The sequence below is a fragment of the Heptranchias perlo genome, chromosome 44 (genome assembly GCF_035084215.1).
Source record: "Heptranchias perlo isolate sHepPer1 chromosome 44, sHepPer1.hap1, whole genome shotgun sequence".
Classification (NCBI taxonomy): Eukaryota; Metazoa; Chordata; class Chondrichthyes; order Hexanchiformes; family Hexanchidae; genus Heptranchias; species Heptranchias perlo.
In genome coordinates this window covers 2748421-2814853 of record NC_090368.1, presented here as the reverse complement: position 1 = coordinate 2814853, position 66433 = coordinate 2748421, and the positions used below count along the sequence as shown (strand labels likewise).

General features: G+C 52.0%; 3 protein-coding genes across 5 annotated transcripts in view; 2 read left to right on the top strand and 1 right to left on the bottom strand.

Annotated features, from left to right (window-relative positions):
* Positions 1–3554, top strand: part of tdrkh (tudor and KH domain containing) — a 21309-nt gene extending 17755 nt beyond the window's left edge. For 2 of the 3 annotated variants that reach the window (XM_067975891.1, XM_067975889.1), the window contains exons 12-14: positions 551–647; positions 1332–1413; positions 2396–3554. In XM_067975891.1, coding sequence (XP_067831992.1) covers positions 551–647; positions 1332–1387 — 153 coding nt within the window. In that variant the 3' untranslated portion in view covers positions 1388–1413; positions 2396–3554. Of the gene's footprint in view, positions 1–550; positions 648–1331; positions 1414–2392 lie in introns of all 3 variants that reach the window. The other variant, XM_067975890.1, reaches the window with a different exon arrangement.
* A 5473-nt stretch (positions 3555–9027) lies between these two features.
* mrpl9 (mitochondrial ribosomal protein L9) lies at positions 9028–16429 on the top strand. Its single transcript, XM_067975888.1, has 7 exons — positions 9028–9239; positions 11974–12133; positions 12263–12387; positions 12567–12620; positions 14115–14216; positions 14895–14978; positions 16053–16429. The coding sequence occupies exons 1-7, from the start codon at positions 9126–9128 to the stop codon at positions 16185–16187; spliced, it is 774 nt and encodes a 257-aa protein (XP_067831989.1). The 5' UTR covers positions 9028–9125; the 3' UTR covers positions 16188–16429.
* A 2569-nt stretch (positions 16430–18998) lies between these two features.
* Positions 18999–64106, bottom strand: LOC137306738 (otoancorin-like). The gene is made up of 26 exons (XM_067976105.1): positions 64070–64106; positions 61204–61294; positions 60270–60353; positions 55739–55825; positions 54654–54865; positions 54064–54242; positions 52148–52251; positions 48849–48988; positions 46717–46825; positions 44658–44879; positions 43318–43485; positions 42301–42441; positions 40778–40836; positions 39669–39789; positions 37695–37813; positions 35334–35466; positions 31362–31555; positions 28819–28912; positions 27647–27815; positions 26154–26341; positions 25204–25359; positions 23589–23731; positions 22275–22411; positions 21554–21651; positions 20833–20998; positions 18999–19459 (listed from the first exon to the last, which is right to left on the bottom strand). The coding sequence occupies exons 2-26, from the start codon at positions 61267–61269 to the stop codon at positions 19374–19376; spliced, it is 3375 nt and encodes a 1124-aa protein (XP_067832206.1). The 5' UTR covers positions 61270–61294; positions 64070–64106; the 3' UTR covers positions 18999–19373.
* Positions 64107–66433: the final 2327 nt, after the last annotated feature.

Genomic DNA, 66433 nt, shown 5'->3' with positions numbered 1-66433 from the left:
ACCAGAACTAAAGGTCATAAATATAAGAGAATCACCAATAAATCCAATCGGGAATTCAGGAGAAACTTCTTTACCCAGAGAGTGGTGAGAATGTGGAACTCACTCCCACAAGGAGTGGTTGAGGTGAATAGTGTAGATACATTTAAGGGGAAGCTGGATAAACACAGGATGGAGAAAAGAATAGAAGGATATGCTGATAGGGTGAGATGAAGAAGGGAGGGAGGAGGCTCGTGTGGAGCATAAACACCAGCACGGACCTGTTGGGCCGAATGGCCTGTTTCTGTGCTGTACACTCGATGTAATTCTATGCAACTGTAAGCTTTTACTGGGTGGATGAGCTAGGATTGGCTAAATGGCCTTCCCTTCACCCCTATCCATCATGTGGCCCTGATCTTAAGCTGCCCGGTTGGAGGTTTAATATCTGCCATGTTATTCCTGGGGTGGGGAAGGTGGGGAGGAGGAGAAGGGGGAGGTGTACTCAATAATCATTGGTCTTTTATCCAGCGAGGAAGTCTGCAGGCTACTAACGGGGTGCGTTTGTTTGGGATAGAACGAGGTGACTGGAGGATTGGATGGAAGCCTGGTGTCTGAACTGTGTACGAGAAGCCCAGAGGAACCGCTAACCACATCCTGGCAGACTCACTCAGGTAACAGTGCGTGCGGGTGGAATCCTCCTCAACTAACCGTGGCCGTGCGGTTTCTCCTCTCACCGGCCTCTCAGCAGGGCGGCTCTTCCTCTTCCCCCTTTTTTTCCCTTCCTTTCTCTCCCCCCCCCCCCCCCCCCGCCTTTTTTTCCCTTCCTTTCTCTGTCTCCCCCCCCCCCCCCGCTAGGAACTATTTATTCAGCACCATGGACAGCACACGGAGCAGTAAAGCCTGTTCTCCCCCCCACCCCCCCCAAGTGGCTAATGGTGGAGGGCAGCTAAGGGACAACAGGGAAACGGAGACAAATATTTTATTGAGGGTGGAGGGGGGGAAAAGCCATGTGCTATTTTCATCCTGACACAAAAAATTGTGTTCCAGGAAGGGTATTAACATGGCAGGGGGCCCAGATGCTGAGCGATGTTCCCTGATGTATACTCGACGCGGATTCCCTGACGCTCGAGGTGCAAGGAGCTGATGATCTACATGGAAATCTATTTGTAAACCAATCATCGGATTTTACAGAGCAACAGGGACTCTTGGCAGGGGCAGAAAATGCCAATATCTGGTGTGTGTGTGTGTACACCTTCCGCTGTCTCCTTGTCTTTGGCGTTGCCCAGCTGCCTGGCTGGTAACCCACTGTTGCCAGCTACAATCCTCATGGCCCCTGTGTTTGTGATCTGTTACAGAACCTTCTCTATGCAGCAGTGAAGGGCTGGTCGTGGTGGAGGATGACTTTTTATAGGACTGCGGCCGACCATTCGTTCCAAGGTATGACTCGTCTGTGTGGTGTGTGTGTTCCCACTTTTCCGGGGAGGGGGGGGGGGGGGTTAAATGCTCTGTGATATGTTGAATTAATGTCTGTGCTACATTAGCTGATCCAGCCCTCCACCCCTTATAGTGGGCGTGTTCGTGGGAACACAATGGCCTGTATAATGTGGTAGCGCTGTTACAGTACTGGACTATATAACAACAACGTCCCTTCTGTGTAGCCACCTTTTTGCCCTGCTCCAGTCTGCCCCGCGGACTTATTTAAATTGCAGTCGGTGCTTAGTACAAGCTGTAACCCCACGCACCGCTTCGAGGGGATTAGAAGGGATTCAGTCCACAAAAGGCCATCGAAGATTAACCAGGTGTTATTTTACTTACTTCCGTCTGTCTGTTTGTGAATTCGGTGAACCTTTCACGAGGTGTGAACTCGTGAGTAAGCTGTTTCTCCCCGAAACAAACGGAGCACTTAACACTGCCAACGGATAATGGTTATTGCTTTTTTGGCTGCTGTAAGTGACTGTGGGTTTTAAACGTACACGTTTTAAGTGGTGGAGACTGCAGCATTGTGGGTGCGGTACAAATGACCTGCCTAGGGGAGGGGGGAGAATCAGCCAGGGCTCCTGCTCCTTATTGCTATTTGGTGACCCCTTTTGGAAACACTGTGGGGCCTGGACATCGAGCGATGATTCGACTTGTGAAGAATGAACGGGGTTTCGGGTGATTTTTCTTTTTTTTTTGCCTCCCCTAAAAGTGCTCGGTGTTGACGCTGGAATTTCAGAAACGCTTCGGGCTCTGGCTTGTGTGCGATGTCGACCGTCTCGCTGGCACTCGCACTCGCAGAATGGGCACTGGCAGCACCGATGGAACTGTACCCCATCTCTAGTCGTGCCCTTTTTAGGAGAAGGGAGGAGTTTTTTTTAAAAAAAAAAGTTAACTTCTGGTTGTGGTGAAGGTTTTTAACGGTTCTTTCTGTTCCCAGCAGGAGCGTGACTGGCCGGTGATTGATGGACAGATGTTAACAATTCGCCTCCATCACCCGAAAATTACTTGAATGTACAGTTCAGACCAGAACAGTGTTGGGAGTTTTTTTGGGGTTTTTTTTTTTTTGGTTAAAAGCCTTAAATCTGTCCGGTCTGTGCAAGGCTGGAGGAAGGCAGAGCTTGTTCACTGGGGAGGGAGGGGAAGGAGGGGGGGGCCCCCCCAAGAGATACGCACACCACCCCCCCCCCCCTCCACTACCTGAACACTGCGGAACTGCAAGGCGATGTGTTCTAGCCCTGGTCACTGCTGCAAGGACGGGGGGACGCCCTGTATCACAGCCAGGATTCTCCGAAACCCTCTTGGGGATGAAGTTTGGATTAGAAATTAAGATATGCTCTTTTTTTTGCCAAATAAACGTTCTAACCTCTGTTGGCTGACACGGACTAAATCCCCCCCCTCCCTCCCCAACTGGTTTTGCTCTCAGGTTTTTTGTTGTAAAAACCACTGGCATTGTTTTCCATTAATAACTTTGTGCAAAAATGATTTTATATTTTAAATAAACCCCCTCACCTCCGACGGCTCTGCAGTTAAATGCACCACTGAAGCAACAAGGGCCAGAACATCCCCGGCTCGATGTTTCACCAGCCCTGCTGAGCTAACTGATTTCAGCAGGGCTGCAGATAACTTCAGTGCTGCTGGCTGTGGAGGGGAATCAGACATTGTTCTTTATTGTTTTCTCGCTCTTGCGCTCTCTCTCTTCCGCGCGCTCGCGCTCTCTCGTTCTCATCACTAACCCCTGCTGGAAAGTTTGTGTAGGTAGATGTCCGGTGTGGAAGGAGCCAGGTTAGGCTGTGAGTCCCTTCACAGTCGACTCGCCCACACATTAAGATTGGCCGCTCAGGCGAGGTTTGAGAGAAAGCTTTGGTGCTTGGGGAGGAAGTTAATTTACAATCCACTAAAAAAGAAATTGTCGTCTCAGTGGAAAAGCCGGTAATCCCAAGGGGAATCGCCAGGAGTTGCTGGTCGATCAGGAATACTGGCGACCCATTTTCTTTTAGCCCACCCACTGCTTTTTCTTTTCCCCAGTTCCGTGTTTGCTGAAGTAAGTGACTGTGCAATAAAAAGAAAAACTGAAATTAAAGCTTGTTGAAAATTCAAAATCCCGCCTCCTGAGTTGCTTTATTTATTTATTCATCCATCCTACCGGGCTCGTTTCCTGCCTTGAGGTATAAAGAAAGAAAGAACTCGTATTTCTATAGCGCCTTTCACCACCTCAGGATGTCCCAAAGCACTTTACAGCCAATTACGCCTTTTTTTTTAAGTATAGTCGCTGTTGTAATGTAGGAAACGCAGCAGCCAAATTTGCGCACAGTAAGATCCCACAAACAGCAATGTGACGATGACCAGATCATGTATTCTTTCAGTGACGATGGTTGAGGCCCAGGACACCGGGGAGAACGCAAAATAGTGTCCGTGGGACCTTTTACGTCCACCTGAGGGGGGCAGACGGGGCCTCGGTTTAACGTCTCATCCAAAAGACGGCACCTCCGACAGTGCAGCACTCCCCCGGTACTGGCCCTGGGAGTGTCAGCCTGGATTATGTGCTCCGTGCTGGAAAGCCCACAATAGTGTAGCACTGTGGTATAGCAAATTGGGAATGTAATTCTTTTTTTAAACCATGCCAGCTGATCCCTTGCTGTACCGTTTACAGGTAGTCTGATATATTGGACATGGTTTGGGACTAGCACGTTCCAGTTCTGAGCCCAAGGAGCAACAGACGATAAGGCGTAGCATTTTAAATTTAAAACCACGGCACCTTTTGAGAAGTGTGGGGCCCATACCCGTTTAATACCAACGGGGATATTTTAAATCATGATGGCAGCTGTTTCGAGAGAAATTTTTTTTCCTCCTGAATCCAAATGTAGGTCAGAAAGTGCCTTTTAAAATAAATAATTTGGCACTTTTTAAAAACTAGTGACCCCCGGTCTTCTGCCAATCTGTAGAACGGGAACAATCTATCAATTGGGAGGCTACAGCCCTTTTCATTATTTTATAGACCTCTATCTCTACGTCTACGCTGCTCTACAGTAAATCTGATGTGGAGATGCCGGTACTGGACAAATGTAAGGAATCTTACAACACCAGGTTATAGTCCAACTGTTTTATTTGAAAATCACAAGCTTTCGGAGATTATCTCCTTCGTCAGGTGACTTGTGATTTTCAAATAAAACTGTTGGGCTATAACCTGGTGTTGTAAGATTCCTTACTAAAGTAAATCGATCAAGGTCCTTAGTAAGCGACTCTGGTGCGCAATTGCCGTAGTGCAGGTGCATGTGCCTTTAAGGCTACGATGGTGCATTTGGTCTGTGTTCCTGAGCTGAATTGTCTAATCAGCTACTGGACAGGGTACAGGTCAGAATTCTGCCTTATTTAGACTGACTGAAGCTGTAGATAATGTGGCTCCATTACTGTGATCCCAGTATTTGCAATAAACAGTGTTATACTCGGAGTGTTACGGCAGCACTTCTAAATGGCAGAACATTCCACAGATGTTTCTTTCAAATAGTAACCTGGGAATCTCCCCATACCCCGACCAGATACTGGGGTAGCTTTTAGTGAGAACAGCACTTTGTTGATTGCGGATGGGATGGAACTGATCCAAAGTGTGAGAATCCTACCTCGATTTATCATCCACTGTAAAGGTTAAAAATCCTGGTCACACAAAGGGCTTTAAATACCTTCGATCTGCTGTTTTGAGAACTGTCTGAGGAGTTTGAAATACTACAAGTGAACAGCTGGTGGCACCAGAGGACAGCTGTGGGATCAAACCTTGCAAAGCAGTTGAAAGAACTTGCATTTATATAGCGCCTTTCACAACCTCAGGACGTCCCAAAGCTCTTTACAGCCCATGAAGTACTTTGTGAAGTGTAGTCGCTGTTGTAATGTAGGAAACGCAATTTGTGCACAGCAAGATCCCATAAACAGCAATGTGATAATGATCGGATAATTTTTTTTAGTGATGTTGGTCGAGGTATAAATATTGGCCCCAGGACACCTCCCCCCCCCACTCATCTTCGAAATAGTGGCCCGTGGGATCTTTTACATCCACCTGAGAGGGACAGACGAGGCCTCGGTTTAACGTCTCCTCCGACAGACGGCACCTCCGATAGCGCGGCGCTCCCTCAGTACTGGCACTGGGAGTGTCGGCCTAGATTATGGGCTCAAGTCTCTGGAGTGAGGCTCGAACCCACGACCTTCCGACTCAGAGGCGAGAGGGAGACCCACTGAGCCACGTTTGACACCACAATAATGTAGATGAGGCTTTGTCTATTCCAGAAAGAGACTAGATCGCCACCTCCTGTAACAGACTGACTTTGGAGAGAGGTTCAACGTCTAAGTATCAGGGCAGCTCACTGCCGCTAAATGTCCATCACAATCTCGAGCGTGGGCATTAGACCTATGGCCTTTGGTCTTCACCTGACAAGATAGTCCTGGCAAATGGAGCTGTTTTAAAGCAGAATCCCAGGGGCTCAGCCTTGCACAGTACTCAGTTAAACAGGCCAGGGAAGGAGTCAGGTTCTGCCTACTGTCCGTGTAGAATCAGCTGAGCAAAGCCTGGGTGACGTTGGGCGCACTGCAGCAGGCCTCTGTGCTCGGGATTAGAAGGCACTGGTCAGTGGAATTGAAAATCAGCAGAGACATGTAATGGGCAGCTGATCTGATATGGCCTGTTTTATACACTATCCCCGTGGGGGTAATTTTAACTTTGAGCGATGGCGTCTATACTCCACGCCCGATTTACCCTCCCATTCTGCAGTTATACACCATTGCTCCTATTAGTTCTATTATAGACTAGGGATTGTGTTTTATCTATTATAGAGGAATGGACAGGCATTGTGTGTGTATGTGGGGGGGTTTAGGGAAATCTCACTGTTAGTGCCAGTCTCCTTAATGTTCGGATCCAGCAACGGTAAAACGTATTTGTTACCAATTTAAATGAAAGATGGACTTTAAAACAGAACAGACTTTTGAAACCGACAGCTTTTCAGGAATTACTCGAAGTCCTGTCGATTTCCCAATTCATATCAAGGTTCACTGTTAACCATGTGAAGTCTGGACTGAATTTTATATTGTGTATGGGAACCAGGCTCATTATCCAAGGCCTTAATTCCTCCAGCATTAGATTGTGCCGCACATTGTGATTTAGGCGATTTTGGTAAATAGAAGGCCATTCAGCCCCTCGAACCGGGTAGATGGCGTTCTGTATCTTAACGCCATCTACCCGGTTTGGGTTCTGCAACCCTTAATCCCCTTACCCAACAAAAATCTAAAAATCTCAGTTTTGGGGGAAGAGAGTTCCAGATTTCCACTCCCCTTTACGATGCATTAGGCCCCAAGCAGTGTCACTCATTTGTGAAAGTTTGAACTTCTAACACTAGAACATTTCTGTGGAGACACCAATATCGACTCTGGAATACGCAAAACTGTGTTTTGCCTGTGAAAGAATGAGTGCAATTCCTGATTATAACAGAATCGAAACACCCGGACCTTCAGGGGACTTTTTTTTAGGTTTTATTCCAGTTATGTGGAGAGACTGGAGAAGCTGGGATTGTCCTCCTTAGAGCAGAGAAGGTTAAGGGGAGATTTAATAGAGGTGTTCAAAATCATGAGAGATTTTGGCAGGATCGATAGGGAGAAATTGTTTCCAGTGGCAGGAGGGTCGGTAACCAGAGGACACAGATTGAAGATAATTGGTAAAAGAACCAGAGGGGAGATGAGAATTATTTTTACGCAGTTACGAGCTGGAATGCACTGGGGAAAGAGCAGGGGGGAGCGGGATTAATTGGACAGCTCTTTCAGAGAGCCGGCACAGGCATGAAGGGCTGAATGGCCTCCTTCTGTGCTGTATGATTCCATGATTTATTTCATCATTATAAATACAGTACTTTCCGCTATAACACATATTTCAACCCATTTTTTGCGAGTACGAGGGAGTAGGTTGATTAAATAGGGATGTAGTGGTTACTGGTTGCTAGTAATTCAGAGGACGTGTGTTTAAATCCCACCCTGGCAGTTTGAGAATTGAGTTCCTCCCCCAGACTGTGTTTGATGCGCAGTCTGTGACCCCAGAAAATGAGGATAAATTCATGTAACTGGTTTTAAAATGCTGAATTTTAGTAGAATTCCGACTTACGCGAACCAAACCATAATTTCCCACTCGCGGGCAGCTGTGAGCACAGACTGTAGTAGCGGCTGGTGGACGAGGACCCCATAAATGGAGTCATCCTCGTTGAAGACAGATTAAGTTGGATTAGAATCTTCATTGCATTGAATTGAAACCTGAGTAACTATCGTAGAATTAAATACAGATGCAAGAATTCATTTGACACACCCGGATCATATCTACAGAAACTCTCCCCCAGTCACAACGTGATCCTGGTTATTAAGTGATTGCAGAGTTTATGTTTCCCTGACTCCAGCCCAGGGCAGTGATCGATCTTTGTGAAGTGCTTCCTGACGTTTGTTCTAAACCCTTCATCTTAGTCTCGTCTTCCTTCTTACTTTGTCCCAGTGTCCTGCAGATGTACCGTAACTTTATAGTGCTCAGGATTAATCTTCCCTAGTTCCCTTTCTATCCTGTATCCCATCTTTGGGAAGCTTTGGCAAGGATTGGCGGGAAGCTTCACTGTGTCTCCAATTGCATTTATATAGCGCCTTTAACATAGTGAAACGTCCCAAGGCGCTTCACAGGACTAAATTTGACACTAAGCCACATAAGGAGATATTAGAACAGGTGACCAAAAGCTTGGTCAAAGAGGGAGGTTTTTAAGGAGCGTCTTAAAGGAGGAGAGAGAGAGGCGGAGAGGTTTAGGGAGGGAATTCCAGAGCTTAGGGCCGGGGCAGCTGAAGGCACGGCCGCCAATGGTGGAGCGATGAAAACCGGGGACCCGCAAGAGGCCAGAATTGGAGGAGCGCAGAGATCTCGGAGGGGTTGTAGGGCTGGAGGAGGTTGCTGAGATGGGGATAATCCACGTTTCAGTGTAACTGCAGCCTGGAAACAGTATGTGGGCCTGAACAGACACCAGAAGGAAGCGGAGGCTGACTCGTTAGACTGCGGTCTAACTGCAAATTCCTCCGTTGCCCGTTCGGAAGCGACTCCTCCATCCATCAGAGGGTGGTGAACCTGTGGAATTCTCTACCACAGAAGGCTGTGGAGGCCAAGTCATTAGATAGGAGATAGATATATTTCTTAATGCTAAAGGGATCAAGGGATATGGGGAAAAAGCGGGGAACAGGGTACTGAGTTAGACGATCAGTACTGAAGGGCTGAATGACCTACTCTTGCTCCTATTTTCTATGTTTCTATCTGGAGACCATCTCTATTTATCAGCTCCAATTATTGTAAATAGAATAGGGGGAAAAAACCCTGAATTCTTCCTGAAAACTCTGAACTTAACGACTTTAAATTTCAAACCCATTCATTTATTAAAAAAAACTGAAAGCCTCTTGGCTCCACTCAGGGCCTGAGTTGTTAAATTTTAGAAAAGGGGGGAAAAGAGGCTAAGATGCGTTTCCAAACAGGCGCTGCGGCGGACACCTCGGCTCCGGGGGTCCTTCGCAGCTGTGGGTCGCGCCGTTGCCCGGGAGACGAGGCCTAGTTGGCGCGGGGCGGGCGAACCGACCTTTCGCCGCCGGGTTTTGTTGGGTGTTTTTCGGCCCCACGGTTCGGGATGTGGCGGCTCGGCCGCTTCCAGCTGCTGCGGGGCGGAGGGAGCGGGGCGTCAAAGAGCGGCCTCGGCCGAGGGGAGGCTGCGGACCGCGGGCTGGCGCTCAGCGCCGTCCTGGTGAGCGAGGGGACCGGGGGGGGAGAGGGGATTATCGGGGGAGAGAGAGGGGATTGGGATTATCGGGGGGAGAGAGGGGATTATCGGGGGGGGGGAGAGAGGGGATTATCGGGGGAGAGAGAGGGGATTATCGGGGGGAGAGAGAGGGGATTATCGGGGGGGGGGGGAGAGAGGATTATCGGGGGGGGGGGGAGAGAGAGGATTATCGGGGGGGGGAGAGGGGATTATCGGGGGGGAGAGGGGATTATCGGGGGGGGAGAGAGAGGGGATTATCGGGGGGGAGAGAGAGGGGATTATCGGGGGGAGAGAGAGGGGATTATCGGGGGGGAGAGAGAGGGATTATCGGGGGGAGAGAGAGGGGATTATCGGGGGGGAGAGAGAGGGGATTATCGGGGGGAGAGAGAGGGGATTATCGGGGGAGAGAGAGGGGATTATCGGGGGGAGAGAGAGGGGATTATCGGGGGGAGAGGGGATTATCGGGGGAGAGAGAGGGGATTATCGGGGGGGGGGGGGAGAGAGAGGATTATCGGGGGGGGAGAGGGGATTATCGGGGGGGGGGGAGAGAGGAGGATTATCGGGGGGGGAGAGGGGATTATCGGGGGGGGGGAGAGAGGGGATTATCGGGGGGGGGGAGAGAGGATTATCGGGGGGGGGGAGAGAGAGGATTATCGGGGGGGGGAGAGAGGGGATTATCGGGGGGGAGAGAGAGGGGATTATCGGGGGGGAGAGAGAGGGGATTATCGGGGGGGAGAGAGAGGGGATTATCGGGGGAGAGAGAGAGGGGATTATCGGGGGGGAGAGAGAGGGGATTATCGGGGGGGAGAGAGGAGAGGGGATTATCGGGGGGGAGAGGGGATTATCGGGGGGGAGAGAGAGAGGGGATTATCGGGGGGGGAGAGGGGATTATCGGGGGGGAGAGAGAGGGGATTATCGGGGGGGAGAGAGAGGGGATTATCGGGGGGAGAGAGAGAGGGGATTATCGGGGGAGAGAGAGAGGGGATTATCGGGGGGGGAGAGAGAGGGGGATTATCGGGGGGGAGAGAGAGAGGGGATTATCGGGGGGGAGAGGGGATTATCGGGGGGGAGAGAGAGAGGGGATTATCGGGGGGGGAGAGGGGATTATCGGGGGGGAGAGAGAGGGATTATCGGGGGGGAGAGGAGAGGGGATTATCGGGGGGGGAGAGAGAGGGGATTATCGGGGGGGAGAGAGAGGGGATTATCGGGGGGGAGAGAGGGGATTATCGGGGGGGAGAGAGAGAGGGGATTATCGGGGGGGAGAGAGAGAGGGGATTATCGGGGGGGGAGAGGGGATTATCGGGGGGGGGGGGGAGAGGGGATTATCGGGGGGGGGGGGGGGGAGAGGGGATTATCGGGGGGGGGGGAGAGGGGATTATCGGGGGGAGAGAGAGAGGGGATTATCGGGGGGGGAGAGAGAGAGGGGATTATCGGGGGGAGAGAGAGAGGGGATTATCGGGGGGGAGAGAGGGGATTATCGGGGGGGAGAGAGGGGATTATCGGGGGGGAGAGAGGGATTATCGGGGGGGAGAGAGGGGATTATCGGGGGGGGGGGGAGAGAGGGGATTATCGGGGGGGGGGGGAGAGAGGGGATTATCGGGGGGGGGAGAGGGGATTATCGGGGGGAGAGAGAGGGGATTATCGGGGGGGGGGGGGAGAGAGAGGGGATTATCGGGGGGGGGGGAGAGGGGATTATCGGGGGGGAGAGAGGGGATTATCGGGGGGGAGAGAGGGGATTATCGGGGGGGGGGGGAGAGAGAGGGGATTATCGGGGGGGAGAGAGGGGATTATCGGGGGGAGAGAGAGGGGATTATCGGGGGGGGGGGGAGAGAGAGGGGATTATCGGGGGGGGGGGGAGAGAGAGGGGATTATCGGGGGGGAGAGGGGGGATTATCGGGGAGAGAGGGGGATTATCGGGGGGGGGGAGAGAGAGGGGGATTATTGGGGGGAGAGGGGGGGGGATTATCGGGGGGGAGAGGGAAACAGTGGTGTAGTGGTCATGTTACTGGACTAGTGACCCAGAGGCCTGGACTAATAATCCAGAGAACGTGAGTTCAGATCTCACCAGGCCAGTTTGAGAATTTGAATTCTGTTTTAAAATCTGCAAATAAAAAACTGACATCAGTAAAAGTGACCATGAAACTTTCTGTACACAGCGGGTTGGTCTGATCTGGAATTCACTGCCTGAAAGGGCGGTGGAAGCAGATTCAATAGTAACTTTCCAAAGGGAATTGGATAAATATTTGAAAGGCTATGAAGGTAGGGCGGGAGAGTTGGACTAATTGGATAGCTTTTTCAAAGAGCTGGCACAGGCATGATGGGCCGAGTGGCCTCCTCCTGTGCTGTAACTACTATGATATAATAGGTTGTCGTACAAACCCAACTGGTTCGCTATTGTCCCTTTGGGGTATGAAACCTGCCGTCCTTACCCGGCCTGGGCCTATATGTGACTCCAGTCCAACGTGGTTGACTCTTAGCTGCCCTCTGAAGCGGTCTAGCAAGCAATTAAATGGGCAATAAATGCCGGCCTTGCCTGCGACGCCCACATCCCGAGAATGAATTTTAAACATAAGTATAGCACTCTTCCTCTGTACTCAGTGGTGCCCCCCAGTGTCTTTCCCGATAGTCGCCTCTCACCGCGTCTGTGCGCCTTTGAGACGAGGTCCCAGCAACAGCCTCCTGGCTCTGTATATAAAGCCCGATACCTTTGTTCTCACAGCGCACGGTCATCGTGGAGCGATGGTGGCAGGTTCCGCCCCCCAAGGAAGGCAAGCCAGCCCGGCTGCACCCCAGGAGACACCTGGTGTTCAAACTGGTGGAAGACACGAAACGGACCCCTCAGGAGAAGCTGGAGCTGATCTTGACGCAGACCGTACCCAGTACGTATCTACAGTACTTCCTCTAACCCTCGTACAAAGTCACCTAACCAGTCCCTCATTCCCCGGTACCGATCCGGTAAACCTTTGATGTGTTTCTCTTCCCCCCCCCCCCCCCCACCCTTTCGGCAGAACTCGGAGGCCGAGGGGACACGGTGTTTGTGAAGAAGTCGATCGGTCGCAACCGCCTCCTCCGGCAGGCTCTCGCCGTCTACGCCTCACCGGAGAACAAGGCCGCGTATGAGCAGGAGAGACGGGTCAGTGCCACCTTGCTTTTATTTATTCTTGAACGCGCCTTTTTTCCCCAAGTCCCCTCTCCCGTTCCCAGTCCCCCGAGAGACGGGGGTCGCAGCACGAGTCGCTGCCGCCCGGGACCGCGAGGGGGAGGAATTGAGTCGAATGATCCTTCTAAACGGGGTTCCTTGTTTTGCGACAGCTGCTTCGAGAGGGGAAACCAGAGGAGCGAATACAGACACGGACCGGAGAAATGGTGAGTGTCGACATACTGCTTTTGTAATCTCTCTCTCTCCCTGTAACCTCCTCCAACCCTCCGAGATCTCTGCGCTCCTCCAATTCTGGCCCCTTGCGCATCCCCGATTTCTATCGCCCCACCATTGGCGGCCGTGCCTTCAGCCGCCTGGGCCCTAAGCTCTGGAATTCCCTCCCTAAACCCCTCCGCCTCTCTCTCCTTTAAGACACTCCTTAAAACCTACCATTGACCAACCTGTCCTAATATCTCCTTACGTGGCTCGGTGTCAAATTTTATCTGATTAACGCTCCTGTGAAGCGCCTCGGGACGTTTTACGATGTTACAGGCGCTGTATAACTGCAAGTAGTCGTCGTAGTACAGCACAGTTTATTTGCTGTCACTCAGGAGCCCAGGCGATGGGTCAGGGCCCACAGTGCGGGGCACCACCATAGTTTAAAACAGTACTTGAGAAGGTGAGGTTCTCGGTAAGCAGAGGACACAGATTTAAGATAATTGGTAAAAGAACCAGAGGGGGAGATGAGGAGAATGTTTTTTACGCAGCGAGTTGTTCTGATCTGGAATTCACTGCCTGAAAGGGCGGTGGAAGCAGATTCAATAATAACTTTCAAAAGGGGAATTGGATAAATACTTGAGAAGGAGAAATTTGCAGGGCTACGGGGGGGAAAGAGCAGGGGGGGAGTGGGAATAATTGGATAGTTCTTTCAAAGAGCCAGCACAGGCAGGATGCTCATCAAATACTGGAAGAATATCAGTGCTGGGGATCTAGTGTCAGCATCAAGAGGGTTAGATACAGAGTAAAGCTCCCTCTACACTGTCCCATCAAACACTCCCAGGGCAGGTACAGGGTTAGATACAGAGTAAAGCTCCCTCTACACTGTCCCATCAAACACTCCCGGGGCAGGTACAGGGTTAGATACAGAGTAAAGCTCCCTCTACACTGTCCCATCAAACACTCCCAGGGCAGGTACAGCACGGGTTAGATACAGAGTAAAGCTCCCTCTACACTGTCCCATCAAACACTCCCAGGGCAGGTACAGCACGGGTTAGATACAGAGTAAAGCTCCCTCTACACTGTCCCATCAAACACTCCCAGGGCAGGTACAGGGTTAGATACAGAGTAAAGCTCCCTCTACACTGTCCCATCAAACACTCCCAGGGCAGGTACAGGGTTAGATACAGAGTAAAGCTCCCTCTACACTGTCCCATCAAACACTCCCAGGGCAGGTACAGGGTTAGATACAGAGTAAAGCTCCCTCTACACTGTCCCATCAAACACTCCCAGGGCAGGTACAGGGTTAGATACAGAGTAAAGCTCCCTCTACACTGTCCCATCAAACACTCCCAGGGCAGGTACAGGGTTAGATACAGAGTAAAGCTCCCTCTACACTGTCCCATCAAACACTCCCAGGGCAGGTACAGGGTTAGATACAGAGTAAAGCTCCCTCTACACTGTCCCACTGTGATTCTATAATACGTTCTGCTTCCACCAATCAGACCGTTGAGTTCCTGAAGAATTCCAAGCTGTCGGTGAGGATGAAGAATAACGTGAAGTGGGAGCTGAGCAAGGAGATTGTCTGTCGGCAGATCCTGAGGGAGGTGAGTGTGGACCTCGGGTTCCCCGCCTGGCTGGCAGCGCCCGGTGCTGTTCTGAGCCGGGAGGGCCCAGATCCCCCTCCCCGGTCAGTGCTGAGTTAGTTGGTCTTGACCGCTGCAGCAGTTGAGGTGGTGCATGGGCGGATCCATTGAAGTTGGAGGGGGGTGGTGTGAGGGGTACGCTCAATCTATTTTGACCCAGATAATGTCCTCCCTCTCTTGCCACCATCACTCCAAATCCCCCAAGGCTGCCCAGCATCACTATATATTGCCCTGGGGCCAATATGCATCCCTTAACCAACATCGCTAAAACAGATGATCTGGTCATTATCTCATTGCTGTTTGTGGGATCTTGCTGTGCGCAAATTGGCTGCCGCGTTTCCTACATTACAACAGTGACCACACTTCAAAAAAAGTACTTCATTGGCTGTAAACGCGCTTTGGGACGTCCTGAGGATGTGAAAGGCACAACAGAAATGCCAGTCCGGGAGAGGTGAGGGGGTGAGGGAGAAACGTCAAAAGGGGAACGGCTGCACCCTCCCTGGAGAATGTTAGGTTGATTCAACACCCGCAGTGATTTAGGAGCTCGGGCTTCACTGTGAGCGGCCTGTGGGAACCAGGGGAGGCGCCTGTCCCTCATCAAAAGATCAATTAAATAAACCCTCCACGTTTCTTCCTCAGCTGCGAGTGTTTGTACCGCCCGAGGCGCTGAAGATTCCCGATGAGTCGATCACTACCTGGGGTGAGCACTGGTGTGAAATAACGGTGAGTAATTGTGAGCACCTTCCACTAGGATGAGTTACACAATTTCCTCCTCCTAAACTACTTTTATGCCCATCATATACTGGAGGGATATCAGTGCTGGGGATATAGTGTTAGCATCAGGGAGTTAGATAGAGTAAAGCTCCCTCTACACTGTCCCGTCAAACTCTCCCAGGGCAGGTACAGGGTTAGATACAGAGTAAAGCTCCCTCTACACTGTCCCATCAAACACTCCGAGGGCAGATACAGGGTTAGATACAGAGTAAAGCTCCCTCTACACTGTCCCATCAAACACTCCCAGGGCAGGTACAGGGTTAGATACAGAGTAAAGCTCCCTCTACACTGTCCCATCAAACACTCCCAGGGCAGGTACAGGGTTAGATACAGAGTAAAGCTCCCTCTACACTGTCCCATCAAACACTCCCAGGGCAGGTACAGCACGGGTTAGATACAGAGTAAAGCTCCCTCTACACTGTCCCGTCAAACTCTCCCAGGGCAGGTACAGGGTTAGATACAGAGTAAAGCTCCCTCTACACTGTCCCATCAAACACTCCGAGGGCAGATACAGGGTTAGATACAGAGTAAAGCTCCCTCTACACTGTCCCATCAAACACTCCCAGGGCAGGTACAGGGTTAGATACAGAGTAAAGCTCCCTCTACACTGTCCCATCAAACACTCCCAGGGCAGGTACAGGGTTAGATACAGAGTAAAGCTCCCTCTACACTGTCCCATCAAACACTCCCAGGGCGGGTACAAGAGAGGAAGTAATGATCAAACTGTACAGACTCGCCTTGAATCCTGTGTCCTGTTCTGGTCACCGAGAAACGGGAGAGATTCAAGCCCTGGGGGCCGATCCCCAATATAAGGCGGGGGGGTGGTGAGTTAAGAGGAAAGGCTGGAGAAATTTGGGCTTGTCAGCCTGGAATGGGAGGCGTCCTGCGGTGATCTTCTAGAGGGATATCAGAGTAGTTACAGATCGAGATAATGTTAATCCTATTTGAAGTGTGGGTGTGGGCAGGCGCTGGTGTTTAAACGCTGGAAGCTGCGATCTGATTCCTACTCCCCGTGCTCCACAGGTGAACGGAATCGACACGGTCCGCATGGCCATGTCAGTGGTGAACTTCGAACTCCCAAAGACAAGGTACTACAAAGAGCGGCTGCTCGGTCAGCAGACACAGACGGCGGGAGAGGCGACAGAGACGGACCCCTGACCGCGGAGTGGGACCTCGGGAGTCGATGCGCTCGACGCTACCCTTCTGTACATCCCTGGGACTCGGATCGGCAGCTGGCCTACCGTGTGTGCCAGTCGGGACGTTCTGTGTGTGAGTGGGTGCGGGTTCAGCCCCCCCCCTCGGCTCAGACCGACACTGCAGTTAAGCGTGCTCGTCGGCCCTGTTATGAACTCTGCTGGACCAGTGTTACCTGTAACCGATCAATAAAGGAGTCGTGTCGAGCACTGAGTGACGTGTGAACATGGAGCCTGCGCACAACAAATCGTTCCCCCTTTACCCAGTGTGTGCTGTACAGACACCAGACGGGAGGGAATCATTCCCCCTTTACCCAGTGTGTGCTGTACAGACACCAGACGGGAGGGAATCGTTCCCCCTTTACCCAGTGTGTGCTGTACAGACACCAGACGGGAGGGAATCATTCCCCCTTTACCTGGTCTGTGCTGTACAGACACCAGACAGGAGTGAATCGTTCCCCCTTTACCCGGTCTGTGCTGTACAGACACCAGACAGGAGTGAATCGTTCCCCCTTTACCCAGTGTGTGCTGTACAGACACCAGACGGGAGGGAATCGTTCCCCCTTTACCCGGTCTGTGCTGTACAGACACCAGACGGGAGGGAATCGTTCCCCCTTTACCCGGTCTGTGCTGTACAGACACCAGACAGGAGTGTATCGTTCCCCTTTACCCGGTCTGTGCTGTACAGACACCAGACAGGAGTGTATCGTTCCCCTTTACCCGGTCTGTGCTGTACAGACACCAGACGGGAGGGAATCGTTCCCCCTTTACCCGGTCTGTGCTGTACAGACACCAGACGGGAGGGAATCGTTCCCCCTTTACCCGGTCTGTGCTGTACAGACACCAGACGGGAGTGTATCATTCCCCCTTTACCCGGTCTGTGCTGTACAGACACCAGACGGGAGTGAATGGTCCCCTTTTATCCAGCCCTACTCATTCAGATCTCACCTCTTCGATCCTCCCATCCCTGCTATCATGCTAATGATGTGCACTTTCCATCGCTCCAATACCATTAGGAACAGCAGAAGGCCATCCAGCCCCTCGAGCCTGTTCCAATTTTCGATTAGATCACGGCTTATCCGTATCCTAACTCCATTTACCCGTCTTTGCTCCATATCCCTTGATATCCTTACATAACGGATGACACAAAACTTGGAAATGTAGTAAACAGTGAGGAGGATTGTGATAGACTTCAAGAGGATATAGACAGGCTGGTGGAATGGGCGGACATGTGGCAGGTGAAATTTAACACAGAAAAATTCGAAGTGATTCATTTCGGTAGGAAGAATGAGGAGAGGCAATATAAACTAAAGGGCACAATTCTAAAAGGGGTACAGGTTCAGAGCGATCTGGGGGTATATGTGCACAAATCATTGAAGGTGGCAGGGCAGGTTGAGAAAGCAGTTAAAAAAGCATACAGGATCCTGGTCTTTATAAATAGAGGCATAGAGTACAAAGGCAAGGAAGTCATGGTGAACCTTTATAAAACACTGGTTCGGCCACAAATGGAGTATTGTGTCCAGTTCTGTGCACCGCACTTTAGGAAAGATGTGAAGGCCTTAGAGAGGGTGCAGAAGAGATTTGCTAGAATGATTCCAGGGATGAGTGACTTTAGTTACATGAATAGACTGGAGAAGCTGGGGTTGTTCTCCTTGGAACAGAGATGGTTGAGAGGAGATTTGATAGAGGTGTTCAAAATCATGAAGGGTCCAGACAGAGTAGATAGAGAGAAACTGTTCCCATTGGCGGAAGGGTCAAGAACCAGAGGACATAGATTTAAGGTGATTGGCAAAAGAACCAAAGGTGACATGAGGAAAAACTTTTTTACACAGCGAGTGGTTAGGATCTGGAATGCACTGTTAGGGTGGGTGGAGGCAGATTCAATCATGGCCTTCAAAAGGGAACTGGATAAATACTTAAAAGGAAAAAATTTGCAGGACTACGGGGAAAGGGTGGGGGAGTGGGACTAGCTGGATTACTCTTGCATAGAGTCGGCATGGACTCGACGGGCCGAATGGCTTCCTTCCACGCTGTAACCTTTCAATGATTCTATGATAAGCAAAATCTATCGATCTCCGACTTGAAAGCTCAAATTGACTCCCAGCAACCACAGCGTTTTGGGGAGAGAATTCCAGATTTCTGTATGAAAGAAATGTTTCCTGATTTCACTCCTAAACAGCCTAGCTCAGATTTTAAGATTGTGCCCCCTTGTTCTTGATTTCCCCCACCAGAGGGAATCGTTTCTCTGTATCTACCCTAACGAATCCTTTAAAAATTTTAGACACCTTGATCAGATCACACCTCAACCATCTAAACTCAAGGGAACACAAGTTAATGCAACCTGTCCTCATAATTTAACCCTCCAAGCCCCGGTATCGTTCTGAATACAGGTTGTCCAAAAATATCATAGGAACATGAGGCCATTCGGCCCCTCGAGCCTGTTCCGCCATTCAATTAGACTGTCGGACTCCCAACTGCGACCGAACCAAGGCCTCGAGCAGAATCGCCCATGTTCCATGCGTGGTGTTCGGTGCTCCGGTGTGTAGAAGCCCCAGGAGGAATGGGTGAGGTAACGGTGGTGATCGGGGGGGGGTGGGGGAGGACCAGACTGGACCCCAGCGAGCGTCAGCCCGTTCAGCGGGGGAGACGGTCCTTTTTAAAACCGGGGGGAGGGTCCAAATCTGGAAGAAACGGGGCAGCAGTTCAGCGTGTAGCGACACAAAAGGGGGCATCCCTTCTCGAACGCAAGGGAAATAATCACAAACACCCTCGCATGGACGATGAAAGGTAGACGGTTTAATTAAAAGGTAGCGACCGGGGCGAAGAAGGGATCGGATAATTCTTGTATGGTACAGGAGCAGAGACAACAGATTCGCATTGGGGTCGGTTAACAGTGATTCCAGGATTTGAATGAATAGTTTCATTAATAAGCAGCATAATAATTATATACTTATATTTAAAATTCCTCTACTTTCACTAAGTATTTCTTTACACACAACCACTAGGTCACGGAGTCCGGCAGCAATGCCGCAGGAGCAGCCAGCGCTGAGTCGGCCCCTCACGATGCGGCAGCTTTAAGGGCTGCAGCAGCAGCGGCACGGGGAGCGGGTTACGGCAGGACCTGTGCTTTCATCTTCAGGCAGGCGACGGCTCATTGAACGGCCAGCAGGACCGCGGGGAGACACTGAGTCAGGAGAGAGAGTCCGAGGAAGCTCAGGCTTTGGACGGGGGACGCAGCTGGAAAATGAAAGGGAGAGAGGCAGGTTATCCAACTTTTCGCTCCATCCCTGTTCGGAATTCAGCACCGATTACATAGAATTTACAGCACAGAAACAGGCCATTCGGCCCAACTGGTCCATACTGGTGTTTCTGCTCCACACGAGCCTCCTCCCTCCCTTCTTCATCTCACCCTATCACCATATCCTTCTATTCCTTTCTCCCTCATGTGTTTATCTAGCTTCCCCTTAAATGCATCTATGCTATTCGCCTCAACCACTCCATGTGGTACTGTGTACAGTTTTGGTCTCCTTATCTAAGGAAGGATATACTTGCCTTAGAGGGGGTGCAACAAAGGTTCACTAGATTAATTCCTGGGATGAGAGGGTTGTCCTATGAGGAGAGGTTGAGTAGAATGGGCCGATACTCTCTGGAGTTTAGAAGAACGAGAGGTGATCTCATTGAAACATATAAGATTCTGAGGGGGCTTGACAGGGTAGATACTGAGAGGATGTTTCCCCTGGCTGGAGAGTCTAGAACCAGGGGGCATAGTCTCAGGATAAGAGGTCGGCCATTTAGGACTGAGATGAGGAGGAATTTCTTCACTCAGAGGGTTGTGAATCTTTGGAATTCTCTACCCCAGAGGGCTGTGGATGCTCAGTCATTGAGTATATTCAAGGCTGAGATCGATGGATATTACTGGGGGAATCGAGGGATATGGGGATAGGGCGGGAAAGTGGAGTTGAGGTCGAAGATCAGCCATGATCTGATTGAATGGTGCAGCAGGCTCGAGGGGCCGAATGGCCTACTCCTATTTCTCATGTTCTTATGTGGGAGCGAGTTCCACATTCTCACCACTCTCTGGGTAAAGAAGTTTCTCCTGAATTCCCGATTGGATTTATTAGTGACTCTCTTATATTTATGACCCCTAGTTTTGGTCTCCCCCCACAAGTGGAATCATCTTCTCTATGTCTACCCTATCGAACCTCTTCATAATTTTAAAGACCTCGATCAGGTCACCCTCTCAGTCATCTCTTTTCTAGAGAAAAGAGCCCCAGCCTGTTCGGCCTTTCCTGATGGTTATAACCTCTCCGTTCTGGTATCCTCCTTGTAAATCTTTCTTTGCACCTTCTCCAGGGCCTCGATACCCCTTTTTTTGTAATACGGAGACCTCGCACGTACCCCCAAGCGTGGTCTAAACGTTCAGGCGTTTGGAGAGACGGTTCCATTCCAGCCAAATTCAGAAAATAAAACAGACGGTGGAACGTTTTTGATGAGGGACCCGTCAGCAGATGGTCTCGGTGAATCCAGTTTGAGGGAGGAAAGCTCCTTCAGGAACCTCCTCCTGCCCACGTCCCTTTGTTAAACTTCGTGTACTTGGTTCAGTTCCCTACCTCCGCCAGTCGGGGTCTTGATGCTCGAGGCCACTCGATGGTAGGGGATGCCCAGCGCCTCCGACACGGCCGCCCTCTGCTCCTCGCTGGCCCCCTTCATCTGTTCCTCGGTCACAGCCGCAGCATTCGCCGGTCCGAGGCTGTTCAGCTGGGAGACGGAGAGCGCCTGGGCGGAACGCAACCGCTCGTCAGTGCCCGTCTTTGCATCCGAGGTTCTCCCCCCCCCGCCCCCCGCGGGCGCCGACGCTCACCGGTCCGCCCTCGCCCGGCGGCCACCTCCGCCGGGCAGCGAGGGTGTTCGACCGTGGGGTGGGTGGGTGTGGCAGCCGAGTCCGATCCTGCCCTTAACCAAAGTCGACACGCACGCACACACTCGCGTATTTTACAGCATTGAATGGTGATCAGGAATAGTCGGGGGGGGGGGGGGGCCACATCCTGGCCGATTATTTAGCCCCCCCCCCAGCCCAGGGGCGCTAAGGCTCATTGTATCTCCTCCGGGCCGAGATCAGCTCGCCCGGCGACAAGCGGGGACAGAACCAGGGATGTTCCTGATCTGCCCCACCCGCCCGGGGAGCGGAGGTTCCCATGGGCCCGCCCGCTGATGCACCGTTCGGCTACGGTCATGAACCGAAAGAAGGTCTGACCCCACCCTCCGACCCCCCCAGATCCGCCACAAACAGCACTCTGTCTCCCTGAGGAAATAGGTTCTGGGAATACTCACCCGGAATCTGTGGGGCGGGATGAGGCCGACAGCCGTGGTGCTGAGAAAGGGCATCATTTGGGGATCCAGGCTCTTCAGATCGTCAGTGCTGGATCCGGCTACACGGGGTGGGGAAGGGTGGAGAACGACAGCAGGTTATTTTTATACAGTGGGACACGTCGAGGTGCATTGGCTTGGACACTGCCTTTCACTTCAGGCTCGGTTTAACGTCCCGTCCGAAAGACAGGACGTCCCAAGGCGCTTTACAGCCAATGAAGTACTTTTTTTTTTGAAGTGTAGTCTCTGTTGTAATGTAGGAAACGCCGTAGCCGATTTGCGCACAGCAAGATCCCACACACAGCAATGAGGTAATGACCAGATCATGTTTTTTTTTAAAAGATGTTGGCTAAGGGATAATTTTTTTTCCGGACACCGGGGAGAACTCCCCCTGTTTTTCTTCCGATAGTGGCCGTGGGATCTTTCACATCCACCTGAGAGGGGCAGACGGCACCTCCGACAGTGCAGCTCCCCCTCAGTACTGGCACTGGGAGTGTCGGCCTGGATTATGGGGCTCAAGTCCCTGGAGTGGGGCTCGAACCCTCGACCCTCTGACTCAGAGCAAAGCTCGACGGTGATGGAAAATTTCCCCGCTCTTAAGCCCTCCAGAGGGACTTGACGGAGGGAGTCTGTGACTGGGGGGATTTTTTTTAATCACAGCCTCCATGGCGACTCCCGATCTTACCAGCCACGGTCCCGAGCTCCGACAGCTGAGCTGCTGACCACTCCTTTACAGGCCCAAAGACCACGGCAACTTTTTCCTTCAGTTTGTCCAAGATCGCAGCAGGACAGGTCAGCCTCCCCAGGCTCGCAGCTGCCAATCTGTCATACAAGGACGAAAGAGTTCCCATGTTAATCCGGGTTAAGGTTAGACAGTAAAGCTCCCTCTACACTGTCCCATCAAACACTCCCAGGGCAGGTACAGGGTTAGATACAGAGTAAAGCTCCCTCTACACTGTCCCATCAAACACTCCCAGGGCAGGTACAGGGTTAGATACAGAGTAAAGCTCCCTCTACACTGTCCCATCAAACACTCCCAGGGCAGGTACAGGGTTAGATACAGAGTAAAGCTCCCTCGACACTGTCCCATCAAACACTCCCAGGGCAGGTACAGGGTTAGATACAGAGTAAAGCTCCCTCGACACTGTCCCATCAAACACTCCCAGGGCAGGTACAGCACGGGTTAGATACAGAGTAAAGCTCCCTCTACACTGTCCCATCAAACACTCCCAGGGCAGGTACAGGGTTAGATACAGAGTAAAGCTCCCTCTACACTGTCCCATCAAACACTCCCAGGGCAGGTACAGGGTGAGATACAGAGTAAAGCTCCCTCTACACTGTCCCATCAAACACTCCCAGGGCAGGTACAGGGTTAGATACAGAGTAAAGCTCCCTCTACACTGTCCCGTCAATGCCCTGGTTACCTGTCTCCCACCCAGTTGGTTTTAGTGCCACTCCCAACCCTCGAAATAGTTTATTTAATTGAGAAACACAGGTGCTGAGGCCCAGAGAGCAGGGCGGCAGGAAGGGTGAAAAGAGTAGGAGTGGAAAACAAGGTAAATCAGGAGATGGAAAGAAGCCTGGATTTTAAAAGCCTGTAGACTGGAGGAGGATGGGAGATCTCGGGGGGCGGGTGAGGAGGTCAAAGTTTTGATGCCTCGGGAAATGATGAGACGGAAAGGAGTTGGTGTAATGATCGTGGATTTCAACACTGACGATGGAGGGAGGGGGGGACAGAGTGTGTGGGACGAGGGAATTGGAGATTATTCTTTTTAGATCTTCACTGTCTTCATATCGAGACTCACCGCACCAATCTCCTGCTCTTAACACCTCCTTTCCCAGGACCTCGAATCTAACCTCCCTTGCTCCCTCCCAGGAATAACGACACGGTTAAAACAGGATCAGCATCTCTCGGAGAACAGCGGAACCGGCTTGCACTCTGTCCCCCGCCCCAAAGGCACAGGCCGCCCCGACCGGAGTGAGACGAGGCCCCCCTCACCTGATCGCTTCCCCCCTCAGCTGGGAGACGAGGGAGGCGTTCATTCCGCAGACGAAATTCCCAAGCCCGCTGAGGTCCACGGGTCCCAGGGCAGCGGCTGTCGTCCCGCTGAGCTTCAGGAATCGTCCCAACACGGCACTCTGCTGCGGGTCCGAGAGGTAAGGGAATCAGTACCGAGGGAGGGCTCGCACTGCTACTAGTACGCCTCTCCGCGTGCCCCCCCCCTCCACAAACTCCAACACTCTCCCCTCCTCTCCCGAACGCTCTTGGCTTCACCTCAGGTGGCCACTCGTACCCCACCCGAGTGGCCATTCGGTGAGTGCCTCCGGCTATTTGACTGTACTGTGCATCGTGGCAGAGTCCTTACCCAACTTCCAAACGCACATGCGATTTCCAGCGGGGGTCTCTGGACAGTGATCAGGAGTAGGAACCCTGGCTGATTTCCTCTCTCTCTAAGCCAGGGGTCTCTGGAAAGTGATCAGGAGCAGGAACCCTGGCTGATTTCCCCCTCTCTCTAACCCAGGGGTCACTGGACAGCGATCAGGAGCAGGAACCCTGGCTGATTTCCCCCTCTCTCTCTAACCCAGGGGTCACTGGACAGTGATCAGGAGCAGGAACCCTGGCTGATTTCCCCCTCTCTCTAACCCAGGGGTCACTGGACAGTGATCAGGAGCAGGAACCCTGGCTGATTTCCTCCTCTCTCTAACCCAGGGGTCACTGGACAGTGATCAGGAGCAGGAACCCTGGCTGATTTCCCCTCTCTCTAACCCAGGGGTCACTGGACAGTGATCAGGAGCAGGAACTCCGGCTGATTTCCCCCTCTCTCTAACCCAGGGGTCACTGGACAGTGATCGGGAGCAGGAACCCTGGCTGATTTCCCCTCTCTCTAACCCAGGGGTCACTGGACAGTGATCAGGAGCAGGAACTCCGGCTGATTTCCCCCTCTCTCTAACCCAGGGGTCACTGGACAGTGATCGGGAGCAGGAACTCCGGCTGATTTCCCCTCTCTCTAACCCAGGGGTCACTGGACAGTGATCAGGAGCAGGAACCCTGGCTGATTTCCCCATCCCACCTTCCACGCTCTGTAAACTTCAGCTCATCCAAAACTCGACTATCCTAACTCGCACCAAGTCCCATTCACCTCCGCACCCCGTGCTCGCTGACCTACGATGGCTCCCGGTCCGGCAACCCCTCGATTTAAAAATTCTCATCCTCGTGTTCAAATCCCTCCATGGCCCTCGCCCCCTCCCTATCTCTGTAACCTCTTCCAGCCCTACGACCCTCCGAGATCTCTGCGCTCCTCCAATTCTGGCCTCTTGCCCATCCCCGATTTCCTTCACCCCACCATTGGCGGCCGTGCCTTCAGCTGCCTGGGCCCTAAGCTCTGGAATTCCCTCCCTAAACCTCTCCGCCTCTCTCTCCTCCTTTAAGACGCTCCTTAAAACCTCCCTCTTTGACCAAGCTTTTGGTCACCTGTCCTAATATCTCCTGGTTTGGCTCGGTGTTAAATTGTGTCCGTGAAGCGCCTTGGGACGTTTTACTATGTTGAAGCTGCTGTATAAATGCACCTTGCTGTTCGACTAAATCCTTGAGGGACCGAGTTGCCAGTCGTTACCTGCTCCTGGGTCCAGGCTGGACAGGCCGAGATGCCTGCTAGGGTATCGATGGAGCTCAGCTCGAGCTGCTGCAGCTCACTCACGGACAGCGTGGTGACGATGCACTTCAGGATCGCAATGTCCTCCCCGGTGAAGTTGGAAACGGGTCCCCAGGCCTACGACACACAAAGGAGGCCCTTATAATAAACCTGGCACTGGGCATCGCTTACCTGTGCCTCTGAATCCTTACACTGCCTTGGCTCAGTGGGTCCCACTCTCGCCTCGGAGTCAGAAGATCGTGGGTTCGAGCCCCACTCCGGAGACTTGAGCACAAAATCCAGGCTGACGCTCCCAGTGCAGTACTGAGGGAACGCTGCACTGTCGGAGGGTCAGTACTGAGGGAGCGCTGCACTGTCGGAGGGTCAGTACTGAGGGAACGCTGCACTGTCGGAGGGTCAGTACTGAGGGAACGCTGCACTGTCGGAGGGTCAGTACTGAGGGAGCGCTGCACTGTCGGAGGGTCAGTACTGAGGGAGCGCTGCACTGTCGGAGGGTCAGTACTGAGGGAACGCTGCACTGTCGGAGGGTCAGTACTGAGGGAGCGCTGCACTGTCGGAGGGTCAGTACTGAGGGAACGCTGCACTGTCGGAGGGTCAGTACTGAGGGAGCGCTGCACTGTCGGAGGGTCAGTACTGAGGGAGCGCTGCACTGTCGGAGGGTCAGTACTGAGGGAGCGCTGCACTGTTGGAGGTGCCGTCTTTCAGATGAGACGTTAAACCAAGTCTGCCCCTCTCAGGTGGATGTAAAATTTATCCCTCAACCAACATATGAGGTTGACATATGAGAGACAGAGAGCGAGGAAACAGATGATAAAAACAGATGATCTAGTCATTTTCACTCCCGCCCAGCCCTGGAGTTAATCTCACCACCCCCCCCAGCGCCTGTTTAAACCTCGCACGTTGTGTTTTACCTCCACTGCCTTGTCCTTTAGAGCCGTGTGCTGCTCCTTCGAGAAGCCGCTGACCGATGCCAGCTCTTCGACCGTGTCCTCGAAGGTCTGCGCCGACATACAGGCGAGCTGCTCCCCCGCCCACTCTGAGTTGGCCTCTCCCAGCTCCCGGATCTGCTCACTCGTGGGAGCCACACTGCACGAAGATACTTAAATTGGCAAATAGAGGCGATGGTTAATTGTCGCCCGCGACAACGATTCACAGACAGCACAGTTCTTAATATTAGGTGAACAATAGCTGAGCCTCTGCATCGACTGACCCATTCCCTCAAGTTCAGGCCCACTGACCGCACTGTCACCATGTCTATAAGACAACTACTCCTCTCTCTCTCTCTGTCTCTCTCTCTGTCTGTCTGTCTGTCTGTCTCTCTCTCTCTCTCTCTCTCTCTCTCCCTCGCTCGCTCTCTCTCTCTCTCTCTCTACCTCCTCTCTGTCACTCTCTCAACCCAAGTATGGCACAGGTTAGATTAAAGCTCCCTCTACTATATCTCCCATTCTCTATGGCTATCTCTTCCTCTCTCCCAGTCTGACCATCTATCCCTCACTCCTCTCTCTCTCACTCCTCTCTCTCTCTCTGTGTCATTCTCTCTCCCGTTCTCTCTGTCTCTCTCACTCCTCTCTCTGTCTCTCTTTGTGTCATTCTCTCACCTGTTCTCTCTCTCTTTGTGTCATTCTCTCTCCCGTTCTCTCTGTCTCCGTCCCTCACTCCTCTCTCTCTCTCTCTCTTTGTATCATTCTCTCTCCCGTTCTCTCTGTCTCTCTCACTCCTCTCTCTGTCTCTCTTTGTGTCATTCTCTCACCTGTTCTCTCTCTCTTTGTGTCATTCTCTCTCCCGTTCTCTGTCTCCGTCCCTCACTCCTCTCTCTCTCTCTCTCTCTGTATCTTTCTCTCTCCCGTTCTCTCTGTCTCCATCCCTCACTCCTCTCTCTCTCTCTCTCTCTTTGTATCATTCTCCCATTCTCTCTGTCTCTGTCCCTCACTCCTCTCTCTCTCTTTGTGTCATTCTCTCTCCCGTTCTCTCTGTCTCCGTCCCTCACTCCTCTCTCTCTCTCTCTCTTTGTGTCATTCTCTCTCCCGTTCTCTCTGTCTCCGTCCCTCACTCCTCTCTCTCTCTCTTTGTATCATTCTCTCTCCCGTTCTCTCTCTCTCTTTGTGTCATTCTCTCTCCCGTTCTCTCTGTCTCCGTCCCTCACTCCTCTCTCTCTCTCTTTGTATCATTCTTTCTCCCGTTCTCTCTCTCTCTTTGTATCATTCTCTCCCCCATTCTCTCTGTCTCCGTCCCTCACTCCTCTCTCTCTCTCTCTGTGTCTTTCTCTCTCCCGTTCTCTTTGTCTCCGTCCCTCACTCCTCTCTCTCTCTCTCTCTTTGTATCATTCTCTCTCCCGTTCTCTCTCTTGCGTCTCTCCCTTTTCCTCCCTCGCTTTCTCCGTCTAGTTGAGGAGAGCGGACATTACCTGCCTGGGCTTTGCTTGAGTCAGGCTTCGCTGCGGCTCGCACAAGTATGTTGAAGATTTTGGCGTGGACGGCAGTGAGATCGAGAGTCGTGTCGAATTCCGGTGAGAGGGCGGAGCTTGGCGACGATTGTGAGGCAGTGAGTTGCAGTAGGGCGTCTTTTACACTAGTCTGGAAACACACACACCACAGTGTCAAACCAACGGGAGAAAGAACTTGCATTTCTGTCGCGCCTTTCACCACCGCAGGACGTCCCAAAGCGCTTTACAGCCAATGAAATATTTTTTTTGAAGTGTAGTCACTGTTGTAATGTGGGAAACGTGGCAGCCAATTCACGCACAGCAAGATCCCACAAACAGCAATGAGATAAATGACCAGATCATCTGATTTTTAGTGATGTTGGTTGAGGGATAAATATTGGCCAAATTAAACACAAACTGTGACCCCCCCCCCCCGATCCTTCGCCCTAACCGTGTAAGAGAGAGAGAGAGACCCTCGCATTTATCCACCACCTCATCACATCCTCGGGAAATACCCCCAACCCAACAGATTACTTTAGTAGCGCGGTCGCTTATTATTCAGGCAAACGCAGCAGCCAACTTGCGCAGAGCAAGATCCCGCAAAGGGAAAAGCAGGCGGACGGCCAGCCAGCCGATCTGTTTTTGGGCGGTGATTGGCGGAGGGAGCAGTGCTGGCCTCAGGACCCCGGGAGAAGGTTCTCCGCTGCTCTTCAAACAGCCCCGCGGGGGTCTTGAGAGCGGATGTCTGGATAGGCCAGACGGGGCCGAGACCAGGCCGCCAAACATCGCATTTACGTCCCTTCATGCACAATGAATGACTTGGAAGTGCAGTGACTGTTGTTTATGTAGGGAGGTGTGGCAGATATTTTGCACACAGCAAGATCCCGCAAACAGCCATGAGAGGCGGGCACTCACTTGTGGCCACACTTACCCAAATGACCAATCCGTTGTGCATGAGCCCAAGGCCGCGACTGGTGGGTAGGCTATTTGACTGTGGGGGTCATCGTAATCAAGGATGATCCACCTGATTCGCAAACATTCCCTCTGGATAACGGTGATGAGTGGGGTCCTCGACTGATTTTCTTTCCCCTCTTCCCCAGCCCAGGGTGTTGAGAGCACTAATTTTAATCTCCATAGACCTGGTTTTGACTCACCGTGTCGGGGAGCTGAAGCAAGATTTCCCCTCCCAGTAATGTTATCATTGATCCAAGAGAGGTCACTGTATCCGCCGTCCATTCAGAGATATTTCTGCAGAGGAAACAGAAAAGAAACATCAGCCCAACACCAGGTGATCGGGGTAGGACCAGGAGAGAGAGAGAGAGGGACATCCATTACCCCAACACCAGGTAATCGATGTAGGACCAGGAGAGAGAGAGAGAGAGGGACATCCATTACCCCAACACCAGGCGATCTGTGTAGGACCAGGAGAGAGAGAGAGAGGGAGAGAAACATCCATTACCCCAACACCTGGTGATCTGTGTAGGACCAGGAGAGAGAGAGAGAGAGAGAGAAACATCCATTACCCCAACACCTGGTGATCTGTGTAGGACCAGGAGAGAGAGAGAGAGAAACATCCATTACCCCAACACCTGGTGATCTGTGTAGGACCAGGAGAGAGAGAGAGAGAGAGAGGGACATCCATTACCCCAACACCTGGTGATCGGTGTAGGACCAGGAGAGAGAGAGAGAGAGAGAGAAACATCCATTACCCCAACACCTGGTGATCTGTGTAGGACCAGGAGAGAGAGAGAGAGGGACATCCATTACCCCAACACCAGGTGATCGGGGTAGGACCAGGAGAGAGAGAGAGAGGGACATCCATTACCCCAACACCAGGTAATCGATGTAGGACCAGGAGAGAGAGAGAGAGAGGGACATCCATTACCCCAACACCAGGCGATCTGTGTAGGACCAGGAGAGAGAGAGAGAGGGAGAGAAACATCCATTACCCCAACACCTGGTGATCTGTGTAGGACCAGGAGAGAGAGAGAGAGAGAGAGAAACATCCATTACCCCAACACCTGGTGATCTGTGTAGGACCAGGAGAGAGAGAGAGAGAAACATCCATTACCCCAACACCTGGTGATCTGTGTAGGACCAGGAGAGAGAGAGAGAGAGAGAGGGACATCCATTACCCCAACACCAGGCGATCTGTGTAGGACCAGGAGAGAGAGAGAGAGAGAGAGGGACATCCATTACCCCAACACCAGGTGATCTGTGTAGGACCAGGAGAGAGAGGGAGAGAGGGACATCCATTACCCCAACACCAGGTGATCTGTGTAGGACCAGGAGAGAGAGAGAGAGAGAGAGGGACATCCATTACCCCAACACCAGGTAATCGATGTAGGACCAGGAGAGAGAGAGAGAGAGGGACATCCATTACCCCAACACCAGGCGATCTGTGTAGGACCAGGAGAGAGAGAGAGAGAGAGAGAAACATCCATTACCCCAACACCTGGTGATCTGTGTAGGACCAGGAGAGAGAGAGAGAGAGAGAGAAACATCCATTACCCCAACACCTGGTGATCGGTGTAGGACCAGGAGAGAGAGAGAGAGAGAGAGAAACATCCATTACCCCAACACCTGGTGATCTGTGTAGGACCAGGAGAGAGAGAGAGAGAGAGAGAAACATCCATTACCCCAACACCTGGTGATCTGTGTAGGACCAGGAGAGAGAGAGAAACATCTATTACCCCAACACCAGGTGATCTGTGTAGGACCAGGAGAGAGAGAGGGACATCCATTACCCCAACACCAGGCGATCTGTGTAGGACCAGGAGAGAGAGAGAGAGAGGGACATCCATTACCCCAACACCAGGCGATCGGGGTAGGACCAGGAGAGAGAGAGAGAGAGAGGGACATCCATTACCCCAACACCTGGTAATCGATGTAGGACCAGGAGAGAGAGAGAGGGACATCCATTACCCCAACACCTGGTGATCGGTGTAGGACCAGGAGAGAGAGAGAGAGAGAGAGAGGGACATCCATTACCCCAACACCTGGTGATCTGTGTAGGACCAGGAGAGAGAGAGAGAGGGACATCCATTACCCCAACACCTGGTGATCTGTGTAGGACCAGGAGAGAGAGAGAGAGAGGGACATCCATTACCCCAACACCAGGCGATCGGTGTAGGATTGGGACAGAGAGAGGGAGAGAGAGAGGGACATCCATTGCCGTTACCCTGTCCAAGTGGCGGTTCTTCATGTATGAGCCGAGACCGTATCAGCAGGCTATTTGACTGTAGGAAGCGTCGCACCCCAATCCTGCTGAAATGCACAAGAGCTTGTTCACGAGAGGGTGGTGATGGGGTCGGGGGGGGGGGGGTCACTGGATAGCAATAGGAGCAGGAACTGTGTCTGATTTTTACCCTTACAAGGCGCTAAAGCCGATTGTGGCCCCCAACCTCTGTCCTGGACGGGATCAGCTGGCTAAACACAGACCGGGGACGGTAAACGGGCCCTTCCTGGACTGCCCGACTCAGTCCCACAGCAGACGATGGCACAGATCGGACCGACCGCCCGTTACAGGCCTGGCCCGATATCCAATTCCGTTGACTGCGATGAAAGGGAATATCAGGCAGGGCCAATAACGGGCGCCCGGAGAGACAGCGCCCGAGACAGGTTTCCGCCCCACCGCGATTACCAACCGCCCGGCGATGGCGGCGTTCGACACAGACACCCGTTAAACCGCTCTCACCCCAAGGAGCGCAGGAGCTCGGCCCTCAGGCTGTTCCCTGCCGCGGCGTGGAATTGTCTACACTTGCGGAACTGTTGAATCGAGGCGTTGAATACGGTGGCCGCCAGGTCCGAGACGTCGCGGCCGGTGAACTCGCACACCAGCACACCCAGCCGTTCAACCTCAGATACATTTAGAGCAGAGACAGGTTTATTCTGTAACAAAGAGGCAATCTGATCAACACTCGGAACACATCCTTCGAACAGTCAACTTACTGCAGTCAATTTTCTGCTCATTTGGGTGAGGGATGGAGTATTTTCCATTTCAGGGTCAGACACAGAGTAAAGCTCCCTCTACACTGTCCCATCAAACACTCCCAGGGCAGGTACAGGGTTAGATACAGAGTAAAGCTCCCTCTACACTGTCCCATCAAACACTCCCAGGGCAGGTACAGGGTTAGATACAGAGTAAAGCTCCCTCTACACTGTCCCATCAAACACTCCCAGGGCAGGTACAGCACGGGTTAGATACAGAGTAAAGCTCCCTCTACACTGTCCCATCAAACACTCCCAGGGCAGGTACAGGGTTAGATACAGAGTAAAGCTCCCTCTACACTGTCCCATCAAACACTCCCAGGGCAGGTACAGGGTTAGATACAGAGTAAAGCTCCCTCTACACTGTCCCATCAAACACTCCCAGGGCAGGTACAGGGTTAGATACAGAGTAAAGCTCCCTCTACACTGTCCCATCAAACACTCCCAGGGCAGGTACAGGGTTAGATACAGAGTAAAGCTCCCTCTGCACTGTCCCATCAATCACTCCCAGGGCAGGTACAGGGTTAGATACAGAGTAAAGCTCCCTCTACACTGTCCCGTCAAACACTCCCAGGGCAGGTATAGGGTTAGATACAGAGTAAAGCTCCCTCTACACTGTCCCATCAAACACTCCCAGGGCAGGTACAGGGTTAGATACAGAGTAAAGCTCCCTCTACACTGTCCCATCAAACACTCCCAGGGCAGGTACAGGGTTAGATACAGAGTAAAGCTCCCTCTACACTGTCCCGTCAAACACTCCCAGGGCAGGTACAGGGTTAGATACAGAGTAAAGCTCCCTCTACACTGTCCCATCAAACACTCCCAGGGCAGGTACAGCACGGGTTAGATACAGAGTAAAGCTCCCTCTACACTGTCCCGTCAAACACTCCCAGGGCAGGTACAGGGTTAGATACAGAGTAAAGCTCCCTCTACACTGTCCCATCAAACACTCCCAGGGCAGGTACAGGGTTAGATACAGAGTAAAGCTCCCTCTACACTGTCCCATCAAACACTCCCAGGGCAGGTACAGCACGGGTTAGATACAGAGTAAAGCTCCCTCTACACTGTCCCGTCAAACACTCCCAGGGCAGGTACAGCACGGGTTAGATACAGAGTAAAGCTCCCTCTACACTGTCCCGTCAAACACTCCCAGGGCAGGTACAGCATGGGTTAGATACAGAGTAAAGCTCCCTCTACACTGTCCCATCAAACACTCCCAGGGCAGGTACAGGGTTAGATACAGAGTAAAGCTCCCTCTACACTGTCCCATCAAACACTCCCAGGGCAGGTACAGCACAGGTTAGATACAGAGTAAAGCTCCCTCTACACTGTCCCATCAAACACTCCCAGGGCAGGTACAGCACGGGTGAGATACAGAGTAAAGCTCGCTCTACACTGTCCCATCAAACACTCCCAGGGCAGGTACAGGGTTAGATACAGAGTAAAGCTCCCTCTACACTGTCCCATCAAACACTCCCAGGGCAGGTACAGGGTTAGATACAGAGTAAAGCTCCCTCTACACTGTCCCATCAAACACTCCCAGGGCAGGTACAGCACGGGTGAGATACAGAGTAAAGCTCGCTCTACACTGTCCCATCAAACACTCCCAGGGCAGGTACAGCACGGGTGAGATACAGAGTAAAGCTCCCTCTACACTGTCCCATCAAACACTCCCAGGGCAGGTACAGGGTTAGATACAGAGTAAAGCTCCCTCTACACTGTCCCATCAAACACTCCCAGGGCAGGTACAGGGTTAGATACAGAGTAAAGCTCCCTCTACACTGTCCCATCAAACACTCCCAGGGCAGGTACAGCACGGGTGAGATACAGAGTAAAGCTCCCTCTACACTGTCCCATCAAACACTCCCAGGGCAGGTACAGGGTTAGATACAGAGTAAAGCTCCCTCTACACTGTCCCATCAAACACTCCCAGGGCAGGTACAGCACGGGTTAGATACAGAGTAAAGCTCCCAGCTGGAACCATTTGTTTTAAAGGACACCTGAACCCAGGCTGGTCAGGATCGAACCAGTGCCGGACTTTTCACTAACCGGGGAATGCAGAACACCCAGGGCAGCCGAGAAGGCCCTTCAGAAACGATTGGATCTTTTTAAAATGACGGCCAAAGCTGATTGTGTTTCTGGAGGTGTGTGAACGGGTCACAGGGGGGGTTGTGTCTGGAGATGTCCCTTCTGTTTGTGCTGCAGTGCAGCAGCAATTTGCAACGCGACCCAGGGGAAGGAGAGGTTCCGAGGGAATGGCATGGGGTGAAACACAGTAACACAGAGCGAAAATAAAGAGATAGAGAGAGAAAACAAACAAAGGAGACAGGTGGGTGGGGTGAAACCACCTGTTCCATCAGCTCTGGCCCATCCAGACATGATGCGACCTCAATTCTTCCCCCCACCAATCTTCCGGGAGAGGCAGAAAAATCCCTGTGGTCCAATCTGGGAAAAGCTCGGGAAATTTCTCTCCCCCGCCCCCTCGAGGCTCCAGCAGCCCACAGTGGTTCATGAATCGCACTGAACCGAGCTGCTTCGCAATCTAATCTCTGTAAGTGGTGTCCTCCTCCCTCAGAAACCTGTTCAGCTCCCTTTTGAGGACAACACCTTGCATTTTATACAGTGTCTTTAACGTAGTGAAACGTCCCGATGTGCGTCACAGGAGCGATTACCAAACAAAATTCGACACCGAGCCACGTAAGGAGATATTAGGACCAGGTAACCAAAAGCTCGGTCAAAGAGGTAGGTTTTAAGGAGCGTCTTAAAGGAGGAGAGAGAGAGGCGGAGAGGTTTAGGGAGGGAATTCCAGAGCTCAGGGCCCAGACGGCTGAAGGCACGGCCGCCAATGGTGGAGCGATGGAAATCGGGGATGGGCAAGAGGCCAGAATTGGAGGAGCGCAGAGATCTCGGAGGGTCGTAGGGGCTGGAGGAGGTTACAGAGATAGGGAGGGGGGCGAGGGCCATGGAGGGATTTGAAAACAAGGATGAGAATTTTGAAATTGAGGTGTTGCTGGACTGGGAGTCAATGTAGGTCAGGGGGTGATGGGTGAATGGGACTCGGTGCGAGTTAGGATTCGGTCAGGATACTCAAACCCCCTAGTCCTCCCGTCCCTATCTATCTTAACTAAGCTGCCCAACTCCACCTATTTTAAAAATCTCAATCATATCTCCTGCCATTCTGCATCTCTCCAACAAAAATTGCCCCGAGACCGTGAACCTATCCTGATCACCGAGAGCCCCTAACACTGGGCATCATTTTGGTCACTCTCCTACTGGACCGAGGGAGCGCCGCACTGTCGGAGGTGCCGTCTTTCGGATGAGACGTCAAACGGAGGCCCCGTCTGCCCCTCCCAGGTGGACGTGAAAGATCCCACGGCCGCTATTGGAGGAAGAGCAGGGGGGGGAGTTCTCCCCGGTGTCCTGGGGCCGATATTTATCCCTCAGCCAACATCACTAAAAATACAGATGATCTGGGTCATTAGCACATGGCAGTTTGTGGGATCTTGCTGTGCGCAAATTGGCTGCCGCGTTTCCTACATCACAACAGTGACTACACTTCACAAAAAGTACTTCATTGGCTGTAAATGGGACGTCCTGAGGTTGCACACCAGGTTTTTTGGACCAGAGAGGAGACTCCCTCAGCGGCCCGCTGTCCCCTTTTCCCCGATCCGCCACTTACCAGGCATCTGAGCGCCTCCTCGCGGAGGCAGGCACGCACGGCCGAGCTCCTCGGCAACAGCTCCAGCTCAGCCCCGGCCATCTTCTCCAGGAAGGAATCGCAGATCCTGGCGGGAAGCTGACAGATCTCCTCCCTGTGCAGAGGAAACGAGAAAAAAACAAACACACACAGCGGTGAGGCTGTCTCTCTCCCCCCGCCCCGCTCCGCCTCTCCTCGAGGGCGCGCGACGCTCCCCGCAGTCCGGTCTCAGCGGGCACGGCCGCCGTCTGCTAACTCACCGCAGGGCCCACTTACTTTCGATGGAGGGGCAAGAACAGACAGGCGTTCCTTCACGGGACGGGACGGGACGGTGGGGGGAGTCGTGGGCAGGAATAATCCCGATCTCGCCCGATCATCCGTGGCTCCAGTGGGTCTCTCTCGCCTCTGAGTCAGAAGGTCGTGGGTTCGAGCCCCCACTCCAGAGACTTGAGCCCACAATCCAGGCTGACGCTCCCAGTGCCGGTACTGAGGGAGCGCCGCACTGTCGGAGGGTCAGTACTGAGGGAGCGCCGCACTGTCGGAGGGTCAGTACTGAGGGAGCGTTGCACTGTCGGAGGGTCGGTACTGAGGGAGCGCCGCACTGTCGGAGGGTCAGTACTGAGGGAGCGCCGCACTGTCGGAGGGTCAGTACTGAGGGAGCGTTGCACTGTCGGAGGGTCAGTGCTGAGGGAGCGCCGCACTGTCGGAGGGTCGGTACTGAGGGAGCGCCGCACTGTCGGAGGGTCGGTACTGAGGGAGCGCCGCACTGTCGGAGGGTCAGTGCTGAGGGAGCGCCGCACTGTCGGAGGGTCAGTACTGAGGGAGCGCTGCAGTGTCGGAGGGTCAGTACTGAGGGAGCGCCGCACTGTCGGAGGGTCAGTACTGAGGGAGCGTTGCACTGTCGGAGGGTCAGTGCTGAGGGAGCGTTGCACTGTCGGAGGGTCAGTGCTGAGGGAGCGCCGCACTGTCGGGGGGTCAGTACTGAGGGAGAGCTGCAGTGTCGGAGGGTCAGTACTGAGGGAGCGTTGCACTGTCGGAGGGTCAGTGCTGAGGGAGCGCCGCACTGTCGGGGGGTCAGTACTGAGGGAGCGCCGCACTGTCGGAGGGTCAGTACTGAGGGAGCGCCGCACTGTCGGAGGGTCAGTGCTGAGGGAGCGTTGCACTGTCGGAGGGTCAGTGCTGAGGGAGCGTTGCACTGTCGGAGGGTCAGTGCTGAGGGAGCGCTGCAGTGTCGGAGGGTCAGTACTGAGGAAGCGCCGCACTGTCGGAGGGTCAGTACTGAGGGAGCGTTGCACTGTCGGAGGGTCAGTACTGAGGGAGCGCTGCAGTGTCGGAGGGTCAGTACTGAGGGAGCGCTGCAGTGTCGGAGGGTCAGTACTGAGGGAGCGCCGCACTGTCGGAGGGTCAGTACTGAGGGAGCGCCGCACTGTCGGAGGGTCAGTACTGAGGGAGTGCTACAGTGTCGGGGGGTCAGTACTGAGGGAGCGCCGCACTGTCGGGGGGTCAGTACTGAGGGAGCGCTGCAGTGTCGGAGGGTCAGTACTGAGGGAGCGCCGCACTGTCGGAGGGTCAGTACTGAGGGAGTGCTGCAGTGTCGGAGGGTCAGTACTGAGGGAGCGCCGCACTGTCGGAGGGTCAGTACCGAGGGAGCGTTGCACTGTCGGAGGGTCAGTACTGAGGGAGTGCTGCAGTGTGGGAGGGTCAGTACTGAGGGAGCGCTGCACCGTCGGAGGGTCAGTACTGAGGGAGTGCTGCAGTGTCGGAGGGTCAGTACTGAGGGAGCGCCGCACTGTCGGAGGGTCAGTACTGAGGGAGCGCCGCACTGTCGGAGGGTCAGTACTGAGGGAGCGCCGCACTGTCGGAGATGCCATCTTTCGGATGAGACCTTAAACCGAGGCCCTGTCTGCCCCTCGCAGGTGGATGTAAAAGATCCCACGGACACTATTGGAAGAAGAGCAGGGGGAGTTCTCCCCGGTGTCCTGGGCCAATATTTATCCTTAAACCAACATCACTGAAACAGATGATCTGGGTCATTATCTCATTGCTGTTTGTGGGATCTTGCTGTGCGCAAATTGGCTGCTGCGATTCCTACATTACAACAGTGACTACACTTCAAAAAAGTACTTCATTGGCTGTAAAGTGCTTTGGGACGTGCTGAGGTGGTGAAAGGGGTGACAGAAATACAATACAAGGAAATACAGGTCAGGGATGGGAAGGATTCCGCGATAGGGGACGGTCTACGTTAACGGGCTAATCCCTCCATTAAAGTAGCAGAATGCCAGGTGGACACTCGATCGCCTGATCTAAACAGCGGTTCCCAGCTCTTATCAGAATGACACGTACCCAAGGTGGAGCAGGAATGCGTTGGGAATGCCTCGGAATTCTGCATCCTTGATGTCGCTGAAATATTCCGGCTGGATCTTGTTAAGGCTGCTCTTGAGTTTCTGAGCTGCGCAGGATAGCTGGAGGAGCCAAACAATAGGACTATCAGGGCCAACGTAAACCAGCCAGTGTCTAACCGGGCCCTGTCGAGGGGCAATCACCGCTGGCTCACACTGGCACCTTCACCCGCTCTAAATCGGCACTCGCCAACCAATAATAACCTGCATTTATATAGAGACTTTAACGTAGTAAAACGTCCCAAGGAACTTCACAGGAGCGTAAATCAGACAAAATTTAACACCGAGCCCAATAATGAGATATTAGGACAGGTGACCAAAAGCTCGGTCAAAGAGGGAGGTTTTAAGGAGCGTCTTAAAGGAGAGAGAGAGAGGCGGAGAGGTTTAGGGAGGGAATTCCAGAGCTCAGGGCCCAGGCAGCTGAAGGCACGGCCGCCAATGATAGCACCAGTCATACATTGACCCATTTAACCCTCCTGCTGATTATTTTATTATTGATGAATTTTTTTTTGGGCTCCTCCAGGAGAGGGATGGAAAATGGAACTCGTCCCATTTCAGGTACCCAGGACAGGTACAGCACGGGGTTAGATACAGAGTAAAGCTCCCTCTACACTGTCCCATCAAACACTCCCAGGACAGGTACAGCACGGGTTAGATACAGAGTAAAGCTCCCTCTACACTGTCCCATCAAACACTCCCAGGGCAGGTACAGCACGGGTTAGATACAGAGTAAAGCTCCCTCTACACTGTCCCATCAAACACTCCCAGGGCAGGTACAGCACGGGGTTAGATACAGAGTAAAGCTCCCTCTACACTGTCCCATCAAACACTCCCAGGGCAGGTACAGCACGGGGTTAGATACAGAGTAAAGCTCCCTCTACATTGTCCCATCAAACACTCCCAGGGCAGGTACAGCACAGGTTAGATACAGAGTAAAGCTCCCTCTACACTGTCCCATCAAACACTCCCAGGGCAGGTACAGCATGGGTTAGATACAGAGTAAAGCTCCCTCTACACTGTCCCATCAAACACTCCCAGGGCAGGTACAGCACGGGTTAGATACAGAGTAAAGCTCCCTCTACACTGTCCCATCAAACACTCCCAGGGCAGGTACAGCACGGGTTAGATACAGAGTAAAGCTCCCTCTACACTGTCCCATCAAACACTCCCAGGGCAGGTACAGGGTTAGATACAGAGTAAAGCTCCCTCTACACTGTCCCATCAAACACTCCCAGGGCAGGTACAGCACGGGTTGAAAGGGTCCCTGGTAGTGAGACTTTCTCTCTCACTGCTGTGCGATACTCACCTTGTGCAATGGCACCTGGCCCCGCGCTCTGAGGGACAGTGCGGAGAACAATAACAGTAAAGAGTTAGCACTGCTTCATCGAGTGATAGACGGAATGGGACTGGTCGTCTCCTGTGGGCAATCATTTCAGCAGTGTATACAGAGCTCGTACTGTACACCCAGTGTACCATGGCAACATGTCTCCTGGGTTTGGAATTCACCAGCAACCACTGAACAGCCAGATACATTGTTCGTTCATTCTGGGGATGTGGGCGTCGCTGGCGAGGCCGGCATTTATTGCCCATCCCTAATTGCCCCGAGAATGGTGGTGGTGAGCCGCCTTCTTGAACCGCTGGTAGTTCTGATAGAACCAAATGGCCACTTCAGAGGGCAGTTAAGAGTCAACCACGTCGGTGTGCGGGGACTGGAGTCACATATAGGCCCAGACTGGGTAAGGACGGCAGGTTTCCTCCCCTCAAGGGACATTAACGCACGAGTTGGGTTCTTTTTACGGTGCTCGGGTTTTTATTTGTCCCCTGCCCGGGGCGGGGGGGCGGTGAGAGGGACGGTGTCAGAGAGAGAGAGAGAGAGCGAGAGAGAGAGAGCAGAGTTGTCGAGGCAGTGAGCTGGTACCTGCTTTCTTGACAGCCACACGGTGTTAACCCCCAGGGCCTGGGCCATCTCCAGCCCGAACTGGTCTCCGTACCCGTCGATCATCCCACAGGTCACCCCCTGAACGATGGGCCCCAGCTGTCTGCGGAGTTAAAAGGGGCGACTTAGCCTGCGTCATTCTCAAATCAAACACGGCACCACTCTCCCCGCCCCCCATTAAAACAATTCCCACCTTAATCCGGGCCCCACAATAAATGAGCCATATCGTAACTGAGAGATTATAACTGTCAGGAAAGACTGAATGGGCTTCTCTAGAAAGGAGAAGCTCGAGGGGGGACCTGATCGAGGTCTTTAAAATTATGAAGGGGTTCGATCGGATAGACATAGAGAAGATGTTTCCACTTGTGGGGGGAGACCAGAACTAGGGGGTCATAAATATAAGATAATCACTAATAAATCCAATCGGGAATTCAGGAGAAACTTCTTTACCCAGAGAGTGGTGAGAATGTGGAACTCACTCCCACATGGAGTGGTTGAGGGGAATAACAGAGATGGATTTAAGGGGAAGCTGGATAAACACATGAGGGAGAAAGGAATAGAAGGATATGCTGATAGGGTGAGATGAAGAGGGGAGGGAGGAGGCTCGTGTGGAGCATAAACACCAGCACGGACCAGTCGGGCCGAATGGCCTGTTTCTGAGCTGTAAATACTGTGTAATTCTATATATACACATATATATTTCCAAACAAATACACATATGTATATATACACACATAAAAAACATACACATATCCAAATATAAACACAAACACACACCTATAAACATGTACACATATACGTACATATATGTAAACATATACACATATGTACACACACATACAATCACACACTCATACATAGATACACATACACAGATGTACGCACACTTTTGCACACACATACATAGACAGTCACACACATACAATCATGCACACACATACATGCATATTTACACACATACCTAGATACACGTACACACACACATGTACACACACTTATTCCGACACACACACCCGTACATAGACAGACACACACATCAAGACAAATCCAGGGACCGAGACTGACAGACACCCACACGGAGATATCTTTACCTGACTTCGCTGGCTGGCACGGACCCGTTTCCGATGAGAGACTCACACAGATAGAGTGCCTAAAGCCAGCGGGAGAAATGGAAAGACATAGACGGAAAGCAGAGATTAGTTTTAACAGGAAGCCCCCGTAGGCAGTCGTGTGGTCTCTCGCTCCCACTAAGTGCAATATCGCTTCAGTTTAAGTCGGGAGGGGGGGGTGAGGGTCACAATCGTCACAGCAAATTATTTTGGAGGTTGTTATGTCGACAGCAGCCATTTTTCACACAGCAAGATCCCAGAAAACGTCACGAAATGGATGTCGGTCTTTTTGTTTTGGTGGGGTTGGTTGAGGGAGGAGTATTTGGCCCCGGGACACCGGGGAGAACTCGTCCCCCCCCTCCCTCCACCACCCCACTCTTCCCCGAATAGTGGCAGCGGAATCTTTTACAGCCGCCTGGACAGGCCGCCGGGAGCACGGATTAACCCCTCGCCTCATGGACGGCACCTCCGACAGTGCGGCGCTCCCTCCGGGAAGTCCGCACACCGGGAGCAACGGTCGGACAGAGATTCACCCCACGGTCCACCAGCGAGCACCTTCCAATCCAGGGCTGTTGAGGGGCCTTGGCAGGCTGAATTCCGCTGCCCAGTCCGCTAGATGGGCCCGAGGCGGGGGTTGGGGTGGGGGGGTGGGAAATGGAGCTCAGAGGTCCAGAAGTTGCAGACTCCTGGTGTCCGTTCTTCACCAGCCTAGATAGGGAACTCGGGTGTGATGCACACTGCAGTCGAATAGCCTACAGTTAAGGCATGCACAAAAAGAACGGCCACTTGGAGAAAGGTATCAGAGGGCGCCGGGTGCCCATGAAGCTGGAGCCCAAGCAAAAGTCAACACCTACAGGGAAGGAGGGTGGAGAGTCCTTCTGACAGCAACAACTACTTGCATTTATATAGCGCCTTTAATGGAGTAAAACGTCCCCGAGGTGCTTCACAGGAGCGATTATCAGACAAAATTTGACACCGAGCCACATGAGGAGATATTAGGACAGGTGACCAAAAGCCTGGTCAAAGAGGGAGGTTTTAAGGAGCGTCTTAAAGGAGGAGAGAGGGGCGGAGAGGTTTAGGGAGGGAATTCCAGAGCTTAGGGCCCGGGCCAATGGCGGAGCGATGGAAATCGGGGATGGGCGAGAGGCCAGAATTGGAGGAGCGCAGAGATCTCGGAGGGTCGTAGGGCTGGAGGACGTTACAGAGATAGGGAGGGGGGCGATTTAAAAACAAGGGTGAGAATTTTAAAATCGAGGCGTTCCCGGACTGGGAGCCGATGTAGGTCAGCGAGCGCAGGGGGGTGATGGGTGAACGGGACTCGGTGCGAGTTAGGATACGGGGGCAGCAGAGTTTTGGATGAGCTGAAGTTTAGATGGGAGTCCGGCCAGGAAAACACTGCAATAGTCGGATCCAGAGGTAACAAAGGCACGGATGAGGGTTTCAGCAGCAGGTGACAGATGGGGCAGGGGTGGAGACGGGCGATGTTACCGACCCCCCCCACTCACCTGTCCTCTATTCCACCGCTTCCCCTTCACTTCCTCCAGGCTCCTGATGTCGGCTGTCTGGATTGCGTAGAGAGGCAGCTCTCCGATTAATGAGCCAGAGAGACACTCAACGGCTGCAGTGGAATTCACACCTTGGAGAATCTGCGTTTAAAAAACAAAGGTATGAGGCAGAGCTCCTTGCAACGAACATCCAACGCGAGACGTAAGGAGGGGAGACGGACCCTCGCGGGTGAGCGTGCCTTTCTCACCACCAGACTCCGACTATTCCAATGCTCTCCTGGCCGGCCTCCACCGCCCATCCGCCATTAACCTCAGCTCATCCATAACTCTGCTGTCCCGTCTCCTAACTCAGACCGAGTCCCGTTCACCCATCACCCCCTGTGCTCGCTGATCTACATTGGATCCCGGTCCGGCAAAGCCTAACATTTAAAATTCTCATCCTTGTTTGCAAATCTCTCCATGGCCCTCGCCCCCCACCCTCCCTAACTCTGTAACCTCCTCCAGTCCGACAATCCTCCGAGATCTCTGCATTCTATATCTAACCCGGGCTGTACCTGCCCTGGGAGTGTTTGATGGGACAGTGTAGAGGGAGCTTTACTCTGTATCTAACCCTGTACCTGCCCTGGGAGTGTTTGATGGGACAGTGTAGAGGGAGCTTCACTCTGTATCTAACCCTGTACCTGCCCTGGGAGTGTTTGATGGGACAGTGTAGAGGGAGCTTTACTCTGTATCTAACCCTGTACCTGCCCTGGGAGTGTTTGATGGGACAGTGTAGAGGGAGCTTTACTCTGTATCTAACCCTGTACCTGCCCTGGGAGTGTTTGATGGGACAGTGTGGAGGGAGCTTTACTCTGTATCTAACCCGTGCTGTACCTGCCCTGGGAGTGTTTGATGGGACAGTGTAGAGGGAGCTTTACTCTGTATCTAACCCTGTACCTGCCCCGGGAGTGTTTGATGGGACTGTGCTCCATTGAACAGCACTAACATGAGGAGAAAGATGATATAAGGGGATTTTACCGTGTCCACAATAATCTTTCTCTGGAAGGTTGAAAGGTCGTTCGCTCGATCCTCCAGCCCTTCCTTGACGGCCAATAGGAACTGCTCCCCACTCAGGTTGCGCAGGACGTTGCTGGGAAGCCCCTTGATCAGGGTCCCCATCCTCATCAAATCCGTACCGGAGGAGATCTGTGGGAGAGAGAGGGAGCAAGAGGGAAAAGAGAGGGCTGAGGAGAGAAATTACATCGAATTTACAGCACGGAAACAGGCCATTCGGCCCAACAGGTCTATGCTGGTGTTTATGCTCCACACGAGCCTCCTCCCTCCCCTCTCCATCTCACCCTATCAGCATATCCTTCTATTCCTTTCTCCCTCATGTGTTTATCGAGCTTCCCCTTAAATGCATCCATGTTATTCACCTCAACCACTCCATGTGGGAGTGAGTTCCACATTCCCACCACTCTCTGTGGTTTCTCCTGAATTCCCTATTGGATTTATTAGTGACTCTCTTATATTTATGGCCCCTAGTTCCGGTCTCCCCCACAAGTGAAAACATTTTCTCCACGTCTACCCTATCGAAACCTTCCATAATCTTAAAGACCTCGATCAGGTCAGCCCTCAGCCTTCTCTTTTCTAGAGAAAGGAGCCCCAGCCTGTTCAGCCTTTAGTCACCAAGGTGCCTGACATACAGGGAAACCGTCTGCAGGATTCAGACTGAGAATTGCACCCAGGGAGAGTCTCTGTCTGTCTTAGATGGAGGGCACAGCCCAGGTGTATCTCTCTCGCCTACGAGTCAGAAGGTCGTGGGTTCGAGCCCCACTCCAGACACTCGAGCACATAATCCAGGCCGACGCTCCCAGTGCCAGTACTGAGGGAGCGCTGCACTGTCTTTCGGATGAGATGTTAAACCGAGGGTCCCGTCTGCCCCCTCAGCTGGATGTAAATGATCCCACGGCCACTATTTCGAAGAAGAGCAGGGGGAGTTCTCCCCGGTGTCCTGGGGCCAATATTTATCCCTCAACCAACATCACTAAAAAACAGATGATCTGGGTCATTATCACACTGCTGTTTGTGGGATCTTGCTGTGCACAAATTGGCTGCTGCGTTTCCTACATTACATCAGTGACTACACTTCAGAAGTACTACACTGGCTGTAAAGTGCTTTGGGACGTCCTGAGGTGGTGAAAGGCGCGATAGAAATGCAAGTTCGGAAAGACCTCTGCTTACCTCCCCGTCTCCCTCCCCCCGGATCCGCCTCCCCCTCTCCCTTCCCAAGGCTTGCATCGCGATCAGTAAATAGAGATTTCCGTTCTGACCGGTCTGCGGCCCATCGTCCGCAGGGGACACCTCTGACCTCTCACCTGACCTCCGGCCTTCAGGAACTTTCCAATCAGCAGCCTGGACTGGCCGTCCGTCCAGCCCCGCCTTCGGCCCAGGTCGGAGACGCTGTCGCGGACGTCCTGGTCGCTGATGTTGGCGAGCTGGGTGCTGTAGAGGGCCGAAGCCTCAGTCTCCAAGGCCGTGAGGAGCTCTTCGTCCAGGGGATTCTCTTTGGCCAACGCCAGGGTCAACATCTCAACGTTCTGAAACCCAACGACCTTACGTCAAGTACAACAATAACAACAACTTGCATTGATACAGCACCTTTAACATCCCGAGGCACTTCTCCCTTAACCAACACCACCAAAAGCCGATTAACTGATCGTCCATCTCATCATCCCTTCGCGGCCTCACCCCCCTCCCCAACTCTGTAACCCCCTCCAGCCCCTACGACCCTCCGAGATCTCTGCGCTCCTCCAATTCCGGCCTCTTGCGCATCCCCCGATTTCCATCGCTCCGCCATTGGCGGCCGTGCCTTCAGCCGCCTGGGCCCTAAGCTCTGGAATTCCCTCCCTAAACCTCTCCGCCTCTCTCTCCTCCTTTAAGACGCTCCTTAAAACCCACCTCTTTGACCGAGCTTTTGGTCACCTGTCCTAATATCTCCTTATGTGGCTCGGTGTCAAATTTTTGTCTGATTTACGCTCCTGTGAAGCACCTTGGGGATGTTTTATAAATGGGAGTTATTGTTGTTGCTGTTTGTGGCATCTTGCTGTGCGCAAATTGGCTGCCATGGTTACCTACGCTTGATAAGCACTTAATTGGCTGAGAAGCACTCTGGGATGTCCTGAGTATGTAAGGCGGGATATAATCTCGGGTTATTTCTTTCCTTTAAGACTTTGACTTTTATTATATAGAATTTGCAGCACAGAAACAGGCCATTCGGCCCAACTGGTCCGTGCTGGTGTTTCTGCTCCACACGAGCCTCCTCTCTCCCTACTTCATCTCACCCTATCAGCATATCCTTCTATTCCTTTCTCCCTCATGTGTTTATCGAGCTTCCCCTTAAATCCATCTACACTATTCCCCTCAGCCACTCCATGTGGGAGTGAGTTCCACATTCTCACCCCTCTCTGGGTAAAGAAGTTTCTCCTGAATTCCCCATTGGATTTATTAGTGACTCTCTTATATTTATGGCCCCTAGTTCTGATCTCCCCCGCAAGTGGAAACATCTTCTCTACATCTACCCTATCGAAACCCCTTCATAATTTTAAAGACCTCTATCAGGTCACCCCTCAGCCTTCTCTTTTCTAGAGAAAAGAGTCCCAGCCTGATCAGCCTTTCCTGATAAGGATATCCTCTCAGTTCTGATATCATCCTTGTGAATCTATTTGCACCTTCTCCAGTGCCTCTATATCCTTTTTATAATATGGAGACCAGAACTGTGCACAATACTCCAAGTGTGGTCTAACCAAGGTATATGGAGACCAGAACTGTTCATAATACTCCAAGTGTGGTCTAACCAAGGTATATGGAGACCAGAACTGTTCATGATACTCCAAGTGTGGTCTAACCAAGGTCTATGGAGACCAGAACTGTTCATAATACTCCAAGTGTGGTCTAACCAAGGTGTATGGAGACCAGAACTGTGCACAGTACTCCAAATGTGGTCTAACCAAAGTTCTGTACAAGTTTAACATAACTTCTCTGCTTTTCAATTCTATCCCTCTAGAAATGAACCCAGTGTTTGGTTTGCTTTTTTTAATGGCCTTATGAACCTGCGTCGCTACTTTTAATGATCTGTGTATCTGTACCCCTAAATCCCTCTGCTCCTCTCCCCCGTTTAGACTCTTAATATCCAAGCAGTGTGTGGCCTCCTTATTTGTCCTACCAAAATGCACCACCTCACACCTATCTATAACGAAAACCCTTTGCCAATTACACGCCCATCCTGCAAGTTTATTAATGTCCGCTTGCGTTTTGACGAAGTCTTCCTTTGGATTAACTTCCCCCTCCCTGATTTGGCACGGTGCTTGTGAGTCCTGTAAAGGTTTTGCTCTGACGGAGTCTTTCCGTTTGGAGTCGTGTTATGATTTCTCTCACCTTGCGTGCTTCCTCGTTGCTGCAGGCCTTCAGGTGGCTCAGCAGCTCCCGCGCACTGCCGTTACCGAGGGACCCCACGTCGTCATAGAAACAGGCCAAAGCTCCCAGGCTGGAACACATAAGACGAGAGAATCACAGCTCGAAACCCAATCCCGGACTAATCCCACCGGGAACGCTGCAGTTCAATAATTATCCCGCTGGGCAGCTTCTGCCCGCCCCCCTCCCTCTCCCCGTGTGAACAACACGCCCTCATTAGCGTGAGTAAATACTTGCCTCCGCGCGGGAATTGGTTGCCTAGTCACCGATGAGTTCTTCATCAGGCATCGAGCTCTGTTTTCGCCCACTGGGTAGCTCGCTCTCTCGCTCTCTCTCGCTCTCTCTCTCTCTCGGCTCAGGGTCAGAAGGTCGTGGGTTCGAGCCCCCGCTCCAGAGACTTGAGCCCCATAATCCCAGGCCGACACTCACAGAGCTGGTACCGAGGGAGTGCCGTCTTTCGGATGAGACGTTAAACCGAGGGCCCCGTCTGCCCCTCTCAGGTGGATGTAAAAGAACCCACGGCCGCTATTGGAATCAGAGCAGGGGGGAGTTCTCCCCGGTGTCCTGGGGCCAATATTTATCCCTCAACCAACACCACTAAAAAAAAAACAGATGATCTGGTCATTCTCACATTGCTGTTTGTGGGATCTTGCTGTGCGCAAATCGGCTGCCGTGTTTCCTACATTACAACAGAGACTACACTTCAAAAAAGTACTTAATTGGCTGTAAATCGCTTTGGGATATACAGTGAAAGGCACGATAAAAATACAAGTTCTTTCCTTACTGAAAGTGCTGATGTTTGCTGGACGGACCAAATTTCCACCCCTGAGCCTAAACAGCGAGGCTATTCAACCGTGGAGTGTATCACAAGCGAGCCCAGTCGTGTCCTTACCCGGCCCTGCGTACACGCATGAACCTTCCAGCGGGGTGGGGGCAGTGGGGAAGCCGGTTTGACCTGCTCCCTAGCCCAGGGACACGGAGGCCCGAAGGCAGCAGGCCCATATCAACGCCGCCCGGACGCTCGCTACGCTTTTACGTTCCTTGCCCGAGGTGGGGCCTTGAGCGTAGGGCTTCCCAACCGAACCCCTGGCCCCCGCCCTACCCCTCCCCCCCACTCTCCCCCCCGCCACCTCCCCAGGATTGACCGAAGACCATAAGACCATAAGAGACAGGAGCAGGAGTGGGCCATTCGGCCCCTCGAGCCTGCTCCGCCATTTAATGAGATCATGGCTGATCTGATTTTTACTTCAACTCCACTTTCCTGCCCTTTCCCCATATCCTTTGACTATCTTGCTGATCAAAAATTTGTCTAACTCAGCCTTGAATGTATTCAATGACTCAGCCTCCACAGCTTTTTGGGGTAAAGAATTCCAAAGATTCACGACCCTCTGGGAGAAGAAATTCCTCCTCATTTCCGTCTTAAACGGGCAACCCCCTATGCCCCTTAGTTTTAGATTCCTCCATGAAGGGTAACGTCCTCTCAGCATCTACCCTATCGAGTCCCCTCAGAATCTTGTATGTTTCAATAAGATCTCCTCTCATTCTTCTAAACTCCAATGAGTATAGACCCAGCCTGTTCAATCTTTCCTCATAAGACAACCCTTCCATATCCGGAATCAACCTAGTGAACCTTCTCTGAATTGCCTCCAATGCAAGTATGTCCTTCCTTAAATAAGGGCACCAGAACTGTACGCAGTACTCCAGGTGTGGTCTCACCAGCACCCTGTACAGTTGTAGCATGACTTCCCTGCTTTTTTACTCCATCCCCCTAGAAATAAAGACCAATATTCCGTTTGCCTTCCGATTACCTGCTGCACCTGTATGTTGACTTTTTGTGTTTCATGTACGAGGAAACCCAGATCCCTCTGTACCACAGCATTCTGTAGTATTTCTCCATTCAAATAATATTTTGTTTTTTTATTTTTCCTCCCAAAGTGGATGACTTCACATTTTCCCACATTATATTCCATCTGCCAAATTTTTGCCCATTCACTTAACCTGTCAATATCCCTTTGCAGACACTTTGTGTCCTCATCGCAACTTGCTTTTCCACCTATCTTTGTACCGTCAGCAAGGCTCGGGGCCAGGCTACTTACCGCAGGACGTCCTTCAACTCCCGGGGATTGACACACTGGCCCATCAGTTTGGAGAGCAGCAGCTTCCCTCGCGAGGGGTCGATGTCAAACATGCCGGAAATTCCCTCTGCGAAGCCAGAATCGTTGAAGAGCTGGCAGAGCTGAGCCGGGGGGGGGTGGGGGGGGGAGAGAAAGGGAGAGGGTCACAGCGCTGGTAAACGGCAACGTTCCTAACACGGAGCGTGTCCAAGGGAAGCTGGACCCAAACAGACCACAGGGAGGGTTAGTGGGGAACTGAACCTTGAGAGGAAGTCAGGCTCGAAACCCTCCTTTAAATATTACCACCGACACGTAACTACTACTGTAGTGGGTTCATCACAATGAGGGATGTTAGCATTTACAATGGAACTCTGTCCCATCAAACACTCCCAGGGCAGGTACAGCACGGGTTAGATACAGAGTAAAGCTCCCTCTACACTGTCCCATCAAACACTCCCAGGGCAGGTACAGCACGGGTTAGATACAGAGTAAAGCTCCCTCTACACTGTCCCATCAAACACTCCCAGGGCAGGTACAGCACGGGTTCGATACAGAGTAAAGCTCCCTCTACACTGTCCCATCAAACACTCCAAGGGCAGGTACAGCACGGGTTAGATACAGAGTAAAGCTCCCTCTACACTGTCCCATCAAACACTCCCAGGGCAGGTACAGGGTTAGATACAGAGCAAAGCTCCCTCTACACTGTCCCATCAAACACTCCCAGGGCAGGTACAGCACGGGTTAGATACAGAGTAAAGCTCCCTCTACACTGTCCCATCAAACACTCCCAGGGCAGGTACAGCACGGGTTAGATACAGAGTAAAGCTCCCTCTACACTGTCCCATCAAACACTCCCAGGGCAGGTACAGCACGGGTTCGATACAGAGTAAAGCTCCCTCTACACTGTCCCATCAAACACTCCAAGGGCAGGTACAGCACGGGTTAGATACAGAGTAAAGCTCCCTCTACACTGTCCCATCAAACACTCCCAGGGCAGGTACAGGGTTAGATACAGAGCAAAGCTCCCTCTACACTGTCCCATCAAACACTCCCAGGGCAGGTACAGGGTTAGATACAGAGCAAAGCTCACTCTACACTGTCCCATCAAACACTCCCAGGGCAGGTACAGGGTTAGATACAGAGTAAAGCTCACTCTACACTGTCCCATCAAACACTCCCAGGGCAGGTACAGGGTTAGATACAGAGTAAAGCTCCCTCTACACTGTCCCATCAAACACTCCCAGGGCAGGTACAGCACGGGTTCGATACAGAGTAAAGCTCCCTCTACACTGTCCCATCAAACACTCCCAGGGCAGGTACAGGGTTAGATACAGAGTAAAGCTCCCTCTACACTGTCCCATCAAACAATCCCAGGGCAGGTACAGGGTTAGATACAGAGTAAAGCTCCCTCTACACTGTCCCATCAAACACTCCCAGGGCAGGTACAGGGTTAGATACAGAGCAAAGCTCACTCTACACTGTCCCATCAAACACTCCCAGGGCAGGTACAGGGTTAGATACAGAGTAAAGCTCCCTCTACACTGCCCCATCAAACACTCCCAGGGCAGGTACAGCACGGGTTAGATACAGAGTAAAGCTCCCTCTACACTGTCCCATCAAACACTCCCAGGGCAGGTACAGGGTTAGATACAGAGTAAAGCTCCCTCTACACTGTCCCATCAAACAATCCCAGGGCAGGTACAGGGTTAGATACAGAGTAAAGCTCCCTCTACACTGTCCCATCAAACACTCCCAGGGTCAGGTACAGGGTTAGATACAGAGTAAAGCTCCCTCTACACTGTCCCATCAAACACTCCCAGGGTCAGGTACAGGGTTAGATACAGAGTAAAGCTCCCTCTACACTGTCCCATCAAACACTCCCAGGGCAGGTACAGGGTTAGATACAGAGTAAAGCTCCCTCTACACTGTCCCATCAAACAATCCCAGGGCAGGTACAGGGTTAGATACAGAGTAAAGCTCCCTCTACACTGTCCCATCAAACACTCCCAGGGTCAGGTACAGGGTTAGATACAGAGTAAAGCTCCCTCTACACTGTCCCATCAAACACTCCCAGGGTCAGGTACAGGGTTAGATACAGAGTAAAGCTCCCTCTACACTGTCCCATCAAACACTCCCAGGGCAGGTACAGGGTTAGATACAGAGTAAAGCTCCCTCTACACTGTCCCATCAAACACTCCCAGGGTCAGGTACAGGGTTAGATACAGAGTAAAGCTCCCTCTACACTGTCCCATCAAACACTCCCAGGGTCAGGTACAGGGTTAGATACAGAGTAAAGCTCCCTCTACACTGTCCCATCAAACACTCCCAGGGCAGGTACAGGGTTAGATACAGAGTAAAGCTCCCTCTACACTGTCCCATCAAACACTCCCAGGGCAGGTACAGGGTTAGATACAGAGTAAAGCTCCCTCTACACTGTCCCATCAATGTCCCCGAGCCCCAGCCTCAGTACAGCGGCCGATCCAGTCCCAGTCTGACACTCTTTCCACTTCGTACACCAGCTGTCCTGTGACTCTCTGGGCGAGACTGACAATTTAGTGCCGAGTTAGGAGAATTCAGTGGAATCCAGGGACACTGGACCCTTGCACGGGGCACAGAATCATTTACAGCACAGGCGGCCATTCGGCCCATCGTGTCCGTGCCGGCTGAGAAACGAGCCAACCGGCCCAATCCCACTTTCCAGCTCTTGGTCCTTGCTCTGCAGGTTACGGCTCTTCAGGTGCACATGCAGGTACTTTTTAAATGAGTTGAGGGTTTCTCAGGCAGAGAGTTCCAGACCCCCACCACCCTCTGGGGGAAAAAAATTCTCCTCAGCTCCCCTCTAATCCTTCTACCAATTACTTTAAATCTCTGCCCCCTGGTTATTGACCTCTCTACTAAGGGAAATAGCTCCTTCCTATCCACTCTATCTAGTCCTGTCATCATTTTGTACACCTCAATTAAATCTCCCCTCAGCCTCCTCTGTTCCATAGAAAACAACCCCAGCCTATCCAATCTTTCTTCATAGCTAAAATTCTCCAGCCCTGGCAACATCCTCGTAAATCTCCTCTGTACCCTCTCTAGTGCAATCACATCCTTCCTGTAATGTGGTGACCAGAACTGTACGCAGTACTCAAGCTGTGGCCTAACCAGTGTTTGATACAGTTCCAGCATAACCTCCCTGCAGCAGGAGGAGCTGAGCCCAGGTCCCAGGGGTGAGAGAAAGACCCCCGACTTTTTAAACCCCTCTTTGACGGTGACTGGTTAAACTTATCAGCGCCTACCTGTTGGGGAGTGATGTAGCCGAAATCCGTGGGAGGGGCATCAATTAGGAATAGCCCCAGCATCGACAGAGTGTGCTCATCGATCCAGTCCGGCCCACAGCTACCTGGATAGCGGAGAGACAACGGGTGAATATTTAATGGCATCGTAGAATCTTTCAGTGCAGGGGGAGGCTGCTCGGCCCATCGTGCCTCTGCCGGCTCTTTGAAAGAGCTCTCCCCTGTTGGTCCCAGCTCCCCTCTGCCCGCTCTCCATCGCCCTGCACTTTTCTTCCCTTTCAAGTATTTATCCAATTCCCTTTTGAAAGTTATTATTGAATCTGCTCCCACCGCCCTTTCAGGCAGTGAATTCCAGATCAGAACAGCTCGCTGCGTAAAAAAAATTCTCCTCATCTCCCCCTCTGGTTCTTTTGCCAATTATCTTAAATCTGTGTCCTCTGATTACCGACCCTCCTGCCAGTGGAAACAGTTTCTTCTTATTTACTCTATCAAAACCCCTCATTATTTTGAGCACCTCTATTAAATCTCCCCTTAACCTTCTCTGCTCTAAGGAGAACAATCCCAGCTTCTCCAGTCTCTCCACATAACTGAAGTCCCTCCTCCCTGATAGTTAATTATCATTCAACACTGATTTGATTGTGGCCATCGATCCATAACCCTCTCCGCTCCCTAACTATCCTGATCTCAGGTCTTTCTCAGGCAGGTGCTCATCCTCAATTAAGGAATCAAGCCTCCCTCCTAATGACTGAACAAAAGGAGCTTTTCTGCCTGTCCTGTGTCTTCTGGCCTAACATTAGCAGACTTCAAGACACCCCGATGAACCCTTTCCAATTGGTCACAAGTTCCACCCGGGCACTGGGCCGAGTTAGCTGCTCGCAGGGCAGGAGGTGGGGGGCTGATATTGGTCTCAGAGCCCCCCCAGGCTAGGGTAGAGGAAAGGATCAGCCAGGGTTACTGCTCCCGATCACCATCCAGGCTGTCCTGCGGGAAAGTGCGTGTGCGCAGTTGTCAGGTGAGGACAGGATCGGGCCTTGGTGGTGATGCCTTCCATAGTCAAATATCCAACGAAACTCACTGTCTGAGCTCATCACACGGACAGCGCCCTTCAGGAGATGAGGGGAGAGCGGGGGGCAGGTAAAGGAAAAGATACAGGGTGTGTCTGCATCTCTGCTTCATTTGCTTGTGCCCAACAACACCAACTTGCATTTATATAGCGCCTTTAATGTAGTAAAACGTCCCGAGGTGCTTCACAGGAGCGATTATCAAACAAAAATTGACACCGAGCCACATAAGGAGATATTAGGACAGGTGAGGTAGGTTTTAAGGAGCGTCTTAAAGGAGGGGAGAGAGGCGGAGAGGTTTAGGGAGGGAATTCCAGAGCTTAGGGCCCAGGCAGCTGAAGGCACGGCCGCCAATGGTGGAGCGATGGGAATCGGGGGATGCGCAAGAGGCTAGAATTGGAGGAGCGCAGAGATCTCGGAGGGTGGTAGGGCTGGAGGAGGTTACAGAGATAGGGAGGGGGAGCGAGGGTCATGGAGGGATTTGAAAACAAGGATGAGAATTTTAAAATCGAGGTGTTGCCAGACCAGGAGCCGATGTAGGTCAGCGAGCACAGAGGGTGATGGGTGAACGGGACTCGGTGCGAGTTAGGATACGGGAGGGGCAGCAGAGTTTTGGATGAGCTCAAGTTTATGGAGGGTGGGAGATGGGAGGCCGGCCAGGAGAGCATTGGAATAGTCGAGTCTGGAGGTAACAAAGGCATGGATGAGGGTTTCAGCAGCAGGTGAGCTGAGACGGGGCGGAGACGGGGAGATGTGACGGAGGCGGTCTCGGTGATGGAGAGGGTATGGGGTCAGAAGCTCAGCTGGAAAGATGCGCCCAGATTTCTGAGGTTGAGTCAATATTATAAGACTCCCTACCGCTTGGGAGCTCGTTCGCTGTGGTTCCCAGATTTCCGTCTCCAGATAGTCTCTCTTCATCCGTCCGATTGCTCACCGCTGGACACTGGATGGGTAGCAGGCTTTCTTTCACCCAGTTGAAGATATCACTTCGGTCGTCTCCCCTCAGTTTGTGGTAAAGGCGACGGAGAGCCTGCATCCTGAGGGAGCAAAACTACACATCTCAGCCCCCTCCCAAATACTCCTGGGACAGCCAGGCCCACAACCGATTCCTGGATTCCATCAGTAAAATCGTGTTCAATGATTGAAGACCTCCAGGCTGCCTGAAGCGCGGTCACTCTTGTAACGTAGGAAACGCGGCAGCCAATCTGCGCACAGCAAGATCCCACAAAGTGAGAGTGACCAGCTCGTTGGTTGAGGCCCAGCACACCAGGGGGAGAACTCCCCCCCTGCTCTTCTTCCAATAGTGGCCGTGGGATCTTTCACATCCACCCGAGTGAAAACATTACTTCCCCTCATCGACCTCGCTCGGGGACCGTCGGGGGGGCTGGGGTAAATCGACCCCCCTACCCCACCAACACCCACCCCACCAACACCCAACTCGTACTCACATGACCTGCACCAGGCTGTTGTTTCTGACGATCGGCAGCCCCTTGAAGACCTCGTCTGTCACCCCCTTCAGGAAAGGGGTGGCTCCCCACATCAGTAGACGCAGGTCCGCCAGCCCCAGGTTGGTGAGGTTGGCCCGGATCAATTCCCAAGCTGTCTCCGAGCTCCGACTCCTCCCCATGCACGCCGTGAGATTCAGCCCGTACTCCTCGTCCTGTAAACACCAGGCATCTCCGTTCATCTCCTGGACCAGTTTTTGTGTTCTTGCAACGGACTAGGGATTGGCCCACCTTCCCGATCCATGTCAGGTACAGCACGGGTTAGATACAGAGTAAAGCTCCCTCTACACTGTCCCATCAAACACTCCCAGGGCAGGTACAGGGTTAGATACAGAGTAAAGCTCCCTCTACACTGTCCCATCAAACACTCCCAGGGCAGGTACAGCACGGGTTAGATACAGAGTAAAGCTCCCTCTACACTGTCCCATCAAACACTCCCAGGGCAGGTACAGCACGGGTTAGATACAGAGTAAAGCTCCCTCTACACTGTCCCATCAAACACTCCCAGGGCAGGTACAGGGTTAGATACAGAGTAAAGCTCCCTCTACACTGTCCCATCAAACACTCCCAGGGCAGGTACAGCACGGGTTAGATACAGAGTAAAGCTCCCTCTACACTGTCCCATCAAACACTCCCAGGGCAGGTACAGGGTTAGATACAGAGTAAAGCTCCCTCTACACTGTCCCATCAAACACTCCCAGGGCAGGTACAGGGTTAGATACAGAGTAAAGCTCCCTCTACACTGTCCCATCAAACACTCCCAGGGCAGGTACAGGGTTAGATACAGAGTAAAGCTCCCTCTACACTGCCTTAATATCCTCAGGCTGCAAAAGGGGCAAAATCAGGTCGGGTTCCATGGTCCTGATCATTATTCAGGGTCCCCCTGCTGGAATGCGCACGGTCTTTGGGGGAGAACAGGCTTGACCGCGATTCCCCAGTGGTCGAATATCCCACCGACACTCGTTGTCCAGGGACAAGAGGTCGGAGAATTGAGGCGAGCTCTCAGAAAGCTGTCGACTATATCTCACCTCTGTCAGCTGCTGCATGAACATCAGGAAGGTGGTGAATTCCATCTGCCGGTCAGGAGCAAGCCTCTGGTCCAGAGCCCATTTCGTCTGCACGGAGCAACAGACAGTAACAAACGTCAACATGGGGGCGAGTTAAGGGATTGCTTACATCAGCCTAAGGTGTGATTTCTTACCCAGAGAGTGGTCACCATGATTGATAGAGCAGTCCCCTAGTCACTGGGTGTATTACAATCCAGACCTCTGGTCACTGGGTGTATTACAATCCAGTCCTCTGGTCACTGGGAGTATTACAATCCAGTCCCCTGGTCACTGGGAGTATTACAATCCAGACCTCTGGTCACTGGGTGTATTACAATCCAGTCCTCTGGTCACTGGGAGTATTGCAATCCAGTCCTCTGGTCACTGGGTGTATTACAATCCAGTACTCTGGTCACTGGGAGTATTACAATCCAGTCCTCTGGTCACTGGGAGTATTACAATCCAGTCCTCTGGTCACTGGGAGTATTGCAATCCAGTCCTCTGGTCACTTGGAATGTTACAATCCAGTACTCTGGTCACTGGGAGTATTACAATCCAGTCCTCTGGTCACTGGGTGTATTACAATCCAGTACTCTGGTCACTGGGAGTATTACAATCCAGTCCTCTGGTCACTGGGTGTATTACAATCCAGTACTCTGGTCACTGGGAGTATTCGAATCCAGTCCTCAGGTCACTGGGAGTATTACAGTCCAGTCCTCTGGTCACTGGGAGTATTACAGTGCAGTCCTCTGGTCACTGCGAGTATTACAATCCAGTCCTCTGGTCACTGGAAGTATTACAATCCAGTCCTCTGGTCACTGGGAGTATTACAATCCAGTCCTCTGGTCACTGGGAGTATTAGAATCCAGTCCCCTGGTCACTGGGAGCATTACAGTCCAGTCCTCTGGTCACTGGGAGTATTACAATCCAGTCCTCTGGTCACTGGGAGTATTACAATCCAGTCCTCTGGTCACTGGGAGTATTGCAATCCAGTCCTCTGGTCACTGGGAGTATTGCAATCCAGTCCTCTGGTCACTAGGAGTATTACAATCCAGTCCTTTGGTCACTGGGTGTATTACAAACCAGTCCTCTGGTCACTGGGAGTATTACAATCCAGTCCTCTGGTCACTGGGTGTATTACAATCCAGTACTCTGGTCACTGGGAGTATTATAATCCAGTCCTCAGGTCACTGGGAGTATTACAGTCCAGTCCTCTGGTCACTGGGAGTATTACAGTGCAGTTCTCTGGTCACTGCGAGTATTACAATCCAGTCCTCTGGTCACTGGGAGTATTACAATCCAGTCCTCTGGTCACTGGGAGTATTACAATCCAGTCCTCTGGTCACTGGGAGTATTACAATCCAGTCCTCTGGTCACTGGGAGTATTACAATCCAGTCCTCTGGTCACTGGGAGTATTGCAATCCAGTCCTCTGGTCACTGGGAGTATTACAATCCAGTCCTCTGGTCACTGCGAGTATTACAATCCAGTCCTCTGGTCACTGGGAGTATTACAATCCAGTCCTCTGGTCACTGGGAGTATTACAATCCAGTCCTCTGGTCACTGCGAGTATTACAATCCAGTCCTCTGGACACTGGGAGTATTACAATCCAGTCCTCTGGTCACTGGGAGTATTACAATCCAGTCCTCTGGTCACTGGGAGTATTACAATCCAGTCCTCTGGTCACTGGGAGTATTACAATCCAGTCCTCTGGTCACTGGGAGTATTGCAATCCAGTCCATTGGTCACTGGGAGTATTACAATCCAGTACTCTGGTCACTGGGAGTATTACAATCCAGTCCTCTGGTCACTGGGTGTATTACAATCCAGTACTCTGGTCACTGGGAGTATTCGAATCCAGTCCTCAGGTCACTGGGAGTATTACAGTCCAGTCCTCTGGTCACTGGGAGTATTACAGTGCAGTCCTCTGGTCACTGCGAGTATTACAATCCAGTCCTCTGGTCACTGGAAGTATTACAATCCAGTCCTCTGGTCACTGGGAGTATTACAATCCAGTCCTCTGGTCACTGGGAGTATTAGAATCCAGTCCCCTGGTCACTGGGAGCATTACAGTCCAGTCCTCTGGTCACTGGGAGTATTACAATCCAGTCCTCTGGTCACTGGGAGTATTACAATCCAGTCCTCTGGTCACTGGGAGTATTGCAATCCAGTCCTCTGGTCACTGGGAGTATTGCAATCCAGTCCTCTGGTCACTAGGAGTATTACAATCCAGTCCTTTGGTCACTGGGTGTATTACAAACCAGTCCTCTGGTCACTGGGAGTATTACAATCCAGTCCTCTGGTCACTGGGTGTATTACAATCCAGTACTCTGGTCACTGGGAGTATTAGAATCCAGTCCTCAGGTCACTGGGAGTATTACAGTCCAGTCCTCTGGTCACTGGGAGTATTACAGTGCAGTTCTCTGGTCACTGCGAGTATTACAATCCAGTCCTCTGGTCACTGGGAGTATTACAATCCAGTCCTCTGGTCACTGGGAGTATTACAATCCAGTCCTCTGGTCACTGGGAGTATTACAATCCAGTCCTCTGGTCACTGGGAGTATTACAATCCAGTCCTCTGGTCACTGGGAGTATTGCAATCCAGTCCTCTGGTCACTGGGAGTATTACAATCCAGTCCTCTGGTCACTGCGAGTATTACAATCCAGTCCTCTGGTCACTGGGAGTATTACAATCCAGTCCTCTGGTCACTGGGAGTATTACAATCCAGTCCTCTGGTCACTGCGAGTATTACAATCCAGTCCTCTGGTCACTGGGAGTATTACAATCCAGTCCTCTGGTCACTGGGAGTATTACAATCCAGTCCTCTGGTCACTGGGAGTATTGCAATCCAGTCCTCTGGTCACTGGGAGTATTACAATCCAGTCCTCTGGTCACTGCGAGTATTACAATCCAGTCCTCTGGTCACTGGGAGTATTACAATCCAGTCCTCTGGTCACTGGGAGTATTACAATCCAGTCCTCTGGTCACTGGGAGTATTACAATCCAGTCCTCTGGTCACTGGGAGTATTACAATCCAGTCCTTGTGGACAGATTATTCATGTCACAGTTATTGTAATCTGAACTCTTTCCCACCCCGCCATCATCATGGTTGTGCCGCGTGACCTTTGCACCGCGACCTCACCTCTACCGTGTCTGTCCACGACATTCCATCGTCCCTCGGTTGCCAGGTTACTGGTTCACTCATGGAGTACGCAGCAAGACAATTATTTTAAAAAGTGTCAACTGGTAACCAGAACTGCATTGTAATACACCCAGTGACCAGAGGACTGGATTGTAATACACCCAGTGACCAGAGGACTGGATTGTAATACACCCAGTGACCAGAGGACTGGATTGTAATACACCCAGTGACCAGAGGACTGGATTGTAATACACCCAATGACTAGAGGACTGGATTGTAATACACCCAATGACCAGAGGACTGGATTGTAATACACCCAGTGACCAGAGGACTGGATTGTAATACACCCAATGACTAGAGGACTGGATTGTAATACACCCAATGACCAGAGGACTGGATTGTAATACACCCAATGACCAAAGGACTGGATTGTAATACACCCAATGACCAAAGGACTGGTTTGTAATACACCCAGTGACCAAAGGACTGGATTGTAATACACCCAATGACCAATGGACTGGATTGTAATACACCCAATGACCAAAGGACTGGTTTGTAATACACCCAGTGACCAGAGGCCTGGTTTGTAATACACCCAATGACCAACGGACTGGATTGTAATACATCCAGTGATCAGAGGACTGAATTGTAATACACCCAATGGCCGGAGTACTGGATTGTAATGAGCTATAAAGAAAAAAAAACAAAGAATGAACTTGTATTTATATAGCGGCCTTTCACAACCTCAGGACGTCCCAAAGCACTTTACAGCCAGTGTAGTACTTCTGAAGTGTAGTCACTGTTGTAATGTAGGAAACGCGGCAGCCAATTTGTGCACAGCAAGATCCCACACACAGCAATGTGATGATGACCAGATAATCCGTTTTCGTGACGTTGGTTGAAAGAGGGGCAGACGAGGCCTCAGATTAACGTCTCACCTGCAAGACGGCACCTCCGACGGTGCGGCCCTCCCTCAGTACTGCACTGGGAGGGTCGGCCTGGAGTTTGACCTGAACTCACAACCTTCTGGCTCAGAGGCGAGGGAGTGCGACCCACTGAGCCAAACTGACACTTATGCCTCCTGTCCAGCAGAAGCTTCTCATTTAGAGTCAGGCGTGGGGTCAGCGATAAAAGGAGGGGCTGAGAGAGCGGAATCAGCAGGACAGGAGCAGCACGGGTTACACACAGAGTAAAGTTCACAAGGCCATTTATTCTGGTATCAGACCACAGATTACTAGATTTATGGAATTTTAATTTCACACGCTGGCCGTGCTGGGATTTGAACTCGCGGTTGCTGAGTTATGAATCCAGCACCGAAAACTTATGTGGCTGCATAAGTAGGCCCTTATCCCCCCTCCGTGCGCCCTCACCTTGGTCACTGTCTGGGTTCGATCCCCTGATGAGGTGAAATCTGTCGTCCTGTTGTCCGTTGTATTTTTCTGTCCTGTACTAACCTGCTCCAAAAAACAATGAACAGACCACTTCCTCAATCAAAGTCTCAGCAAACATCCCTTCACTAACTCTTCTTTGTGAACTCTCTGCTAATCTGGGTGAAGGATGTTCGTGCTGGGGAATGGAACCCAGTCCATTACAGTATTTTGTGCCTCATCCTCCATTTTATGCCCTCATGCTCCATTTTATGCCCTCATCCTCCATTTTATGCCCTCATCCTCCATTTTATGCCCTCATCCTCCATTTTGTTCTCTGATCCTCCATTTTGTGCCCTCACTTCCATTTCGTGCCCCCATCCTCCATTTCGTGCCCCCATCCTCCATTTCGTGCCCCCATCCTCCACTTCGTGCCCCCATCCTCCATTTTGTGCCCCCATCCTCCATTTCGTGCCCCCATCCTCCATTTCGTGCCCCCATCCTCCATTTCATGCCCCCATCCTCCATTTTATACGATCCCTATCCCTCTCTCCAGTTTTACCCCCACCTCCCCTCGAGGTGCCGACTCGCCGGGGGTACGGATTCCGCGGTTCAAATCTGGCTGTCGCGCCGCCTCGCCCAAGTGGCTGTGCACCAGACAGTGAATGTCTGCCGGTTATTCAACCATGGGGAGCTCACAACTGAGCCCAACCATGCCCTTGTTTACCTTTCTACCCCGGAGCAGGAACCCTGGCGGATTTCCCCCCCCCCAACCCCAGTCCAGAGGTGCTGAGTTCAACTGTACCCCCCTCCCCAAACCCCCAACCCACCCTGGCTGAGTTCAGTTGATTCAGCACCGACTGGGGCTAAGGGGCAGCTGGTATATTTTGAGGAGAGTTGAGGGAGCGTTTGCAAAGATAACTCATACTTGCAGTACCTGTGGAGAGTCAGTGCTTGTGGGTCCCTCCTGGGAGGAGGAGACGTTGCCTTTGTATTCTGCCATTAGTTTGTCATGTTGCACGAGGATTCTGAGAGAGAAAAGTCAGAGCTAAGAGTTAGCGACCGATCGGCCCAGCTTAATGTTTAATCAAATGTTGGCAGTTTCAGCTGCCTCTCAGAGGCCTCCCTCCCAGTAATGACTGTCATTCGAAGAAAAGACTTGCAATTCTATAGCACCTTTCACATCCTCAGGATATCCCGAAGCGCTTTACAGCCAGTGCAGTACTTTTGAAGTGTTGTCACTGTTGTAATGTAGGAAACGCAGCAGCCAATTTGCGCACAGCAAGATCCCACAAACAGCAGTGTGATAAATGACCAGATCGTCTGTTTTTAAGTGGTGTTGGTTGAGGGATAAATTTTAGCCCCGGGGAGAACTCCCCCCTGCTCTTCTTCCAATAGTGGCATGTAATATTTTACGTCCACCTGAGAGGGGCAGACGGTTTGACGTCTCGTCTGAAAGACGGCACCTCCGACAGTGCGGCACTCCCTCAGTGCTGCACCGGGAGCGTCGGCCTGGATTTTGTGTTCAAGCCTCTGGAGTGGGACTCGAACCCACGAGCTTCTGACATCCAAGGGCAAGAGAGAGAGAGAGAGAGTGCCAGCTACTGAACCACAACGGACACTTCACTTGAGGTAATGATTAGTCTCAGTCCCTGACACTCCAACCCGCCAGCCTTAAACTTAGGGGGGATGTGGTGACAGCTCATCGCGTTAGCTACATCGGGGTCCTAAGATGTACCTACGACCCTGACGTAACTTTCAGGCGCCAACGGGTGAGCGCGCGGCCGCTGACACCGGGCGTTCGGAGGCTTTGAGGGTCGGAGAAACGGCAGAGCTGAGTGTTCTGATTTCTCCAAAACAGATTTTTTTTTTGCGGGTCCAAAAAAAAAATCCCCCACGAGATTCCAGCAATTCTTCGGCGTGAGATTGTTCATTTAGTGCAGCGTTAAAGCAGCTTCGGGCTGTCGGGCCCATTGGGCCTGTCCAACACCCGATGAATCAGAACATTGATTCAACTTGGTCAGAACATTGAATGCAGGAGTTGGGATGTCTTGTTGAAGTTGTACAAGACATTAGTAAGGCTACACTTGGAGTACTGTGTACAGTTCTGGTCACCCTATTATAGAAAGGATATTATTAAACTAGAAAGAGTGCAGAAAAGATTTACTAGGATGCTACCGGGACTTGATGGTTTGACTTATAGGGAGAGGTTAGATAGACTGGGACTTTTTTCCCTGGAGAGTAGGAGGTTTAGGGGTGATCTTATAGAAGTCTATAAAATAATGAGGGGCATAGATAAGGTAGATAGTCAAAATCTTTTCCCAAAGGTAGGGGAGTCTATAACGAGGGGGCATAGATTTAAGGTGAGAGGAGAGAGATACAAAAGGGTCCAGAGGGGCAGTTTTTTCACTCAAAGGGTGGTGAGTGTCTGGAACGAGCTGCCAGAGGCAGTAGTAGAGGCGGGTACAATTTTGTCTTTTAAAAAGCATTTGGACAGTTACATGGGTAAGATGGGTATAGAGGGATATGGGCCAAATGCAGGCAATTGGGACTAGCTTAGTGGTATAAACTGGGCGACATGGACATGTTGGGCCGAAGGGCCTGTTTCCATGTTGTAAACTTCTATGATTCTATGATTCTATGAATCCCTCCTGGGTGAATGTGTGGAGGTTTCTAGCCTGCCTAAGTCCAGGCAGGATGGAAACGCGGGTTTGTGTGACTGACCCACTGCAGCGGCCTGTCCCATCGAGTGTCTTTTACATTTCTCAGCCACATCACTAGGTGGAGCACCTTGCAGCAGCAGAGAAACCTCGGAACAGGAGTCGGCCATTCAGCCCCTCGAGCCTGCTCCGCCATTTGATAAGATCATGGCTGATCTGTGATCTAACTCCATATACCTGCCTTTGGCCCATATCCCTTAATACCTTTGGTTGCCAAAAAGCTATCTCTCTCAGATTTAAATTTAGCAATTGAGCTAGTATCAATTGCCGTTTGCGGAAGAGAGTTCCAAACTTCTACCACCCTTTGTGTGTAGAAATGTTTTCTAATCTCACTCCTGAAAGGTCTGGCTCTAATTTTTAGACTGTGCCCCCTACTCCTAGAGCATGTGACCAGGATGGACCTGAGGTCATCGATTGCTCTGGCTCTCGCCCAACATCTCAGCTCAACTCCAGAGGCACCTGACCTCACCCATCCCGAGTAACCAACTGAGGGCCCTGAATATGGGGATTCTACACAATGGGAGTGAATGGGAAGGGGTTTGGTCCATTGGGATTCTGTACAATGGGAGTGAATGGGAAGGGGTTTGGTCCATTGGGATTCCGTACAATGGGAGTGAATGGGAAGGGGTTTGGTCCATTGGGATTCCATACAATGGGAGTGAATGGGAAGGGGTTTGGTCCATTGGGATTCCATACAATGGGAGTGAATGGGAAGGGGTTTGGTCCATTGAGATTCTGTACAATGGGAGTGAATGGGAAGGGGTTTGGTCCATTGGGATTCTGTACAGTGGGAGTGAATGGGAAGGGGTTTGGTCCACTGGGATTCTGTACAATGGGAGTGAATGGGAAGGGGTTTGGTCCATTGGGATTCTGTACAATGGGAGTGAATGGGAAGGGGTTTGGTCCATTGGGATTCTATACAATGGGAGTGAATGGGAAGGGGTTTGGTCCATTGGGATTCTGTACAATGGGAGTGAATGGGAAGGGGTTTGGTCCACTGGGATTATAAATGTAGATCAGATTGAATTGTTAGGTGGAATTATTTTCCCAACACACCATGAACTGTTTTTATTGAAGTTTTACCTTCGGAGGAAGTCTGCAAATCCACTTGGAGTCGTGACGTCTGGATGAGAGGAACAAACATCTCAGTAAATCGGCTGAATTCTCTCTCGTTAATTGCAGTAACTCCTCAAACAGCCAAGGCTACTGGCAGTGAAGGCAGAGGGACTGCCCCATCCACGCAGTTCAGAGTGAGTGAATCAGTCTGATTCATCAAACACAATTGGGAATGGGAGACAAGGAGTCCCATCTGGGGCCAGCAAACAAAGCACATCAGGCTCTTCCACCTCAGGGGAGAAGGAGGGGTTTGTATTGGTGCGAGCTCCCGTAGGACATTGTCCTGAGTGAGTTAACATCTCACTGTCCCATCAAACACTCCCAGGGCAGGTACAGCACGGGTTAGATACAGAGTAAAGCTCCCTCTACACTGTCCCATCAAACACTCCCAGGGCAGGTACAGGGTTAGATACAGAGTAAAGCTCCCTCTACACTGTCCCATCAAACACTCCCAGGGCAGGTACAGGGTTAGATACAGAGTAAAGCTCCCTCTACACTGTCCCATCAAACACTCCCAGGGCAGGTACAGGGTTAGATACAGAGTAAAGCTCCCTCTACACTGTCCCATCAAACACTCCCAGGGCAGGTACAGGGTTAGATACAGAGTAAAGCTCCCTCTACACTGTCCCATCAAACACTCCCCGGGGCAGGTACAGGGTTAGATACAGAGTAAAGCTCCCTCTACACTGTCCCATCAAACACTCCCAGGGCAGGTACAGCACGGGTTAGATACAGAGTAAAGCTCCCTCTACACTGTCCCATCAAACACTCCCAGGGCAGGTACAGCACGGGTTAGATACAGAGTAAAGCTCCCTCTACACTGTCCCATCAAACACTCCCAGGGCAGGTACAGGGTTAGATACAGAGTAAAGCTCCCTCTACACTGTCCCATCAAACACTCCCAGGGCAGGTACAGCACGGGTTAGATACAGAGTAAAGCTCCCTCTACACTGTCCCATCAAACACTCCCAGGGCAGGTACAGGGTTAGATACAGAGTAAAGCTCACTCTACACTGTCCCATCAAACACTCCCAGGGCAGGTACAGCACGGGTTAGATACAGAGTAAAGCTCCCTCTACACTGTCCCGTCAAACACTCGCAGGGCAGGTACAGGGTTAGATACAGAGTAAAGCTCCCTCGACACTGTCCCATCAAACACTCCCAGGGCAGGTATAGGGTTAGATACAGAGTAAAGCTCCCTCTACACTGTCCCATCAAACACTCCCAGGGCAGGTACAGGGTTAGATGCAGAGTAAAGCTCCCTCTACACTGTCCCATCAAACACTCCCAGGGCAGGTACAGGGTTAGATACAGAGTAAAGCTCCCTCTACACTGTCCCATCAAACACTCCCAGGGCAGGTACAGCACGGGTTAGATACAGAGTAAAGCTCCCTCTACACTGTCCCATCAAACACTCCCAGGGCAGGTACAGGGTTAGATACAGAGTAAAGCTCCCTCTACACTGTCCCATCAAACACTCCCAGGGCAGGTACAGCACGGGTTAGATACAGAGTAAAGCTCCCTCTACACTGTCCCATCAAACACTCCCAGGGCAGGTACAGGGTTAGATACAGAGTAAAACTCCCTCTACACTCTCCCATCAAACACACCCAGGGCAGATCCAGCATGGTTAAATACAGAGTAAAGCTCCCTCTACACTGTCCCATCAAACACTCCCAGGGCAGGTACAGCACGGGTTAGATACAGAGTAAAGCTCCCTCTACACTGTCCCATCAAACACTCCCAGGGCAGGTACAGGGTTAGATACAGAGTAAAGCTCACTCTACACTGTCCCATCAAACACTCCCAGGGCAGGTACAGCACGGGTTAGATACAGAGTAAAGCTCCCTCCACACTGTCCCGTCAAACACTCCCAGGGCAGGTACAGGGTTAGATACAGAGTAAAGCTCCCTCGACACTGTCCCATCAAACACTCCCAGGGCAGGTACAGGGTTAGATGCAGAGTAAAGCTCCCTCTACACTGTCCCATCAAACACTCCCAGGGCAGGTACAGGGTTAGATACAGAGTAAAGCTCCCTCTACACTGTCCCATCAAACACTCCCAGGGCAGGTATAGGGTTAGATACAGAGTAAAGCTCCCTCTACACTGTCCCATCAAACACTCCCAGGGCAGGTACAGGGTTAGATGCAGAGTAAAGCTCCCTCTACACTGTCCCATCAAACACTCCCAGGGCAGGTACAGGGTTAGATACAGAGTAAAGCTCCCTCTACACTGTCCCATCAAACACTCCCAGGGCAGGTATAGGGTTAGATACAGAGTAAAGCTCCCTCTACACTGTCCCATCAAACACTCCCAGGGCAGGTACAGGG

Bases quoted from the DNA above. Each gene is read 5' to 3' on its own strand.
- LOC137306738 (XM_067976105.1), bottom strand. From the start codon at position 61,269: ATGGCAGAATACAAAGGCAACGTCTCCTCCTCCCAGGAGGGACCCACA. The intron at 44,880-46,716 runs GTGAGAGAAATC...GTTGGGTTTCAG, and splicing joins GCAACGAGGAAGCACGCAAG to AACGTTGAGATGTTGACCCT. The intron at 31,556-35,333 runs GTAAGTGGCGGA...TCTTTGTTACAG, and splicing joins AGGAGGCGCTCAGATGCCTG to AATAAACCTGTCTCTGCTCT.
- mrpl9 (XM_067975888.1), top strand. From the start codon at position 9,126: ATGTGGCGGCTCGGCCGCTTCCAGCTGCTGCGGGGCGGAGGGAGCGGG. The intron at 9,240-11,973 runs GTGAGCGAGGGG...TTGTTCTCACAG, and splicing joins TGGCGCTCAGCGCCGTCCTG to CGCACGGTCATCGTGGAGCG. The intron at 14,979-16,052 runs GTGAGTAATTGT...CGTGCTCCACAG, and splicing joins AGCACTGGTGTGAAATAACG to GTGAACGGAATCGACACGGT.